At 46.5% G+C, this 70132-nt stretch overlaps 2 protein-coding genes across 6 annotated transcripts; one reads left to right on the forward strand and one right to left on the reverse strand.

Moving 5' to 3' along the window:
* The first annotated feature begins 218 nt into the window (after positions 1 to 218).
* HPCAL1 (hippocalcin like 1) lies at positions 219 to 52211 on the forward strand. 3 transcript variants are annotated; one of them, XM_085218011.1, is made up of 6 exons: positions 219 to 458; positions 13406 to 13435; positions 14086 to 14132; positions 48182 to 48584; positions 49780 to 49885; positions 50999 to 52211. In XM_085218011.1, the coding sequence occupies exons 4-6, from the start codon at positions 48207 to 48209 to the stop codon at positions 51094 to 51096; spliced, it is 582 nt and encodes a 193-aa protein (XP_085074137.1). In that variant the 5' UTR covers positions 219 to 458; positions 13406 to 13435; positions 14086 to 14132; positions 48182 to 48206; the 3' UTR covers positions 51097 to 52211. The 3 variants fall into 3 exon arrangements, with proteins under 3 accessions (XP_085074137.1, XP_085074136.1, XP_085074138.1); XM_085218010.1 differs by lacking the exon at positions 13406 to 13435; XM_085218012.1 differs by lacking the exon at positions 13406 to 13435 and having other exon boundaries at positions 48185 to 48584.
* An 8981-nt stretch (positions 52212 to 61192) lies between these two features.
* Positions 61193 to 69599, reverse strand: ODC1 (ornithine decarboxylase 1). Of its 3 annotated transcripts, none has more exons than XM_085218013.1 (11): positions 69415 to 69599; positions 67637 to 67785; positions 67384 to 67557; positions 67053 to 67225; positions 66652 to 66786; positions 66429 to 66510; positions 66028 to 66111; positions 64676 to 64838; positions 64475 to 64587; positions 63555 to 63769; positions 61193 to 61680 (listed from the first exon to the last, which is right to left on the reverse strand). In XM_085218013.1, exons 2-11 carry the CDS (start codon positions 67748 to 67750, stop codon positions 61539 to 61541), a joined length of 1395 nt encoding a protein of 464 aa, XP_085074139.1. In that variant the 5' UTR covers positions 67751 to 67785; positions 69415 to 69599; the 3' UTR covers positions 61193 to 61538. The 3 variants fall into 3 exon arrangements, with proteins under 3 accessions (XP_085074139.1, XP_085074140.1, XP_003204547.1); XM_085218014.1 differs by lacking the exon at positions 69415 to 69599 and adding an exon at positions 69234 to 69388; XM_003204499.5 differs by lacking the exon at positions 69415 to 69599 and adding an exon at positions 69054 to 69233.
* Between the last annotated feature and the right edge of the window lie 533 nt (positions 69600 to 70132).

Raw genomic sequence — 70132 nt, forward strand, 5'->3', positions numbered from 1 at the left:
CCTCGTTCGCACTGAGATTAAAAGGAAAAAAAAAAAAAAAAGGAAAAAAAATCAAAAAACAGATAAAAAATAATTAAAAAAAGATAATTAAAAAAAGAGAAAAACATAGAGATAAACTTTTCCCCGCCGCTCCGCACTTCCTGCCCCGCGGCGGCCGGGCGATACCAAGTGGCGGCGGGCGGCCCGGGTAGGGCGCGGCGCCGCGCAGGGCTGCGGGGTACTGGCGCGCTCCGCCCCCCGGCGCCGCCGCTGCCCCGCGGGGAAGTTGCACTCCGTGCCTCGCTTTCCCGCTCGCTCCCTCGGCGGCGGCTCCTTCCTCCCCCTCCCTCCAATGCGCCTCCCGCTCATTTCCTCTTTTCGTCCCCGCTCGCCGCCGCTCCGCAGGCGTGCGGCTCGCCCGGGCTCCGCCGCGGAGTTGTAGCTGCCGGGAGGCCGCCGCGGGACCGCTCCGCAGCCGGGTGAGGGGCGCGGGCTGCGGACGGGTCGGGAGGCGGCGGGGGGCAGCGCCGGGGATGTGCGGCCGCCGCCGGCCGTGGCGCTGCGGGTGCGGTGCGCGGTGCCGAGCGCCGTGCGGCTGCTGGGAAGGACGGACGCGGGGATCCGCGCGTTCCGCGTGCGTTAGGGGGATCTTAGACCCGGCGAAGTTCGCGCCGCACGAGTCGGTCGGCTCCCTAAAATCTTACTTCCTACTGCCGCCTCCCGAACCGGCCCTGGCGGAACGCCGCTGCTCAACGACTCCGCTTCGGTTGCCTTCCCCCCCCCGGGGCCGGGGGCAGCGGCCGATGTCCGCGCGGTGCCCCGCGCCGGCTTTGCGGGCGCTCCGGGAGCGGCGGGGGCTCGCGGGCGGACTGCCGGGCGGGGAAGTTTCGGCTCAGTTTGGGAGAAGACGGCTGGGTAGTTTGCGTGCGTATGAGAAAACGGCGGTTTTATTTCCGCAGGAATACTGCTAGGCGAGCGCTGGAGCTGAAGGCTGTATGTAGTCCCATTCACAAAAATAAATGTGGCAGAGAGACGGAGTTTTCTTTGCGGGGAAAACAAACGGAGGAGGCGGTTATTCCGTCCTCGACGCGTTTTCTGAATGGGAGCCGTTTTGTTGTGGCTGTGGGTACAAACGCTCCCGGCGCCTGTCGGCACAGCCCGGCGGGCGTTCGGGCAGCAGCCGCCCTGGGTGGGTCCCGCGGCATCGCGCGATGCCTGGGATGCTGCGTGTGCCCGCACGGGGACCGCATCGCCGCCGGTGCTGAGCCCCGGGACCCTTCCCCGCACGCGAGCGGATCGCACGGTAGCTGCGTGCCTCGGCTGTCATCTGGTGCGGTGAGGCTCGCGGAAAGGCAGTGTGCGCATCTTTGCCTTCGCGAGATGGGGAGATGCCGGCCGGCAGCGCTGCCTCTCGGCCACACCTGCCTTCTTCTGGGCTTTGCTTTTTGCCTTCAGTGTAATGGTTTTGTCTGGCTTAAAGTGTAGGAAACTGTGTAGGGGAGGAAAAAAAAAAGAACCGCTTGCTGCTCTAGAATGGATGTCGCAATGCTGGCAGCAGTGCTGGTCTGCTGTCAGCTACCCTGGCAAAAAAAGCGCTTTTTGTTGGCGTGGCTTCGTCTTCTTGGGGAGCAGTGCTGGGTGGGGAGAGCTGTGCCAGCTGCAGGGGCTCTCTGTGTTACAGCTGGGTGCAGGGCTGGCACTGGGCTCAAAAGACAGGCGCAGACTGCTGGTTCAGGCTGATGTAGCCTGAGCAACAGTCAGCTCGGGGACTGTGACTCTGCAGAAGAAAAAAAAGCACAAAAACAAAACCCAAAGAAATCCGGCATGATCCGTGATTCGGAATGGTTGCGATTAAAAAAGATTCGTGCAGCATCATTTATTGTATTTTTGAAGCCGTGCGATAGTTTTTGATGTATTGATTACCTTGATTTGACAGGGATGGGAATGCTGGTAAACCAAGTAGGCGATCTGAGTTAGAATTCTATAGTAGGGATTTTTCTTGCTTTCAGTGAACACGAGACTGTAAGGAATGAGACTGTGCTCTGTGTGTGTGTGTGTGTGTGTGTGTGTGAGATGCACTGATGCTCATGGGAAGGGTATCTCTCGCTTGCGGAGCTGCTGCTCCTTCCTTCAAACCTGACTCCTAGGTTGGCTTCAGTAACAAATGCCATACGTTTTCTGGAGAGTGGAACAAAAACTATTTTTCCTGAAATGTGCTCTCTCCCTTGTTCCTAGTGTGCTTCCCATAGTGGTTGTATGTGGGATCGGTTTCTTTGTTCACTGCATATTAGGAAACAGTTGCAGTGCCCAAGTTGAATACCTTCATGGGGCTTAACTCAGAGCAAAGCTGCTTTATGTTGGCAAGGGGTAGCCCATGCTGGCTGCATCACTGCATCATGTGGAATCCCACGCTATGAGTTTTGGGAGGCTTTGCTCTTGCAAAATGCTTGGGGTTTAGCTTTAATGAGCAGAAAATGTTTTAAATCAATGCCTGAAATTTCCATCGTTCCAATAATCCTCTGCCATCCCAGAGAGTATAAAGAGTGCAAACAATTATCTTCACTTTATCAACCTTCTGGTGAGTAAAAGCCGTCACGGGTTGGTTGTACTTTGCTAATCTGCTAATTAACCCATTGATTTCTGCTTTGCCTGACTTTCCCATATAAATATCTGCCTGTTGTCATGCTCCAGATGTAATGATGCTATGAGCCTTAAACGGTGGGACCGCATTCCTCATGAAGGAGCTCCAGGTTCTTTTAGCAGCAGGGAGAGTGTGAATTCTTCAGCTGAACCTTCTGGAAATGGTTCTTTTCTGGAAGTCCAGTGCGAATGGCTGGATATATAATAGTATGGACTGCACAATGAATGATGCATTCCCTTGCACTGTCCGTGCTGCAATTAGGAGGCAGGAGCCAGGAGGCTGCATCCAACTTGTAATGTGAGAGATATTGCATGTCTCCTGGGCTGCATAGCACAAAATGTGCCACTGGCAGTAAGAGATGCTGCTTATAATTAGTGGGTTTATAGGGTCTTGCAGATAACCAGTGTAGAAGTAATGGCAAATGGTTCTTTGTGCTGTTCCAATGTTGCTTGTTCTGTAGGTGTGTTGCTTGTTCTGTAGGTGTGTTTCTCTTCAAAATCAAAGAAAGAAGCAAGGAGTTTAAAGAATTTGTGTTAGCTGAGCTCTGTAGAAACTGACATTGGCAACATTTGGTGCAAAAGATGCCCTCTACAACCCAATCAGCTTTTCTCTTCACTTGCACGCTCAAACATTTTTCCTGATGACTGAACAACCTGTATAGAGCAACACAGTCTACTTGATATCTGTCTGGCAAAGAAGCAGGACGAAAACCTAGGCATAGCTATAGTTACGTACAGCTAACGCACTGTCCTTTGACACTTGCCAGTTTTGTTGATGACTTCTACAGACACGATTTTAGGAGGCCATCTTTTCTTTTTCTGCCTAGACTTTCGTAAGGAAATGAATGCTTTATGCAATTGAAAGAAAAAAAGGATGTCTGCTAGGATTTCAGTGGCTGTGATCTTAACCTCATCAGAAAGGTGTCTGGCTGATGGTAAACCTTCAAAACTCCAGCTGGATTGGAAAGCACTGGGTTTGGCTGGCAGGGACAGCTGGAGACCTCAAGGGTGGGAGGCTGAGTCCCAAAAGGCTGCTTTGGCCTCAGAGATGCTCACTAGAAGCAAGGCATACTGAAATCCTGGTGCTTGTGCCAGGAGGGTTGGCTAAGCCGAAGCAGCTGGTTTTGCAATTAGATTGAATTTCTGTTTCAGACAATGTGTTTATCGTAAGGAATTAACTGGCGTGCTAGTCAGAGTGGCAGAGATATTTGTTTCCAGTTCTCCAACCATGCAGCATGCCAGCATTGTGAACATCCTTCCCACAAGTGGAAGTGCAGGAAGCATCTCACAGAGAGCAGAGTGGGGTAAAAGGGGTGTGTGCACGCACACATGTGTGCTGGTGTGCAAATACCAAACTTGTGTTTTGAAGGAATTATGAGCCTTGCTCCAGGTTGTGATCATAGAATCATAGAGTCATTAAAGTGAAAAAGACCACTAAGATCATGTTGTCCAACCACCAACCCGTCCCCACTCTGCCCACTGACCACATCCCTCAGTGCCATATCTCCTTGTTTCTTGAACACCTCCAGTGACAGTGACCCCATAATCTCCCTAGGCAGCCTGTGCCAGTGCCTCACCAGTTTTTCTGGGAAGAAATGTTTCCTAATATCCAACCTGAACCACCTTTGACACAACATGAGGCCATTCCCTCTCATCCTGTCACTGTTATCTGGATGAAGAGGCTGACCCCCACCTCACCACAATCTCCTTTCAGGGGGTAATGGATGGTGTAGCTTGGGCATGGGCTTGGGAAACAGATCTTTCTGGTGCTTGGGAATTGGCACGTGGCTCCTGCAACATCATTTTGCATAGGCGAGGGTGGCTGTGGTGGGAGGTAAAAAAAAAAAAAAAAAGCCTTCTGGGGGCCATGCCTTCTGTGTTTCTAATTCACCTCTCTGAGTGTGCCTGTGCAGAACGGATGCTTTTTGCTGTGCTGAGGTAGTAGGATTTTTTTCTAGGTTTCTCTAAAGGGCACTGTGAGCAGGATTCTCTCCTCTTGGCAGCTCTTCTGTTGTGTGAAGGGAGAGAGCTTGCTGCTACTGATCCTGCTGTGCTAGCTGCTGTCAGAGCAGTTAGCACTGGTGGGGCAGTATTTGCCTTTCCCCTTTATCCAGGCTTTTTTTAAACAAGTAAACGGTGTTCCTCAGAGGTTATCATTCTGCATTTCTTAGAACAAAGCTTCTCAAGGGGCAAGGGCAGCAGTCTGCAAGCTGGCAGCAGGGGTGAGCAGGGAGGATGCTGGGTGTGCATCTCCAGCAGCATGGAGCTCAGTTATTAAACTGCGTGATCGAAAGCAAACATGCAGAAAGCCAGAGTACTTCATGGTGCTTAGGAAAGGGCCTCGGAGCAACATCTGTTAAGTCTATTAGGAGACACTGGAAAAACCTTTATCCCCTCCACCAGAGCTGACGAGAACACAGCAACTTAAAACTTTGGCTTGGAAGCAGCTGCCTGGAAGGAGTTGTCTGGCTCATTGCATCGCGGCTGCTGCATCTCGAAACGCTCCCAAAGCGCAGCCCTGAGCAAGCTCTTGCTGTTGCCTCTTTTGCTCCTGCTGTTGCCTCCAGCTTGCAGTGTAAGTGTCTTCTGAAATGATTCGTCCGTTTTGTGTCACTGCTTGGTTTAATTTTCTCTTGCTACTATTTGTCCTTCTAATGTTCTTGTGAAGAGATGGCTACAGTTACTGTACAGTAGAGAGAAGAAAGTAGAATCAGCATAAAAGCTCTCAGTAACAGGCACTGCTTTTATTTCCACTGCACTGAGTTTTATTGTTCTTGAGCTAAAGTGTGTGATGTTTGTGGTTGGAAATGCAGATGCTTCAGACACCTTCTGTGACCAGTCTGAAAGCCATATCAACATAAATGAACAGGAGTTTCTGCATCAGTCCTCTCTCCTGTCTTTGTGCAATAACACCTTGGTGGCTGCATCCTGCAGTGGAGCAAGGCCTGGACGGGTGATAAGCCAAACCTAGCACTGCAGGGAGCCCAGTTCATCAAAGCCCAGAGCAAACACAAGGAGCCTTGTTCCTCTCAGCTTAGGCTTGATTTGGAGCAAACCCACTGAGATGGAAAGGCCTTGTCAGCTCCTTTCCCTTGGCTTTCTTAGGGACTGTGGCTGGACCCATACTTAGGCTGTGGGAAGCCATTCTGCCAGGCCGAGCTGGGGCTTGTTCTGATTGTCAGAGGATATATCAGAAGCTTATTACGGTTTTTTTTGTTTTTTTTTTTTTTTTAATGGAAATTGGGTTTCCTTCCAGCTGAGGGTAATTGGAGCTGTGGTAATGGTCTGAAAGCAAATGAGAGTGAGCTCTGAAGCCTCCTGCCACAGCTTTCTATTCTCCTCATGTCATGGTTCTTAAAATGGCGTTTGTTCCTAAACCTCACTAGTATGTGCCCTTACGAGAGCTGCCTTTCCCTCAGGTGACACACAGGGTGAGGGAGGACTGCTCTTCAGCTTGAACCTCCCCCCAGCCCTCCACTCCCAGTCTGCAGGGCTGTCTTTATGCTGCAGACCGGCATGCATAGCCAGGCCCCAGTCCTGGTGGCACTGAAGAACCTGTACTTCTGTCTGGCTGACATCTGCTGAGGTCCTATTGGGTCCTCAGAAGCCACCAACAGGGGACACCGTGCCAAAACAGTTCGCTGCAGGTAGGTTTTGTCACATTGAAGCCTCTTAGCATCGCTAAAGGTGCTTTCTGCAGTCTTGGCTCTCTTGACACTTGCCCATGTCTTTCATTGCCTCCAGCTGGGACTGTCAGCAAGCATTCGCAGGGCATGCTGCTGCCTGCCAGAAGGCTTGTCTTCTCTGTGAAGCATGCCATTACAAGCTGAAAGCACCAGCAACAAGTGCATTTATCAAGTGTGGATTTTTATGGAAGTAATTCAGAAAGACAGCTTTGATTTTGCCATTTCCAGAGCTCCAGCTTGCTACAGGACACAGTCAAGAGTCCAAACTAACTTGAATTACTAAATCTTGATAAGAGTTCTCTCAGGGGAGATCTTATCTCTCTCTACAACTGCCCCCTGAAAGGAGGCTCTGGCAAGGAGAGGGTGTGCCTCTTTTTCCAGGTATTAGTGATATAGCAAGAGGTAACAACCTCAAGCTATGCTAGTGGAGGTTCAGACTGGATATTAGGAAACATTTCTTCTCAGAAAGAGTGGTGAGGCACTGGCACAGGCTGTCCAGGGAGGTGGTGGAGTTACTGTCCCTGGAGGTGTTCAAGAACCGTGGAGATGTGGCACTGAGGGACGTGGTCAGTGGGCCGAGTGGGGATGGGCTGGAGGTTGGACTTGATGATCTTCAAGGTCTTTTCCAACCTCAATGATTCTATGATCTTCTGCCTTGACAGTTGGTTGTGTGCTTGTCTCCCTGTTTCTGGGTACTGGGTACAACCAAGGCCCATCTGTAGTGGGAGTTCGGGATTTGGCTGCTTCTTGTTGTCCAGCCTTGTTCTCAGATGCATGTCCCATGGCTGGCACTGGGGTCTTATGGGCCTCCTTCTTGACCCCATTGATGTTTTACAGTTCGTGGTGAGGCACATTTATTAAAAAAAAAAAGAAAAAAAAAAGTTATACATTATTTGCTCAATGGGGTTTCATTAAAGCTTTGCAAAACCAGTTCTATAGTTCTTTTGCAGGTTGAGCTGTATGCATATAGGCTTAGCAGACTATTAAAGTCTCCTCAGGGATTTAAACAAACGTGTGCTAGTGTAACAGCAACTGTATGGAAAGACAACACATCCTGGCCTTGACATATCACCAGAGGTAGGACTGTGTCTATCACTCTCCGTGTGAGCTTGCTCTTCATCTTCTGACCTGTGCCTGGAGAGACTGCGATAGGAGCAGGCATGTGGCTCACTGTCACCTGGGTGTGTGACAGTGTTTGTGCCATGCCTGTTAGTCTGTTTCATGTGCCAAGTTTCACATGGGTCATGGCTTCCACAAAGGCAGCCTTAGTACCACCCTGCTACAGAAAGAAGGGACTTCCAGTGGTGTCACCTGAATGTCCCCATGGCTCCAGAGAGTGACATCACCAGTGCCTTGTGCCACAAGGGCTGGAAGCAAGCAAGGAAGCTCATCAGCCTCAACTTTGGCTGATATTTTACAGTCTGTAAAGCAGTGATTGAACTGTACAGGCACTTTTGCTCTTAATGTTGCTTTCCCAGCTCTCTGGAGGGTTAGTAGGAAACTAGAGCCTTGTTTTTTTGCTTTGCTTTCAAGATGTTTTCCCCTTTTTAATTATAAGGCAACAAGTGTTATTTTTTTAATGAATAAATGATCTGTCCAGGAACATTAGTTTGTGATGAACTCATTTTAAATTCAGCAGCATATTCCGCAGTCGGAGAGTGCAGGGAATCCACGTTTTCATGTGGCATAAAATAGTCTTAATATACAGAGAGGGTTAAGTTTACTTGCAGCAGCTTCCTGGTGCTGTAACAGCACTGATCACTGTAGTTTTATTTTCTAGTACATTCATGCTTCATTCAGTCCTTGGAAACTGAATTCTTTCAACTACTGCTCTGTTGTGTCCTTCCACCTGATAACCTTAGCAGATGCAAATTTGCAATCTCCTTTTAATAAAAAGCAGTTGACACTATGCCCTCTGTATCTGCTAAATTAAGATTTGCTAGGCAGCTACCTCCCTTCCCACGACCTCCCCTTGTTGCTCCATTCCTCCCCAGTCTGTATCATGTAACTTGAATATAATGTTTAGTTTAGAGCATCCTGTGAAGCAAGGAAATGCAAATGAAAAGGAGGACTGAAAGGGGAAGAGAGAGATAAACTTCCTGGGCAGTGAATGTGCAGTGACATAATTTTGTTAATTGTACTGGGAAAAAGTTGAAAAGAGGAAATGGAGTAAATAACGGGCACTGTTCTGGCCTCAGTTGCCTGTATCCTTTTAAATGGCTGATCGTATGTGTCTGAGCCTGACCTGGCAGCGTGTGGCATCATTTACTAGTCTTTCTGGAAAAAAAGAAACCCCGCAGTTCAGTAAGGGAAAAATACTTAATTGGAAATAATTCACCTTGTTCTGACACTTTAAATTAGAATTAATAAAATCTAATGTGTTTAGTCAGTACTAAATTTCCATACCTTCCTTCCTTCCTTTTACACACGCACAGCTTCTATCGGAATTGAGTGCAGTATGTGAACTTAGATGTTTTACTTCAGGAATTAGGAATGTGGTAACTTACCCAGCTTGGCGTCCAGTATGAAGCCCTGGCCCCGAGAAAGCCTTCCTCACCATTGTTTGCTTGCCCTCAAATTTAGACAGCTTCCTTATGCCATTATGCTTTCCTTTTAGTTGTTTATGTAGAACTCAAGTTTGGGCTGTGTTTAATAAGCCAAATAGCTCTGCTTGTGTGAAACTGGGCTGCAGATATTGATTACTCGCTTAACTTGGGTGGAGATGTTTGTGTAGCATCCTCACCGCTCTGAAGTGGGTACAGTCATCCCCGGTGGCCCGTGTTTCTCAGCCAGCTTGTGAGAGTCCCTGGCAGGATGTACGTAAGCCAAATGTGACACATAATACAAAAAAAATGCTATCTTCAGCTTTTGGCTGAAGTGAGCAAAGCTCCTCTGAAGCTAGGAGAACTGTGGCTGTGAGATGGATCCAGTGCCGTGCAGCCTGTGGTATTTGTTGGCATGCAGGTTTTCCCTTTGCTTGGGTATTTTTCTGTTTCTGTTGGTTCCCCTGTTGTTTTCCTGAGCTTGGCATGGATAATTTTTTGTGTTGTGACACCATCAGCCAAAGATAAGATTTTTGTACCACACACTTCAGGCTGTTCCTCAGTTTAACCACTCCAGTGAGGCTGTCTTCAATAAATAAATCATTGGGGATGCTGAAAGTGCAGCTTTTTCGAGATGGCGCAACACTTACTCTGGACTTTATCTTCTACCAGTTTAGGTGCAAGCTCTTTGAATTGCCTGGGAAATGTATCTACTCTGATAATAGCACATGGGCATGGCAGGTATGCAACAGAGCGTGACGGGCTTATTTCCTAAAATTTCACCATGAAAATGGAGGGATTTGATCTAGAGTTTTGGGTTGTGTGGCTCCGTTTGCCCCAGTGCATGTGTCCAGGTTGATGTGTGCAAGTTGAGGTGTGTTTTTTGTTCATAGTGACTGCTGAAGCAGGTCCAGGAACTATGGACTCTGCTACTGGAGCTAGGATGAGAGGCCTGAAGTTATACCAGGGGAGGTTCAGGTTGGATGTTAGGAAACATTTCTTCTCAGAAGGAGTGGTCAAGCACTGGCACAGGCTGCCCAGGGAGGTGGTGGAGTCACCATCCCTGGAGGTGCTCAAGATCTGTGGAGATGTGGCACTGAGGGATGTGGTCAGTGGTCATGATGGATTGAACTAGATGATCATGAGTGGTCTTTTCCATCCTTAATGTTTCTATGACTCTGTCTATGATTCTGTGATGGAGTTGTAGCTGGGCCAGTGACCTGAGGGAGTGAAATTCAATCCCTGACTTAACCAGATGCTTTTGTGATACTCCCTAAGAACCTGTACATCTGCTTCCCATTCAGTGCTTGGATTATTGTGCACTTTCTGGAGGTGTTGTAGGCATATTGCTGAGGTGAAGTGGTTATAGGAGAGGAACCACGGGCAGCATTCAAAGCAGAGAAAGTAGGGACAGCATTGAATCTGCTGAAACACAAGACAAACGTCTAAGCACTACTAGCCCCCCAGGGGACATACAGCTTGAGGTGTACCTGCACTACAGTCAGAGCAGGATGTTGAAGAGAAGACTTGAATTAGCTTTTAAATTAGCATAGATCTGTAGCTGTAGCAGCCTAGAACATGGTGAGGGCTGCAAAAGCTGCCCAGGAACTAGAAGGAATTAACCTGCACCAGGCTAGCTGGGAGCCACAGGCGTGCCAAGTGATGCGAGTGATCCCCTGGATTTAGGCGAGCTGGAAATGAGCCTGGGGAGTGAAAATCCTCTGACAGACAGGGGAATGCCTGATGCCTCTTCCCTCATTGAAAGGCCTTGAGGAAGACAAAGCAACCTGGAGGATACATCCCTCTGAGAGTTTCTTTGTGCCATGAGTAAAAAAAAGAGGAAAAAAAGCCCACATTTTTGTGAAATAGCAGATTCCAGATGAAAAAGAAATTGTAGTGAGGAAGTGTTGCTAACAGAGCACAGGCAGCATCTAGCGTTGGGGTTTATTTCCAAAGCTGCACACAGGGCTTGCAGACAAGTTGCACCATTCACAAGCACGGCAATGTCACTAACAGTATTCATTTGACCTACTGCAGTTATGAAAACTGGACTTTGGAAGTGTGGGAGGGCCTTACTGGTAGTTGGCATTGAGATTGATCAAGAGAAATATCAGCCCGAGGGAAATAAGTGGAGGCTGGGTGAAAGGAGCGGCCCTTAGAGAATGAGAAGCACCAACAACACTTGAGGCTTTTCCATTGTGTACAAAGAAACTAGACTTAATGTCTATGACATGGCACAATGGAAAGGGGTTGAAATCACCTTGGAAAATGAGACAAAAAAAGCATTTGTCACCTTCATTTCTCTCATCCATCAGTGAAGCTCTTTACAAATTGTTCTTTGAACGCATCTCTTCCTTAAGCTTTCTGCTAACAGCTCTGAAAATAGTAATTGATGCACTCACCTCTTCCTGCCCAGCCTCCAAAAGTTAGTGACATCTCTTCCTTTAATTCTGCTTTGTAATTGAATTTCTGCCATAAGTTGCTTCTGCTAATTCAATTATACCTTACTTCTAATTGGCAGTGGATTTGAATACTTCTTGTGCTGGTACCATGGAGATTAACATGTGCTGGCCAGTTACTCTCTACTCCTCAGGCTGGAGCAAAAGTTTTGGATAATTATAAGAATTATCCAAAGGCAAAGTTTGTTTTGTTTTTTTTTCCTAAAAGTTTTGGAATGCAAAAATATAGCTGAGGACTGGGAAATGGCTTTTTGTTAAGCATATAACAAAGTACAGCCAAATCATGGTGTGCTGTTCTGTAAGGTCTCCTGAATGTGACACGTATGGGGAAGGCACGATAATTTGTGCCAGTGGTATACAGCAGAGATGAGAAGTGCTTCTGGTTTGCATTTCCTCTTTTGCTGGTGACCCAGTTTGGTTCTGACGTTGTCTTTCCATTGGGTTCCATTGGTCAGCAGCCTGAAGCGCTTAACATCCGTTCCTGTAAAAAACGAGGATAATGGGTTTTCTTCCAAGAAGATGTTGAGGCTAAAATTATCTGTTTAAATGCCTGCAGTGCTGCCAGTTCACAACTGTGAGTTCTTGCCTGGTGATCTTGGCAGGGGCGTTGGTCTCAATGATCTCTAGAGGTCCCTTCCAACCCCTACAATTCTGTGATTCTGTGATTCTGTGATCTTGGGAGTCATAGAAACTTTAGTAGAGTCCTGATCTTCCTTCCTGTGAGCAGAAGACTGATGGAGTTAACATCTGCACCAAAGAGGGAAGATGCTGGCATAAAATAGGACAAGAACCAATCAGGGAGCGCTCACATAAAGGGTGTGGGCTTCTCTCCCTTCTTTATTTTTCTTTCCAAATTCTCTTTCTTGGGAAAGGGTTTGTATAACACAGTCCCCAGCTGTTGGGAGGACACGTGCAGCAGGGTCAGGTCTTTGGTCAGAGCCGCTCAGTCGGAATTGCGGGCACCTCGTGACAGTTGTCTGCTTCTGATGGTTTGTGTATGAGCCTGATTTCAGCTGCCTGCTTGACTTCGGTGCGTTTCAGTTTCTCCTTGGTGATTATTTCTGAAAACATGTAGAAAATTACGGAGGTTTCCGTAACGATGTAAAAGGAAAAATATAGTGCTGAATGTTTTAAATGAGAGGAGATGGAATTAAGTACAGTCTGACTTTTATTACAGTATTTTCCTGGAAGTTAATAAATTATTTCCCACCTAAGCATCTTCCGGGTGCTTATGAGTAACAGGCAGCGTGGATTAGTCTGGAACAGATCGTGTCAGACATGCTAATTTCCTTTGATAGCAGGGCAACCAGTTGTTTCAAGAGAGCAGATAATACCATGTGCTTTGATCTTAGCTGGCTTTTTGCCACTGGTGTTCTCAGAAGGAAGCTGGAGAAGAAGAATTTTGGTGAAACTCTTTCCTTACGGATGGTGCAAAGATGTGCTAACTGTCCAGGCTTCTGTCCAGTAGATGGTCAAGTCGTGTGTGGTCAGTCTCCATGGGCTGTTGGTAGGGGGTTGCAGAGATGGGCCTAATGGCTTGGTCAGTCAGTTTATCAGCATTGTAACTGATGCTTTTGGTAAAATACTGGTTGAGATTCAACAGGTAGTGTGACAGTGGGGAAAATGACTAGTGCTTGGGAGGAGGGAGATTCCAAATCTTTGGACACAATCAGAATCTGGATTTGGAAGGTTTGTTGTCTGTACCAGAGGTGTTGACGTAGGCTTGTGGTTACCCCTGGTGAGTGAATTGGCAGTAGGGATACTTCAGGGTGTGGTGGAATGGTTTGAATGTAATCACAAATGGGAGGAATTCCCCCTTGTAGGGTGCTGGAGGCAACTGTCGGATGGCTTGTTGCTATCTGGTATCTCTAAGGCTGGGTTTTTTTGTTGGGAAGACCAACTATGTTACTTTGGGATGGAGCACTGAGGATTTCATTGCAGAGCTGTGGGATTGCAGCGTCTGGAGGCATTGGGTTGGAGGCATTGGGCTGGAGGCAAGGAGCAACAGGGCGAATTGTGGGCAGTTCTGTGGGAGGATGGGAACTGGAGCGAGTTAGTTTCCTAATTTCCTTATCATTTTTGATTTCCTAATCCACAGACTTTGAGAGATTACGAATCGCAGCAGCAGGTGAGCTCGCTCCTTGTGACTCTTTAAGTGCTGATGAACCTTGGCATTTGGATCTGGCAGATACTGAAAGGATGCATATTATTATACTCTGTTTTTTTGAGTGTCATGCTCAACTGATAGAGAACTGATTTCTGCCCTTTGAAAGCAATGCTTAATGGCTCCAAAAATCCTGAAACAGGCTTTGTCATATTCCAGTGCTGTTTCTCCTGTTTTTGGATGTTGGCGTAGCAGTATTCTGAAGCATAAACCAAGCAAATCTTTCTACCACAGCATTTTGATGCAATTTGAAGTTGATTCTTACTTATTTTGGAAGTGAGTTTTACAAAAAGGTGTAAGGCAGGAGGGATGGTTTCGGCAGATTTTTGAATGCCAGAAGAGATCACTGTCCAAATTCATGAGAAATCTGTGTGTTTTTCAACATGGGTTTTGATTTCTCTTTCAGGACAAATAATCAAAAGCAAATGCAGAGGATGAAGTAGTAGTTGTCGCTCAATTTAGAGCAAGAGCTGTAGCAGAGCTTTCATATGTTTAGGCAAATTCTGATTTCAACTAGGAAAATTTGTTTGTGGAGAGGAGGCCAAAAAGAAGGAAGGCTGTCCCTTAGAAGAAAGCTGTGATGTAAAGCATGTTTGTTTTGTTTTCTCCTTCAGGCAATTGAGCTCTGTGGATTTTTCCTGAAGAGGTTCCAAGATAGGTGGTGAGTACTTCTCAAATCCTTCTTCTTTTGGGCTGTACATTACATGGGAATGATAGGGCAGCTGGTGCAGGAACGTGCATTGTCTCAGCTTGTGGCAAGTGTTGAGAGCTGGCAGGCTGATCTTTGAACGTGAGGTTGCCATCAAAATGGGAGGCTTTACCTTTGCACCAGAGTGAGCTTGCTGAGACTCGATAAGTTAAATAAATTTTATATTTTCTTAAATGTTTGACTTAAATCATGGAAAGTCTGTAGCTGGATTTTGCACAGACTTTGCTGTGTAGCCCAGCAGGCAGTGTTTTCCGTGTCGAGGAATGGCCTTGTCCTTTTTCTCCCTTTTGTTCTGACCATCTGTGTTAATCTGAAGGAATGCAATTTCCAGTGGTTCAGATGACCTGCATAACTCGTGCTAATCTCTGCCGCGTGTGACCGGTTCTGCCCTGGCGGGTACCCAAAGCTTCCGTGTATTTCATTTGTCTGCACTTCATTAGTTTCTTATTTGTAAGTAAATGAAACATGAAATCAGAAAAGAGCCACAGGAACACAGCGTTGATCAGAAACACTGGCAGCTGGGGAACCAGCTCAGGCACTGGGCACTACTCTGCTCCTCCCTGCAGCCAGCCTCTGTCAGCACTGCGCCCGCCATGCTGCTCTGCAGCACCCTTTGCTGTTTGCATTTGCTGTTTCTAGAGAAATCCACACCCTGTTTCCTCTTTCAATTCTAGATTCTTTCCAATGAGATTAACGAAATTATATCATTGCACATTAATTGCTCAGGAAGTTTATTCTTTAGTTGCATTTCCCTAGTGCACAGGATACAAGCTATTAGAGATCTTGTGTGTATAGACTGACTAATGAACCACAGCTGAGTGTCCAAAGCCTTTAATGGACTTCTCCATCTTTTAAATAAATGTATTTTCAATAGATAAGGTGCCTTTCCCCATGGATGAAAATGCCAGGCTGACTTGCTGTGTCTGTACAGCATATGGTTGAGATGTGGCAGGGGAGTTGCTGGGGAATGATATGCTATACTGAGCTCATGTCCACCTTAAGTATGTGTTCGTTTTGGCCAGAAAACTATTACTTTTATTTATTACTCCTTTAAATTTATTTGTCTCCAATTACATCTTTCAACAAATCATCAACAAATTATCCCTTACTTAATAAATGATGTTATCTATGTTTTTGGTACTTTTGGTATTTTTTGTAAGGGGAGCTCAGTTAATCCCTGACATTCCTACTGAGGCATACACCCATATAACACGAGTCTTACAGGGCCAAGTTATGAATCCCATGTGCCTTTTGCAAATGTTCATGTGAGTAATAGCTTACAAACTTCTCCTCTCTCCCACCCCTGCAGCTGCCATGCATCTTCATTATAAACCTGTGTGCTATTTGCACTAATAATTACTATATTGAGACCTGAATCATCAGTTGATCTTTTTGAGATGTTGAAAGATGAATCAAACTTTCTTCCTTTCTTCCTGAGGGCAGAGGGGAGCATGGGGCTGCTGCTGGCTGTAACACTGCCACACACTGCCACAGTCTTCAAGGCTGTGTAATTTCCTACTGCCAGTTTCAATTGAACTTGCATTGGGTTTTCTTTTGCTGCCATTTCAGGTGACACTTGTATTGGTGATAGGTACAAAACTTGCTAATACTCCAGAATAGTTACTGTTTTTTCTCCTGCATTATCGCTTTGGATAGTGCTCTCAAAAACATGAAAGCCCTGTGGTCTTTGTGAAACATGGACTTTTGCAAACAGAATTTGAAGCTTTGGGGTGTTTGTGCATTACAGGTTTGCTGCTGTTATGGTCTGTGTTTCTCTTTGCCTTTAAAGTTCAGATATGTTATTTATTCTGATTTGGGAATTTAAGGTAATTCTAGGACATGCAGCAATTTCTGTTTGGAAGTTTATGGCATGTGGTGAGAGATGGGCAGACAGATAGGCTTGAAGTGCTGAGACCACTGGGCAACTTTCAAAATACAACATGTGGTCTGTGGTGTGGGGGTGGCTTCTGAGCAAGGGGAGCACCATGACAAACATGAAAGTGCCTGGCAGTAACTTGGATCTCACCCACAATGAGCACTCTTGGTGTGGAGAACACACGCAGTAGCCACTGAGGTGGATGCTGGGAGCCTCATCTTCAGCTGGGTGCTTGAATGTAGTGGCCTCAGCCAGGATGGGGTGTTGGAGCATGTGCTTCAGTGCTCTCCTGATGGGGTACTATGGGCTCTGATGGAGCAAGCTCATTAGCTGCAGTGCTGCCTGTAAGCAGATAAGCAGCTCTGGGCACAGGCACTGTCCCAGCCAGAGACTGCATGTGATGGGAGTGTGTTGAACTGGGACCACTCTGTGCAGGACAGCCAAATTGGAGCCCTGGTGGTTCTGCTAGGAGGCTGTGTATCCTGGGTGCCAGCAGGATAGCGGTACTTCAGCAGTGACATTGGGTGTCTTCTGCATGGGGGTCTTCTCCATGTGGGGCATGAATTCAGTAGCTAAAGCCATATGCTTTTCTACAGGGTGGCAGCAAATGGGAAGCAAAGATGTGTGCAGGAGAGGGAAGATGGGATGTGGAATGGGATGAAGAACAGCCAAAACTGCCTGTCATTTGCATGGGCAGGAGACTCTATGGCTGAAATGGGGCTCTGAGCAATAGTCCAGGATGGGACATCGAGATCAGCACCAGCGAGGACATCAAGACTTCAGTCTTGAAGTAGAGAATCGAAAGTTTTTGCCACCAAAGATCTGTTCTATACAACTAGCTTAGAGAACATTTTATGAGGCACTGGCATAGGTTTCCCAGAGAGGTGGTGGATGCCCCATCCGTAGAGACACCCAGGGTCAGGCTGGACGGCGCTCTGAGCAACCTGATGGAGCTGTAGGTATCCCTGTTCATTGCAGGGGAGTTGGACTAGATGGTCTGTAAAGGTTCCTTCCAACTCAAATGATTCTTTCATTCTGTGATTTTCAAACTGGAAACTGAGCTGAAACCTGTGCAAGCTTTGTTTCTGGGGGAAGATAGCACCCCTTGAATGGAGGTCTCACAGAGCATTGCAAGTTGGGCTCGTGGAGGTGCCTGGGGACTGCCTGCATCTTGTCGTGGAAATCTGAGTGCTCTTGCAATTGGTGCTTGGGTGTTTTGGGGAATACTCCTGTCATTTAGATCAGGGCTAGGGTGATCTCTCTGCTGTTGGTGTGCAAGATCTCCAGCACAGGGACCTCCTCCTTCACCTGGGAAGAGAAGGAGGAGGTAGTCAAGGAGGCTGGGGGGGAGTTGAGGCTAGTCTCCCTCACTTATGGACATCCTCTGTGCTACTGCCTTGGAAAGCCCCCTGGTTTCTCCTGCTGGGGAAAGGGATACCTTTCACTGGTGTTACCTTATTCTCTTACCTTTCCCCACAAGTTTGATAAAACCTTCTGTAGCAGGCTGTGAGGGCCAGATGCCTGTGATACGCACCAATATATTGCAGCAGGGAAGAACAAATGTGCAGTGAATTGGAAAACTTGTCTTAAAAAAGCACAAATGGGGAGCACAATAGCAAGTGAAGTACCTTTGTGTGATTTGCTTATGTAACAACATAATTGAGAAGAATTTATTATGGCTTAAAATGTGTCACCAATCAAAGCTTACGTTTTTCTCCTCTTCCTGCAACCAGCCTTAAAGAGTGATATTTGAAGCTTTCTGTTCTTCTAGGTTCTATTATAAATGGATTTTATTAGCATTTTCACTGTTGAGGCATTTCAGTGTTCTATTGCTTCTAATGTGCATGGTTTGCTCATTCAAGGATATTAAGGGAAAAAAAAAACAACAATGAAAGTGCAGCACTGCTATTCATCTGTTTCTGTTTTTATGAATGATTAGAAGATTCTGAGCTCTCACAGGCTTTCTGATTGCCCAGTTTGCAAGAACTTTGAAAATTCAAAGATTTTACTTGATTCTTTACAGCAACAGGGAAAAAAATTAAAAGCAGGCTTAATGAGTTAGCAAGGATTTCAGAACTGGAAGATAGTGGGGCGCAGCCTTAAAAAGTGGTGTTATTATTTTATGCATATTGTATACATATTATTATAGAGCTATCCCTTAATAGCTCTGTCTTCCCCTCTGTGTGCTGTGCCTCCTACAACCACCCCTCACCTTCTGCACTTTGTATAAACGTCACTATTCAGCAAGAGAAAAGGAGCATCTCCTCATGCAAGTATCTCATGTTGATTCACTGCTATACAAATGTTCATCCTCTAATAGTGCAGGATTACAAAGCATTATCATCCTCAGATTGACTCAGGTAGTGCTATTTTTATTTAATCTGTATTAAGGTATCATTGCGAATCTTTGGTCTTGCAGCATGGGGATAATACGATTTACTATTTTTATAAAAAATCAACATGGCTGTGCAAATCCTGTCCATACCAAGAGCTGCAAAGATTAGTCATGAGCTCAGCACATCTTTTTTTTTCTTCTTTTTCCTCTACATTTCTTTCTTTAAAGTGCATCATTAAATTTTTAATTTTCTTGTGACCTCAATCATGTTGTCCAAGCTTGGAATAAAATACGAGGCTGTGTTGGCTTGTAGCCCTTGCTGGGAAAAGCCTTGCTTGCTGAGATTGGAAAGGAACTATCCATTCAGACCTGGCCACGTTGTTCTTTTCAGGGAGGAGGTATCTGATGTAGGAAGGACAGGTAGAAGAACAGGATCCATGCTCTCATGGTTGACCAACCAATTCCAGCAACTAATTCTTGTGGGTGCCATTCTTGTGCTGCCCACATCTCTTTGCCTTGCTGGCTTTGGGGCCAGCTCTGCCCCATCTGTAAAAGACACTGAAATTTGGCATCTCCTTTTATCATCCTGCTGCAGCTTTAGCTCTGGTAAAGCCAATAGAAAGGCATGTCCTACTGTTGAGGTTAGCCTGAGGGTGCAGTCAGTGCTATCTACAGGCAGCACATCCGTCCATCTGAGTTCCCGCTGGTCAGGCAGACAGCACCCAAACCACTGCAGAGCTGCTCTGTTTTCCTGTGTTTTGCTGTGTTTGGCCTTTATTGGAAGGAGAAAGCAATAAGAAGCAAGGCCTGGTTTTTCTGGACTGGAACAAATATTCACACTCTGGAGTCGATCAAAATTAATTTCCTCATTCCTGGTTAAGAGCACAGCAGGCAAACACTGGGAAAAGCTACTGTGAGCCAGCACTGTTGTCTCCTACTCTGCCAGGGCGCACCCACATAGGTATGCAAAGGGATTAAGGACATTAAAAAAACAGAACCATCTGGGTTGGAAAAGCCTTTCAAGATCAAATCCAACCATCAACCTGACCTACTGAGTCCCATCACTGAGCCATGTCCCTTTGTGCCGTAGTGCCATGTGCATGTGCAAGTATTTCTGCCCCCTTCAAGCCTTCATCTGCAAAGAAGGAGAACATTTACATCTTCCTCGTTAGTCATATACAAAAATGCCTGTCCTTTCAATAACTACATAATTGTTACTGCATACATTTCTAAAATGATGGTCATTGTGGCTCTAGCGTTTCGTAGCGCTGACTGGGCACTGCAGTGAGCCTGTTAGAAGCTGTGTTTGACAGTTGTAGGTCAGGAGGATGCTGAAAGTTTTCTATTGGAGCCCTTCTTACAAAGCCTTTTGGCTCTGTTCCTGCTAATGGTGAACTGTTGAAGCAAGTATGGGAGCCAGCTGGTAAAGTCTGACCTGTTTTGTGGCATGTAAGGTTGGTGAATGTAAGCTGTCGGATTGGCTGTAATAAAATAAAGTGAATAATTTGGACTTTGGGTACACACTGGATTTAAGAACAGCTAGGCATGAAGGCAGAGAGACATTTCTAAACACTGATTGAAAGATTTTTTGAAGTAAAGGCTGAAACACCCTCCCATCTTGAAGTTTTGACCTAACTAATGTAATTATCTCTTTAAAAAAAAACATCCCTCAATTTGTTTCACTTCTTTTACTTTTAGCCTGTGTTTAGCATTTGGGACTACCATTATTTCATGAAACATCAGCATTCAGGCATGTATTAATCTGCATCCATCATCTTTCATTGTATGTTGTGTACTGCTATTACCTATATGTCAGAATACGTAATTATATATCATCATTTGTACTTGAATCATGAAGGCAGTTTGTTTTTAGGTCTCCTTCTACGTTAAAATATCTTCTTTCTGAATTATGATGAAATATTGTAACACTAATAAGGAGTACAATGGCTATGTTAATGCAAGGGTATGAAAACAGAAACTTCAGCATGCAGCAGCTCGAACAGATTGTTTTCAGAATGCACTGCGGGTACTTTCACTGAGTTTGTGTGTTTTCTAAGTATTTTGAATCGAAGGAAAAAAGCTTTTTCCTTTTGTTTTGCTTGTGTTTGTGTTCTAGTTGTTTTTATTTGAAGATGGACCAGATATATTTGATAAACTCTGCTCCTTACTCAGACAGTCAGGTAAGAAGATTGAATGGTCCCTCTTCCCCACTATAAAGAGAGTGGGAGATGAATTTATCTGTAAAATGACAACTGAATTGAGGACTGAGGGATGATAGTGTGTACAAAAGATGTTCCAGAGCTGGCAGGTACTAACTGTTGAATTTTGTGGAGTACCTGCAAAATGACTGCAGATTGTCCTCTTGAGCCATAGGCAGGATCTCAAAGGATTTTTGATATTTCTAGGCTGTCTGCTTCTTCAGCTATTTCCAGACAGCTCCAAGCTCTGTGGTTGAATTCACTTCCAGCCAAATGCTTTTTCTGCACTCTAACTTAATAGGACAGTTGGCTTTATCATGTTCTTCATCCTTCACATGATGATGAGGGAATCGTTCTGTTTTTAGCTAATCACAGGTCAATTTTGACTTTTATTTCTCATCGCATCTCAAGCTTCCTTCTCCCTTCAGCCTCCCTACAGCCTGCTCTGTAAGGTACTTGGGGTGATGATGGCTCTGCCTGCAGCCCAGGTCACCACGTGGCATGGTGGGAGCAGGGACAGATCCTCCCCTGTAGGAGCTCCTGTTCTTCCACGTCCAGACAGCATCCAGGATTTATTAGGTCTAAATGCAAGTGCAGACCTGTAAGAATTGGTTTAATAATGGGAATGTCAGCAGACTCCTGAGTGCAATGATGCTGCAGGATGCTTTCATAAATCTGAGGTTATGGAATGACAGTTATAATGCATGGCATTGGGAGCATGTGAAACTGCAGTCATTAAGCAAAAATGGGCTTTTAAACTAATGGCAGATGCCTAAACAGTTTTGCAGTGAAACCAGTTCCCTTAGGCCACCGTTCTTCAAATTATACGGGTCCTGTTGACTTTTAAAAACGGGAAAATATTTTGGTTTTGGTGCTGTAGCAGTGCCTTACATTCTTCCCAGAGGTCAGGCTGCTAAGCTTTTGCTAGGTTTTAAGCTGGAGGTGTTAGAAAATGATGAATGGCAACAATTCTGGATAATGCATTCCTCATCATTCCCCCAAATTAAGCCACCTGCTATACCAAGTATTCACACCTGTTCCTGGCTGGATTTTCAAGCCAGTATGGGGATGTTTTCTCCATCCAAACTCAGCTGTGTTTAACCCAGTAGGTAGTTCTGTACAATGCCTCCACTACACAGAATTTTATCCAAATATCTCCATCAAAATCTCATTTCAGCTCCTGTTGCTTCAGAATGATACACAATAAAGCAGTGTGTCGCCCTGTCTGCTCTGAAGCCATCATTCCCAGCATAGAGCTGGAGGTGTTAGGATGCAGGTATTGCTTTCTCCTTTGCACAGAGGGGTCTCAATGGAGGAGGGCTCCCCACCAACTGAAGCACGTTGGCCAGTTCCTTGAAGAGGCGTTGCAGGAGTGTTTGGTGGTTGCAGAAGGCCAACTCTTTATCAGCCATCTGCTTTCACAACTTTTCCTTTCCCCTACCCAGCCTTAGCCTCTTCCTGGAAATAACATGTTTGGGCTCCATATCCCTGCACCCTTTGTTCTTCAGCTTGATCAGAACTTGTCATCTTTTTGATGTTTTTTTTTTTTTTCCCTTCTATTACATGGAATAGAGGAGAAGAGAGAATAACTCTGACTGTGAGAGTACGCAGAGCAGAATCTGGTTCTTCATATCTCTTCATATCCTACACAGCTCGGAGCCCACTAATCTTGTAAACCCAGCTTCAGCCTTGGGCTGGCTTTACTTGCTAAGAAACTCCAGATGCTTATATTTTTAAACATACAAACATATATATATATATAAACACATATATATATATTTACAAATATGCATATTTATATATATAACTTTAAGCAAACAATTCCATTAGATACATATATGAAATCCACAGAGACCAGCTGTATTTTATTTGGAAGCTCTCCATGCTGGGAGATGACCATTTAACCTAACATGGGATGTTAGGTTTCTCTAGGAGCCCTGCAAGACTGAGTAGAGGTTGGGAGGGAGGGACAAGAAGTATCCTGAGACACTGGGTGCAGATTTCAGCACCGTGCGAGTTGTCTCCTGAATCCACAGGCTCTCTGTAGGTTTTAACGTAGTGCTTCTTTCCACCACTTTGGTTCTAACCCTTGCTTTGTGGTCTGCCCTAGCCAAGAATGTGTTTTCTGTGCATAGAGCTTTCTGGAAGAGGAGAGAGAACTGCTGTGACTTAGGTGGTATTTTCTCCTTTCTGAGGAGTCAGGAGAGGAGAGTGGAAGAAGAAAGGTTAAATTAACAAGAACACGAACATTTGAGCAGATGGCTGACCTTTCTAACACCAAGAACCATTTAATTTTAGAAATTTGCAGGCTGTTTTAGGTTTGTCATGTTCTTTGCAACCAGCTGAGTGCAGATCCGCGATATGATTTATTAGCCCACCACCGGGCTTTGTTGCCTAATTTCCCTTCTGTTTGCACCACTGAACTCTGGGTGGAATAAGCAAAAGGGAGAAGCGGTATGTCTGCATTATAGGAGCATTGATTCAAAGCCCTGGATGCTGAGGGAAGAGAGATGCTGCTGGTCATGCTGCAAGGAGCCCATTCCTGCAGACCCAGGTGCTCAGCCTCAGTTGCTGCCCTGAGCCATCCTCCCCAGCATGATGAGGGACGTAGAACAGTTAATTGTGGTCAGGGAGGAGACAGATGATCATCCTGCCCCAAATCACTTAAACGTCTTAAGGGTCTACCCTTGTCTGCCTGGACGAGCCAACTAATCTTACAGCGAGCTGCACAAGTGGGCTTGGAGCTATATATGGGACCCAGAGAGAAAGGGCACAAAGCAACCAATTCCCCTGTCCTACCTCTCCCCAAAAAATTGCTCAGTGTATATCCAGTTACTGCTTAAGGAAAATCACTGCAGATCAGTTGTTTTCCAATTCATGCTTTTTGTGAGTTGACAGCAAATTGCACTTTGGAAAGTTGTTTGGCAGTTTAGAAGAGTACACATCTGCACAGCAGGCACACGTGATGTCCTTCGTGGCCTCCTGGAGAGCCAGTGGGATAAGTGCTGCTCAGGGTCCTGCCTGGTGTTTGGTGACATCGGTCAAGGTGGAGGAATGACGGAGGGACACCCTAGGAGTGGTGTGTTAGGGATGTACCATGTTGGCCTACCAGAAGTGGAAAACAGAGCAAAGGATCTCTACCCGAGCAGTGCACGTTTCTCTTACAGCAGCCCAGCATTTCACTGCAGTTGGCTTTTCTTAATTACTGCTAATGCCTCTGCAGGCTGTGCTGCTGCAGAGATGGGATGTGGCTGGCCCTGAGTCAGGGTGAGGAGACTGGCCGTCTGCAAGGCTGACTTTTTTTTTCGTTCATCGTCCTAAATGCAAACGTGGTGCTGTGAGAATGTCTGTTGAACCCCATTGCTTCACCTCACCAAAGCTACCATTTTCTGACTGTTTTGGGAAGTTGTGTTTGGCAAATGGCTGTTTACTTCATTCCTCTGCTGTCACTGTCTCCTCTCCATGAGATGCAGATCTGTGCGTGCAAGCTCAGCTGCAGCTCAGTTTGGAGAATTCTTTGAAGCACTGTGGCTTTCTGCACTCTGTTTTTTTTAGCATCACTTCTCTCATCACAGAGATGGGCAGCTGTCCTCCCTTCCCCCACGTGGTTAAGCTTTTAACGCCCTTCCTATAACACAGGGTTATGAGATGCTCTACGCAAGGGCAGCAACCCATGTCAGTACCCCAGGTGCTGCAGGCACAGATGCTCAGCCTCCAAGGGAGGCTTCTCTGGAATTACTTCCAATGAGATAGGTTTCTCAGGACCACTTGGGAGGATTAGCTTTCGTCTATCTGCCTATCTATCCATCCATCTATTTATTTTGAAGAAAAGTGATTTTCTTAGGCTTGTTGCCCTTTTTAAAAGGGTACTGTTCACTATTTGGAGCAGCACCCTCAGTTTTTCTTTTCTAAGTTAAATACTCCTCCTTCACAACAGAGCTCCTGGCAAATATCACCTGGAAGGTAAGAAGGAGGTGTCTCTCCGTGTTGAAGGGTGTTTCTGGAGCTGTTAAACATTAGGCTGACCCTGGCAGAGTGAGTGAAGGGAAGATGAAGTGGTTTTCACATGGTGACTGCTCTGTAACCCAGCATTGGCTACCACAGCCCAGCAGTGGGAGTTTGTGGAAGAAGGTGGAGAGACTGGAGTTATAAGAGGAAACACAATTACCGAAGCAAAAGAGCAAGCGATCATTCATAATCTGTAAAGATTGATGCTGGTTGCCCTTGGGTTTGCCTCCCTTGCCTTAAGATTTCCTCATTAGAAGTGGTTTCTGTAAATGGCATCTCTTGGAGAGATCTGAAGGGGTTGCTGGAGTTGCATCTGGGCGATCGATCAAGTTTCATCCATGAGCCTTTCTTTTCCTCAAAGTTGGTTCTTTCTGTAGCAGAGAGAGCACTTCTGAAGCAGATGTAAAACAAAGAGTCAGATTTGACTCGAGTCACTATGCCCTCTTATAATTTTGCAGTCTGAATGAATTCTAAAACAATTACATTTATGCTAAGTGGGCAATAAATGATTAATCTGCCAGCAGGCAGCCAGTGCATGAGTGTCTTTGAAATAAATTTTGAGCCTTTTTGCTGCTGTTCTTTCCCTGCAAGTATGATGCAAAGATAAAATGCTGTCAGTGAAACAAATCATGGTTTGTAGCCTGGTTCTCTTCCAGTACACTTTTCTTCAGCATCATGCTTCCTTGCACTAGAAAGCATGTAATGAAAGGGGTTTGAAGTATGCCCCGAGCCAGAAGAACATTCAGTCTCCTATTTTATTTTGGGCATGTGCTTCAATTATCATGGGGTCAGATGAATTTATTTGTGCACTTAGATACATGTTTCATCTGAGTCAATAAGGATGCCAAGAACCTTTGTTGATGGGTGGTCACAAGCGCTCTTCATTGTTAGCTGCTGGTATCATGCAGAACGTGAAGATCCTCGTCAGTCATCTTTGTACAGCCTGGAATAGCCCTTAGAACAGGGATAGCTGCTTACATCTTGACTTTGCTCTCAGCAGGTCTCCAGCAGAGAGCACTGCCCAGCGCTTGGTGATGGGCACAGCTGGATGTGGGAAGGTGGCTAAATGCTCTGCAGTGCAATGATTTGTGAGACAGAAGGCAAGGCAGAACTAACTGTAGGGCTGCAGAAAAGGCTTCAGTTTGGTTTCTTGTGCATTCTGGAAACTCGTACGTTTTTAACATTTTTGCAGCTTCAAGTCACAGTGCTACTTATTGCATTGCATCAGAACAACTGACTCAGAAAAGCCTCATGTCTGCTCACTTGCATATGTGCTAGCTCTGGTTTTAATTGTCATTCTGTTGGAGATGTCCCCCGAGCATTTGGCAGGTTGAAGGTTAAGCTGTTTTTCATTACTTGGAATAGCAGTGATACATTCAGCCTACACCCGGTCTAGCTGGCTGGGAGGTGGTGAGCAGCAGAGGAGCTGGGCATAAGTCACACGGTTACTCATATAGCTTCTTACCCTTTCCTCAAGTTATTCTGGTTGCTGTTCTTCCAGCAACACCCATCTTGTTTTCCTGGTAAGCTGGACAAGAATAGGTCTGTGTGGTGGGAGCAGTGTTGTTGTGCAGGCTGTGACTCCCAATGACCTGCAGCCACGTGGCCAGTGCCAGCGGCGTGGTTGAGCGCTGTCTTGGTGCAACTACACAGCAGCACTCGTTGCAAAGAAATTGGTGCTGCTCTGTGGCAGAACTACAGCTCTTTGCTAGGGATAGTTTCCGTTTCTCTAAAGGCAGCCCTGTGCTCTGATGGTGACACTTCAGTGCTGGAGGTTTTACATCCATTTCATCCTGTGGTTTTTGGTTTAATCCAAGAAGAGGCAGCTCTCTCAGGTAAATGAATCGCCTTTCTCTTGATTGCATGTGGCAGAGTGCTTATCAATGATGCAATTGGCTTCTGCTCAGGTACCAAAGTTGGGGAAATGAGCTCCAGGCAGACACCTGTGTGACATTAGGGTTATTCAGGGCAAAGCTTGTTTGTAGTCTTAGCCTATTTGCTACCAAATTTGAGTAAGTAAATGTGAGCCAGACTGCTCTTACCCAACAACAGCCAGGCTGAGTTTGGTCTGCCCTTTGTACCTGTCCCCAAAGAGATCAGATTAGTGGCAGCTAGAAATAAACACCTGCTCTGGGCTGCCAGGTGTGGGAGCCTCTGCAGCTCCTGCCAGAGGGATCAGGCAGGGGATGCACTGCGGAGGTCAGAGACGGGATGTGAAGGCGCTGAGGAGAGCACCAATAGCAGTCCTGGCTGTGGGTGCCGAGGGATGAAGCCGCAGGTGGCAATTAATCTCGTTTAATCTTATTTTTTAAGATAGGTTTTTCTCCGTGCATCAAGAGACTCTTTCAGCAACCTGTTGTGTCAGTCGCTCTGTGAGCGGGTGGTGGTCAGCAAAGCTGGAAAGAGCAGCTTTTAGTAGCCATGCTGGTGGCATGGTCAGCCCGGTGCTGCTGTGGGGGGCGGGAGGGTGGACTTCCAATCCAGAAGCCAAGGGGGTCCTCTCTGGGTGCTTGCCGTGTTGGGAAATGCCTCACCTCCCTCCCTGGTAGAAAACTGTCCCACTTTCAGGGTAAACTTACAGGCTGTTCTAAAAGGTTGGGGTTTTTTTTGTCAGCGTTGCGGGTTTTTTCTTTCCACCTGCTGTTCACCATCCTGATGCAGCGACAGCAAAACTCCTCTCTCTTCTGGTGCTTTCAGTTTTAGAAGTATCAGCCAAGTTCGCTTCTTTTTTTTATTTGTATCGCTGAAGAACATTTTGGTCTTTGCTCTTTATTTTCATTGGCGTGATCTAATTCAGCTTAACTTTGGCAATTTCTCTCTACCCCTTGGCTTCCCGACCTCCGTGACACAGCTGTCTTTGCTGCGTTCCTTTTTGTTCCTCATAGGCACTCTGATGAGTCCCAGTATCCCTGTTTTGGTGAGTATTTAGTCAGTCAGATTGAGAATTGTTCCCAGCAAGTCCCCCCACTTTGCTTGGGATACCAACTGGTTTCTTTTCTTTTCCTATTTTCATCTTTACCATAAGGACACATGAAGCTCCTTACAATTTTACCCAGCTTACTTCTCTACTAAGTTCCTTGGACTCCTCTAAGCTTATTGAAAATTGAAAATGTTAATGACTGTGTTTCCAGTCAGGGTTTCTTTCTGCTTACTTAACCCATTGCTCCATGCTTGTGTCAGTTACTTTCTGTGAGCACTTACAGCTACTTACAGTGTCTGAATTAGCATCACCCTGTTCTACTTCAGCAGCTGGAGGACTAAACCCACTGCCTGCTGCTTCCAAGAATACCTGTGGTCAGTTCTCAACATTATGTTCTTTGCTTTAACATTTGGGACAGTTGCAGTTCCCCAGAACGTGACCCCTAGTGGCACTTCTATCTCTTGTGGTCCTTGTGTTCTGTTGTGCAGTCCCACTGTGGGGCTCTCATGTCCCTCCTGCTCCCCTCTCCTGGACTGCTTTTCCTCTAAAACCACTTCTGCTTCCTGGCTTTTCCATTGCTGGCTCTTCTGCTGTATTGCCCTGGCTCCCAGTGTCAGTATGTTGATGCCTGCTCTTGTTTCTTACTCATCATCTGCTTAATTATCCACCATCCTATCTGACTGCCGCTGTTGATGTTAATGTGCTCTTTGTTCTCCGAAGTTTAGATGACACTATGTGCTTTTTTGTCCACGTTTACCAATCTCCCCGTCTGTTTATTAAAACCAGATGTGGGAATTAACTGATTTTCCTGATTATCCTCTCTCTAGAGGATTTTTTTTTCCTTTAGTTTAAAAATCTCAGCCATGCCTGCTGTGATCACAGACGGCCGTACCTCCTCCACTGAGAAACATCCTTTTTCCATGCACGCTTTCTGGGGGCAGAACATCCTAAAACTTCCCTTGCAGTATCAGTTCTTGAACCATATGGATGACATTAACTTGTAATGGCTTTTCCTTCCTTTTGTGGGGTTGAAAGCAGGCTCCTGGGGATGGTGTGAGGAGGCTCAGCCTGGTCTCCACAGGCTCCCTGCAGCCCAGAGGGATGTGGGCACCTCCAGGGAGCATCTAAAACAGGCTCCTGCTTTCTCCACTTCATCTCCCTGGGCTACTCCCCCCTGCTGGCACAGAGGCTGTCCTGTTCTGAGCCAAATTTAGCTCTGTTCTTGAGCCCCTGGGTGAGTTCTCTGTCTGCACCCTGAGGGCACTTCATATCTTACCAGAAAACCAAAAGGAAACACCTCAGGCAATGAGAAGCTCAAATACTCTAACAACAAGGACCAAATAAAGTGGTGAAAGTGAAAACAGAGAACTGAAAACAGTATGGCCAGAGACATGGGATGGAAAAGGAGATGAAGAAGCAGAGTGCAAGGGAGGAAAGCCAGCCCCAGCAGGAGCTGCAATCCAAAGCAGCTGAAGGATTCCTTGCTGCACACTCATATTGCAGCATCTTTCTGAGCAGGAGGAATGAGTCCAGATTGCTGTGTCTACAGTGAGTTCTTGTTTTATTTCCCATTAAGAGGGTAGACACCAAATCAGATTTCCACTCTGAGTTGCTTTACATTTTTAGCCTGTTGATTGGATTGCAAATGCACACTGCATATTTACATTTCTGGAAGCAGGCTCTGCTGCTGTCTTCTTAACCAGGATCCAAGTTAATTTGCTGAGCTTCCAGATGGGAGCCATTTGTTCCTCTATTACAAATTTGCAGGAATGCTTAATTTAATCTAGATTTTCTAGCTGAGGAGTTGGCCTAATCTAACATTCAAGCATTTTCCTTGCCTCCCATTCTGCTTTTTTTTTTTTTTTTTTTTTTCCCCCTCCCCCTGAGCCAAATTAGCACTTGTGCAGAATGAAGCAAATTGATTTTGCAGTGCGAGCCACCAATCCGTCATCCATCCTGCCCAGCTCTTGGGGAGCAGATTGCCTTTCCATCTCCTGCAGAAAAGGCTCCTGAGAAGAAGGCTGGGCATGAGGTGTAGCCAGAAGAGCCTCTTAGCAGCATTTTGCTTGGTTTGCTGAGGCCGTTTACATTCTGCTTTATTCTTTGTTTTAAACTCTTCAAGGATCACCTGACTGAGCTCATACATGTGCTGAATAAAAACAGCAAAAACGGCTGTTGCAGGTAGATAAGGTTATTTGCAGGGGGAGGCTCATAACTTTCCTTAGCAACATTCAGCCTCCGGTGAATCGAGTGACTTGTGATTGTATTATAGCCGTTTCTTTAATGAAATTTTAAACTACATGCCTCTTTACAATCACTTCTGCCCAGGGTTCCTGGATATCCATGCAAACACTGAGTATATGATTTCCGTGGCGTGCAGTGCATGCTGAAGAAGCAGATGCAGAGCAGGCAGGTGAGGTTAGCTCATGAGCTGGGCCCTTTCTTTGCTAATGCATTTTCCATAACAGTTAAGATTGCGGTAGGAAAAAATGATGTGTCACGTCTTTGCTACTTTGGTTTCAGAGTGAGTGTATTGAAGCAGCTTGAGGTCAGCTTTATTCTTTCTTTTTCTGCGTTATGAATTCCCAGTGCTCCCAATGGCCAAACCTCATCCCCAAAAAAGCCCAGGAGTGCTGCACACACAGAGACAGCATCCCTGAGCCTTAGAGATGCCACGTGCCTAGAGCAATAGGCTTGCTTCTGAACTTATCCTGAGCAGACTGGGTCAGCAGCCTGCAGCATGTAGCAGTCTGCAGTTGCCCTACCTGGTCCTGCACAGGTGGGCACAGGTTTGGCACCACAGCTCAGCCTCGGGACCGGCACTCAGAGGGTAAAGGCAGGACCTGGGCCAGCTTCTCAGCACCACTAGCAGCTGTGAAATGCCCTGAGACAAAGGCAGTGTGGTGGATGTTGTACAATAAAAGATTATTTAAAAGATTATTTACTTGGTTCCCAGTACTCAGGTTAACAGGCAGTAACCCAAGCAGGGAGGGATTTATTTGTTAGGAATACAAGCAACGTAGGAGTGGTTTAGATCCTTATCTTGGGCTGTTTGGATAAGGTACTGACTCATTAGCAGGAGAATTGGTTTTGTTTACTTACAGGCAGTGAGATGACATAATGAGGTAGCGCAGAGAAGTAATCGAATATTTGAAATTATATGACGGATTCTATAAAGCATATTTTATTGGAGCATTGTTCCCTTATTCTAGGATGAGTAGAAAGGAGAAAAAAATAGCATTTGTCACAGAAACAGGAGTATCTGTGACCCAGCCATAGGATAAGCTCATTATTTTGAAACTGCTGCCTGGAAGTTTTCTGCCCATCGTGCTGCACATGCACACCTCCTTATGGCCCTTCAGGAGTTTTTCAGGATCTTCTCCTGCTTTAGCCTGAATGCAACACCAAAAACAGGTTTGTGCCCTGCTCTCTCTGCTTTCCCTGTGCACAGTTTGTGAAAACGCTGCCACACTGCTGGGCCAGGCTGCCCCGTGCAGCCAGAACTGGTTCAGGCTACCCAGCAAATCCTATTAAGTCGGGAGTATCAGTGCAGCATATAAAACTTAGGTTCAGAGGGGGCTATTTATAGCTGCAGTAAGAGTATTGTGTACATGGGTTTTTCTTTCACTCCTAATCTGGGACCTTGGCAGGTTTGCCATCCCCTTTACCTGTGCAGCTCGGGTGCCAGACCTCCAGGAACACTGGTGTTCAGCTGGGAGTCCTGGCCATTCTTTAAAGCCACCTGAGGGCCTCTGTGGAGCAGGAGTTCATGATGTTCTGCCTGCCTTTGTTCAGCATCTGTCTTCTCCTGGCTCACTTGCTTCTTGGGGTCAATGGTTTGGCTCTTGGGGTGTGAAGTGCCCGCAGCCAACAGTGCTCCGGTGGAGGAGAGGTGGGATGTGTGGAAGTGGTTTACTTGAACTTCTCAAGCTCTTCTCTGTGATGAGTGAGCTTTCTGAAACACAGAACATAGAACAACCCAGGTTTGGAGTGACCTTGAAAGTTCATCAGATCCAGTCTTTCCTGGGAAAAGAGAGCCTGGATGAACTTATCTAAGACTCAGTCCAATTGCCTCTTGAGGACCTCCATTGATTCTACTTTGATTCATACATTGATCTACGTTGATTCATCCATTCTACTATGTCCCTGAGAATGTTGTCTTGGGATAAGGCGTGGTTGTGTGTGTAGGACTTGGATTTGGAAGGACGAAATAGAGCAGAGCTGCAGAGGCAGGGTAGAAAGATTTGCTTGCTTTTCACGGGAAGGCCAATTTAAGCATCCTGTCACTGATGTCAGTTTGTGGTTATGGGGCGGGGGGGCTGGCTGAGTAGATAAAAAGGACTTGTCTCATAGCAGTTGCCAGCCTGGTTTTATCCAGGAGTGGAGCAAAGACTTTTGTAAGCATCATTTCAGTTGGCTTTCAGCTCAGGCTTTGGCATTGTGCAAGCGCACTAATGGTATGTCAAAGAACTGCTAGTGATTTTGTTTTAAGATACACATTGTTTCTGGAGCACAAACATTAGTGACCAGCACTACTTCTATGTGGGCAGATACTTCGTGCCCAGTCGGGGGTCCCCCCCAGCACCACCAGCCTCAGGATGCTGCCACAGAGTGCAAACAGATGCGTTAGTAAAGTGTGTGAGCTTTCTGCACGCTTACTGCATTACATCCAGCTACTTGATTACAGGGATTGTTTATTTTATGGGTTTTTTTTATATTCTTATTGGGAGCCATTTGTCAGTCTGCATGGAAATCTGATTAGCTGAGAATTGCTAGCTTTCTGGTATATGTTGACCTATAAAGTGAAGGATGCAGCAATAAACACAGTCCATTAAGCTGTTGCTGGAGTAGTCTGTAGGCTTCACTGAAGGTGGGAAAGGAAAGAGCTTGATGTGTGAGTGCCAAGGCACTTAAATGCATGGGCATTCAAGGAACAGGAGGCACAGGGGCACATCATGCAGCTTCCCTGTTGCCCAGAAATATGCCTCTTTATTGCCACAGAACAAATAATTTCCATTTTTAAGCAAGGTGGTATCTGGCTTCTTGGCTGACCTTGGCAGTGGATGCTGTGCTGCATTTCCAGAGGGTGCTGCACAAGCACTGTGCAGAAGCTGATAAAATACCAGCAAGGTGACTAATGACAGCTGAAGCCTCGCCATGATATTTGTTTGAAGTCACTCCATCTCTAGTACAGCAAACGCTGTGGGCAGCTATAGTCAGTGTCCTCTTAGTTTGCTTCTAATTACTGTACAAAGTTTTTTGGTTGCTTGCTTTTCATTTTTATATATATAACTTGCAAGAAAACCTCTGGAAAGAAGACGTTGCAGTTCTGGAGAACTTTGCTTTGCATGGTGGTGCATTCAGAACATGCTTCCAACATCATGTGGGGTGAGGAGGTTTGAGGCAGAAGACTGTGCTGCTCATGTCTCTGTCTGTTGGCTGGAGGGCACAGCTGTGCACAGCTGATCCATTTCCTCCTGGGTACCATGGAGCGCTGACCTGCTTAGAAAACCCAGCTGGCTTAGTGGGCCAACAGGGTTGGCCTGGAATAAAGTGTTTATTAGCTAATGTCATCTGCTGCCCTAGAGCCTTTCTGCAAGTCTACCAGCCTGGCTTTTACAACAGATTTGTTGATTTGGGCTGGGAGAAGATATTCACGAGTCACCTCTGCTGCTTAAAATGTACAGGAATATTTGCCAGCTATAACAAAAGATTCTTGAATTACTAAAGGTACCTGCAAGGCTGTGCTACGTCTACTTTTTGTCCTAGTGTGGAGGACCACTGGGCGGCTGAGGTGTCCTAACTGTCTTAGCTTCTACCTTTTTATGCTCTTAAATATAAGTTTATACTAATAAGTAGTGGTATCCATTAATTTTGTATTCTTAAATATTCATATATTCATAATTTGACAAATTATTATTGTTGAGGTTCTGGAAGCACAGCCTGTGAGTCTGATGACCATTTGGAGTACACGAAGGTGCCCAGTTCTTCTCTGAGTGCTCATGCAATGGCATAGCTACTGAGTATCCCCTATCCCAGAGGTAAAAATCAATAGTGACATACTAGAAATGACTCTGATGCCTTCTTTCAGTGTCACGTAGTTCAGACTTATGTTTCAGGGGAGGGTCAGGTGGGGTTAGGGAAAGGGTCTGCACCAGAAGGCGGTGGGCATGGAACATGTTGCCCAGGGCAGTGAGAGCTGGAATTCAAGGAGTGTTTGGACACCGCTCTTAGACACGGGGTTTGGATTTTGGGTAGTGCTGTGTGCAGATGGAGATTGGACTCAGTGATCCTTGAGGGTCCCTGCCAACTTGGGATATTCTGTCGTTTCAAATGTTTGCTTTTATTTTACCATAGAGGGAAGCTCAGCATTGTACCAGCAGTTCCCATGATGGGTGTGTGACCCATCCCCCTGGCTCTGAGTAAAAGGCCTTGATCACTCCAGGAACCTTCAGCCTGTGCCTCTGAGATGAAAGCCTGGGGCTCCTGGGGGGGCCTTGCCCTGTGCCTTTTCCCAGGTGGAAGCCAGGTGTGAGTTTCCACAGCACCACAGCCTGCAGTGCTCTGTGCAGCTCCTCATTGGAGATGTAGCGCTGTGTTCCAAGAAGCTCCTGTTTTTGCCTGGATAGAAATGGGCATTCTATGCGAGGTGATATAGGCAGAAGCGATGTTATGGTTTCTTCCAATTTCTGACTATAGGAAGAACATAAAGCATGAACAGAATGAGAGTGAACAAGCAGCTTGTGTGTGCATGTTTGGCTTTGTGCTTAAAAAAAAAAAAAAAAGATCTAAAAATAAGCTCCCCACAAGCCTGCACTTCCTGATGAGTGGTGGCAGCAGCCGGGGCAGCTCAAGCCATAGAGCCATAGGACTGCTGTGCCATCCTGGGGACAGACGGGAGGAGTGAGCAGGACAGCAGGCATCCTTCTGAGCTGTGCTGGGGTCAAACAGGTCAGGAGCAGAGCAACAGCAAGGGGTTCAGAGGTACACCAAATAAACCAAAAATCAAACTGCACCCTCCGGTGGACTTGCAGTGGGCATGCAGATGCTGATAATGTTCTCAGACCAGGGAGCTAACTGAGTTTTCTCCATGCATTGCTCTGCCTTGCTACTCTCAAATCCAACAGCCAGTGATTTAGAAAGATTGCTCTGAAACCCTTTCTAAGCTTAATCAGCATTTCTCATCCTAATTCAGTTTCTACTGGTGTATATATCATCTGTATATTTAGGTTGCGCATTTCTACTTCACAGCTTGCTGGTTCTTTGTGGGCTGTCTGCCTCCTATAGGCATCCCCACTGTCTGTTGCATTCTGCAGCACTTTGTGCTGAGCAAGAAGGTGAGGTGGCTTCGTTCAGTGATCCACCATCTCATTCTTATGAATGGTTCTGATGTCTTTCCATCTTGTTTTTCCCCCCTTAAAAGTTCAAGAGGGTGTGGCTTTGTGTGCTGCCCAGCCCTGTGCTTCACATGGGTGCATCCACCCATGCTGGGGATGGCCCAGGCTGGGGATGGGGAGGAAATGGTCCCTTGGCGACTTGGTTGAGGACATTAGGATGGGTTGGACACTGTTGTACTGGGTTGGAATTGCAGTCCTGAAGTGGGTTTTTATGGAAGGTGAGTTATTCATAGAATCATAGAATCCTTAGAGTTGGAAGGGACCTCTGAGGGCCATCTAGTCCAACTCCCCTGTGACAAGCAGGGATACCACAGGGCCTGATCCAGCCTGGCCTTGAAAGTCTCCAGGGTTGTGGCATCAACCACATCACTGGGCAGCCTGTTCCAATGCCTCACCACCCTCAAATTAAAAGACTTTTTCCTTATATCTAACCTAAATCTCTTTTTTCCTGTTTGGAAAGAACCAGTTGCAGCATAGGGATGCTCTTAGGATATCCAGTGATTTTAACTCACGATGAACTTGTGTGACTAATTGCAGTCCAATCCGGTGTACAAAGCCAGTGCCACATTCACCTGAGGCACTTGCATGACAGGAGGGGAAAAAAGTCATTTTTGTATTTGGCTTCTCTGAAGGCTTTTATCCAGCCAGTCGGACCAGTCTTCTTGTTAGTCAGTTGTTATTCTGATATTTTGGGGTGTGTTCTTTTTGTTATTAAAGAAAAGGCTATGTAATAGCTGTGTGTCTCTTAAATGCCCTGTAATTAGTCTGAGGAACAGGCTATTGAACTGTCCTGGCTAAAGCTGTGAAAAAGAATAATTTTAACTCCTGCTATATGAAAAGTCTTTTTTTTTTTATGCTGTTATGATGACTGCCCGTTTGTGTTCTAGCATCTGTTCCGGTATATGAATGTAGAAGGAAATGAGCTGGCTCAGCAGAAACTGAAACCCAGACTAATCTCATGCTATAATAAGAGCTTAATAGCATCATTGTCCATAGGCACTTCAGCAGCAAACTAAGCAAACAAAAATAAATCAGCGTTAGAAAACAGATCGCAGTGAAAGCATCAGCGCCGTTTGGGAGCCCGCTGTGGCGGGGCGGCTGGTTCCTGCCAAAGCTCTTTATCAGCTTTTGGAGGCTCGCTGCCGTCCGTCCCGCAGTGTCCTCCTGTTCCTTCACCCCACGCTTCCCCGCTTACATAACTGACTTAGGCATTACCTTCCCTGCTCTCCTTGACGTGTCTTTAGCCCCTTTGCATCACTTGGCCTCTGTGCTTCGATGAAGAACTTCCCCAGTAAAGCCACCGCTTCGTAGGGAAGGAAGGAGTGGTTCCAGGCAGAAGCAGCAGGTTTATATTGTTGCATGTTTAATTCTGCAGATCTGTTTGGTTGCCTAAACTCAGTAGTATATTGAGAACAGTATTTCTAATTAAAAAAAAAGGATCCCTGGAGCATTTGAATTCTTGAAGCTTTCTCCTGACAGAAACTGAAAGTGGATTTTTTTGGTGTTATTATCAGGCTGAGAAATGTAGAGATTAGCAGAGTGTAAACAGGAGGATGTGCAGTTATCCTCAAGTGCATTAATGATCTGAGTAGCCAGTTTGTTTAGTGGGAGAGTTGTGACTGAGCCTGAAATTTGGCATTTATGCTTTGAATTTGTTAAATAAAACTAAATAAAGCGTGGAAGTGGAGTTTCTAGACATGAAGCTGTGGCATTGCCCTGTCACAGAATGGCTTAGGTTGAAGGCAAACTTAATCACTGAGATCCCAACCCCTGCCGTGGGCTGCCTGCTCCCCACCAGCTAGGGTGCCCAGGGCCCACCTAACCTGGCCTTGAGCGTCTCCAGGGTTAGGGCACCCACAGTCCTGTCAGCCTGCTTCAGTCTCCTACATAAGGACCATGGTCTGTGCCCTCATGCTAGCTCTCCCCATGGGCTGCTGTATTGTGCTTTAGCTCATTCCTGTGACATCAGGTGCCAAAACCTGTACTTGCTGGATGCCAGAAGCTGTGACGATTTGTAGCTGCTATTTATACTGTGCATGAACAGGTATAGGCACCGCTGCTTGATGAAGGTAAGCAGAATTCCAGTATCCAGAGAGGGATAAGCGTTCTTCGACTTTAAGACACGACCATCTAGTATTGTTAGTCTGGGTGAGCACAATGATACATTATGAGCTGAGAGGCAATGGTAGGAAAGAAGTCCACAGCCTCTTGAAGCAGGGGAAGCGGATATTGCATTCAGCTGTGCTACGTGTTGCCATTTATCAGGCAGCTTCTCTTCATCCCTGGCTCCTTCTCTGTGCCTGCCAGGATGGATTTGGAGGCAACCTGTAGCCAAGTGATGGCAGTGGGCGCTCAGCACCTCACCACACCGTGGGCTATTTCTACGTATGCATTTTACAGAGCAGCACGCCCAAGCGTGTGGGTTTTGAAAGCTTGGTTCAGGAGGCAACACTGCCAGAGCTGCGCTGCTCTGTTGGCCTCTGGCTGCTCCTGGCCCTAGTGTGGTGCCCACATGCAGGTAGTGCTGCTGGGTTTTTGGTGAACAACTGGACCTGAGGGTACTCGTGCAGAGTGTGTGAAGTGAGGTTGCTTTTGTCAAGGGGAGGGTGTGTGCCTTTGCTACCACAACTCAGCCACGGGGAGAAGCAGCAGAGAGCACATTTTGGCTGTCTGCTCTTCTTGAGCGCAAACTCCGTACATGTGTAAGGGTGTGAGCATTTACTGAGCTGGTCACACTGCAGCCTGCTAGAAGTGCTCAGTGGTATGTTTCCAACAACCTTTGTCTCTTTTGCTGCTCTGGTAAAGACCCATTTTTATTTTCTAAGTGAACCATTCTGCCTAGTGGCCTCTCGGGTTGTTACAGCTGTTCCTCTGCTGGGCCAGATCTTAGTCTCTTTTCAGAAGGAAAAAGCAAAGCAACAGCTGGATGATGTATAAAGTACAAATACGTGGATGTGAGAAGCTGCACTTGCTGAAAATGTTTTCCAGTACACGTATCCAATTAACAGCAAACAGAGAGCGATTGTGGTCTCCCATCGTTAAGGCTGTGGTTAGGTTTGTTTGTTTGCTTTTGTACAAGCCTGAGTGGGTGGTTTTTTTATGAAACAAATGCCGCACTATTGCCTGCCTGTGTGGGATGGGTGGCAGACGTGTCCCTCCTGATCACTTGGAGCAGAGACTGACAACTCCCTGCGTGCCCTGCAGTGGAGATGGCTGTGCTGGTGGAGATGTTCCAGAAGCAAACTGGAACATTTCTTTCTTACGTTGTTTTTCCACTGAGCTTCTCATCGCTTCCATTCGACCTCACTGGTTATCGGTGTAGATGCATCTGGGAGTGCAGGAGAAAATATCTGATGCCACAGAGTTGCCATTTGTCATTAACATAAAAGAAAGTCAGGATGTGGTTTCAACAGCTGATTAACCCTCAGGTGGAGGTCAGAGAAATGGCACAGGATTCAGGGGAGCTCTGTGCCACTGCATTAATGCACCCTTATCTGTAAGGAGGGGAGAGGATGCTCCATGGTGGGCATGGGGAACAGTCTTGGTTCAGCCAAACACAGATTGACCCGAAGCAGCCCTGGAAAAGACAAATCCCCTTCTTGGATGGGTTCCCAGCACAGATAAGAGAACGCAGTGTCACTGTGCAAGTAGGGGCAAGGTCTCATCCGAGATGGTGCGGTTAGTCCTGGTGGCCAGAGGCACAGAGAAAGGAAAAAAGATGTCTGGGAGGGGGTGGGAAGCCAGTCAGGTAGGGCATGAGGGGAACAGTGGTGTGGGAATGATGGTCTCTGAGCTCCTCAGTGTTATGGTGTTTGTAATAGCGGCAGCTCACCCTTAGGACTATTAAAAAACTGTATTGCAGGATCATACATAGCACTGTGTGGAAGCCATTGGCACTCAGGCACCTCCATGCCACTCACCCTAGCCATGAATTTGGCATTGCCATGGGCTGTTCCTTGCTGTACTTTGTCTGACTTCAGCACAACACAGCTGCTTCTCAGCTGAGTGCTCACAGTATTGCCTTAATATGAATTACTAGAGATAAGCTGGCAGCTTTATAGCAACTGTACGTTTACCGAGCACATTTTGTTGTCCATTGAACCCAGAACCTGGCAGATAATTGCTATGACAAATAGTTTGGGCTCCTTCACTCCTTTGTAAAAGAAAGGAGGAGCTGATCTCTTAATCTCTCTCAGTTTTGGAACAAGTGCAGTTTCGATGGCTATCTCGGCAGGTTGAAACCACAGACGTCTGTTCCAAGCTAGTGGGTAATTGCTTTGTGCAGAACCATTCATGAAGTAATTTTTTCCTCCAGGAAGCTGAAGTTTGTTTGTTCAATAGCGTTTCAAAGTAGTGCTATTCCTTACCAGAGAGCATGTGTGCGCAGTTCTGCTCTTTCTGACCTGCCTATGTCTTTGGTTTTGTTTCTTGAGTATAATTTGGAATATATTTTCCCCACATTGCACCTTAATGTCTCTAGCCTGCTGTTTTCCAAACCTGTGATTTCGTCCCTAGTCTCCCTCATTTTCCGTTATGAAATCATCCAGCCCACTGCAAATGCCTGAGATGCAGATTTAAACAACTTAGGCACAGCACAGATTTTCCTGTATTGGGCTTACAGGCAAACTGTGCTCCTCCAGTACACTGAGTATGTTGGAAAACAGCAAGCAAGGCTTTCTTCACAAGGGCTGATGCTCAAGATAGAGAATATGGCAGGAAAGAAGTGCAACAACTGAATACATGCATTTAAAATGGGTAAATCACAGGGTCACAGAGGGGCTAAGGTTGGAGGAATCTCTGGGTCCATCAGGCCCAGCCCTGCTCCAGGAGGGACACCCAGAGCAGGATGCCCAGCGTCACGTCCAGGGGCTTCTGGAGAGCTCCAAGGAGGAGTGATGCTGGGGCCCTGCCATTTCTTTCAATGGCAACCCTTTTGGTGTTCAGCAGCGCCCTGGAGCAATGCTATTTAAAGCTGTGGGCTGTAGGATATAGGAAGCACTTCCTCCATGTTGATCTCTATCCAAATTCTGCAGACGCTTTTGTCTGCTTCCTTGCAGTCTCCACCCTCCTTGGAGCCACTCCAACGCCCAGGGCAGTGCACTATTGTTTGGCAGGGTCATCCTTAGCTGGGTCTCCTTTCCTTTTCCAAGACAAAGTACTGCTGCACCAAAATGCCCAAGAGTGGAGGCATGGGCTGGAGAATCAGAAGAAATGTCCGTCTGTCTGCTCTTGCCTTGCCACTCCTTGTGCAATTGAAGACACTGGTGTTGCAGAGAGGAAGTACAGGGGCAGGCCTTCCTCAGGGAGCACCATGGATGTTTGCTGCTGCTTTTGTTGTAGCTGTGAATCTGTGGAGACAGGGAGGTCTCCAGATGAACTTGACAAGCTATGTTCTGTCTTCTCTGCGATAGGGGGTTAAGAAGCTGAAGTAAAGTTTTCACAAGGATGTGAGCGCCTGAAATTCTTTTAAGGTATTGCCTATTCTTATGTGGCGCCAACTATTTCCAGCAGCTTTGAAGCTGGCTCCCCTGGCCGTGGAGGTTGTATGTTCCCTTTTTAATAAGCATAAAGTGTGCTTCATGGGCTCCAAGGCTACGGGAAGTGGCCTTCTTCATGAGTGCTGAAAAGTGATGTCGGCACATGCTGGGAGAGCACAGCACTCCAGAACCTTTCACTTAGCACTTTGTCCTCCATCAGTGTATCCCTTCTTTTAATCACCAGCACGTCCTTTAAACACTTTTTTCCTGTTTCTCCTTAGAGGAAAGAACTAAATGATAAATTATTGCATTGATGTTGCGCAAATGGACTGCTGACGGAAAGGTCTTGTTGACATGGTTTCTCACACAGGATTTCTTCTCCCCACGCAGAAAAGTTGCTGCAGATTTCCAGGAAAATAGTTGTGTCATCCTTGGGAAAGGGATATTAAAAAAAAATGGGAACCTGATTGTTAGCATGGATCTAGGTTTGTGAAAGATGAGAAATAGGTAAAATGTTGAGTTTTGTGGGATTTTCTGTTGCTCTGTTAGAAGTGGGGCTGCCCAGTGGTTGATACCAGGCACAGCCTGGAGTTTCTTCGGTGACAGGAATGATAAAGGAAAAGGGAAAAGAGCAGCTGAGGGCTGTGCCTGCACCCTAAGAGGTCAGCTGAGGGCAGTACCTTGGCACAGCCAGACCTAGAAGACCTTATCTGTCCACAGCCTGGCACGGTAAAGCCCTACCGGTTACGTTCTTTTTCCTTCACTAAAACAAAGTTCATAAAGATAGCGCTATCTGAAAGTGAGATCTTAAGGTGGTGTCATGAGTGGAGCTTTTTCTCCCCCCCCAACAATGTCCACCATCCACATAACCATTCAGAGAAGACACCGTTTTCCTGTTTTTCCAGCCAAGCCATTCACCGATGCGGCACTGAGATGACAGGGCCGGGCTGTGCCCCACGTGTAGTCTCAGGGGGAGGTCAGCTCTCCTCATTTCATGCCTGTTGGGGCCTTCCTGCCTCAAACCTAGCTCATCTCCTTCCTGTCACCGTACCCATTTAGGGAGGAAAATTCACCCATTTGGCAACCACTGGCATCACTTAGAAATAAATTCAGTTAGATTTGATTTTCCACTTGCCATCTTGCGCAGCCTGCTGACAGATGCAGCTCCAGGCAGCCTTCCCCGCAGCGCTCGGGAAAGCACATTTGATGTGGGTATTGCTGAGATAGAGCCCCGGGGTGGAGGTTAATGAGAAAAGTGATGTCTGGGCTGGGGATGGCACGGTTTGCTCCTGAGTTGATTTGCGTTCAAGTATTGAATGCCACACAGAAATGCCAGAGGAGGGAATGGATTGTCCCACAGCTGCTCTTTGTTCCCCTAAAAATGTCATCATGTGCTTGGATGTGTCTGCAGCTGTCCCCTGCAAACTGGATTTAGTACCAGGTGCTGAAGCTATGATCTCAAGGCACAAAAGTTGTGCTGACCTGACCTGTGCATAAAGCTCCCAGCATGGCACTGCCCTTTCCTCCAAGCTGGGTGCTGCATACATAGCTTCCCTGTAAGAAATAGTAATCTCTTACCTTCTGGCTCCTTGCTTATAAAAAATAAAATAAGATCTGACATTAGCACAGCCAACTGCACAAACACTGAGCAATGCCCTCCTCCAGTGCAGAGCTTGGGCTGGTTTCCCGCACCACTATATTGGTGGGATGCTCTTCTCACACAGTTATTTTACAGAGCTGTTGTTTTACAGGGTTTTCTACACCTGTGCAGAAAGGAAAAATAGTGCAAAACACTCTGTTTGCTTATAGGTTTTCAACTTAGGTATTTATTTCATTCAGCAAACAGGAAAATAAAGGTGTGAAGCAATTAGATTACTATCATTAGTAGTTGCACCGAAGGGGAAAGGAAGCAGTGTTTTGAGAAGAATTTTGTTCATGATTTGGTGAAATCTATTTTTGCAGGTGAATTAAGTGGTGGCTTCTGTCCTTTATTAAAATGGTGATACATAAAAATAAGCAGTGTTGCAGAAAGCTCTCTTGTGTAGAGAGCTAGGTGAATAACATAGAGAGATGTAGTTTTGTTCTGTTTGAGACTTCGGCAACAAAATATTGAGTAGCAGTAGAAATTGTTAGCAATAATTGTGTATTTGGTCAATGAAAATGTTAGTGGCAAACGATCTTCCTCTTTTCTTTTTCCCTTGGTGTCTCATTAAGCATCTAAACAAATGCCAGTTCAGTTTTTGTTTGAGGTTGCTGGTTGGCGTTCCTCCAAACCCACATTTTTTATCATCTTACTAAGCACACCTCTGTTAAGTAAGACTTCCCCTCAGTTTCTCACCAGTCTTTGAAAACCATCTCAGCCCTCCTGCCTGCCAGAGACAGCTCCAGTAGCTCCCCTGGAATCCCCTGGTTACTCAAAGCCCCCAGTCTCAGCACCATACCTGCAGCTGGGAAAACAATGATGTCAGATCTCATTTTTTTCCCCACTTAGACATTATTAGCAGTGATAACGGTCTCACAGACCAGCCTCCGAGGGCTGCTTATTGGCTGTCACTGTCTCTTCTGCAAGTGTCATTGTCCCCAAACTCTTCATCTTCCCTATGTGAATGTGTGGTGCTGTGGGCTTTGCTCGGGTGCAGTTGGTTGGCACTTGATGCTGCCACAGTTTGGTAATTCTTGTGATGTGGAAGAAATAATTTGGTTCAGTTTCCTTTTCCCCAAGGCTGTGATTATTCTGCAGAGACAGATATGTAAAAAGTGGGAAGATGGCATTTGTTGCTCAAATCAGTACATGTCTATCCTTTAGTGCAAACAAACATGACTTTTAAGAAGTCAGTAGGCCACTGAACATCCTGTAATGCTTTAGGGACTTTGTGATGGTGACTCAGTACGCCAGAAGGGGAAAAGAGACCAATCTGTTGCCTCTGTGTGACTGTAGCTGGGCACTGCTCAGTTTTTTGTTCCTCAGATCTCAGATGTAATAAAACTGAATCACAGAATCAGAGTCGTTGGGTTGGAAGGGACTTTAGGCTGCCCAGGGCCCACCCAACCCAGCCTTGAGTACCCACCGCTCTCTGGGCAGCTGTGCCAGGGCCTCACTGCCCTTTGAACAAAAAACTTCCTCCTAACATCTAACCTAAATCTGTCCTCCTTTAACCTAAAGCTGTTCCCCCTTGTCCTATCACTGTCAGACCATGTACGAAGTCAGTCCCCCTCCTGCTTATAAGCTCCCTTTAGGTACTGGAAGACCGCAATGAGATGCACCTGGACCCTTTTCTTCAGGCTGAACCTGTGCTGCTTTCTGTCCTTTCCTTCCCTCTGACCTTTGGGAACCACACAGTGTTTCCGTGGTTTGCACTCACGGAAGATTGTTTGGAATCACATATCACAATAGTACCTTGAATTAAAATGACGTGGGCTTTTCCTCGTGCAACCCAACCTGCTTGGAAAAAAGACCTTGTATACTAAGACATTGTGCTGACATGTTTTCCTTGCCGTGTAATGTTGTGTAAACAAACCAAACTTTTTTTTTAAGCCTTGCCAACTCTGCACAGCATCCAGCAGCAGAATAAGGCTGCCTGCTTCTCCCTCGCTTTCATTAAAAAATAAGAAAAGGGCAAAGGGAGGAGATGAGGAACATCCACTCATGGTTTGCTTTTCCTGTCTCAAATGACAGGCTGCATCCCTGCCTGATCTGCTCCCACCCAAATTAACCTAATTTCCTAATTTGCTCAAAATATTTCTATGCTTTTCTTATTGCATTGGGAATATTTGCCCTTTACAGTAATAAGCTCTCCTCTCTGAGTTGGAAAACATTGTAGAGAGCTCCCTGAGGAGCTGTCAGATTTTCTGGCCCTTGTGCAGGTCTCCACAGCCCTGTTTTCCTCATTTGCAGCAGTTGGTGCATTTCAGGGTGGGTTTGGGAAGGTTGGCAGGGCAATGGGGCTGGGGAAGCCCCACAGCCAAACTCTGCAGGATGCAGGCTAGCAGCTTGCAGCTTGCACCCCAAATGGCTCTCAGCTCTGTGCATCAGTGCTCAGTGCCCACAGACTAATTTATTTCCTGAGTTAATCAGGAATACAATCCTGAAGAAAGTGGCAAACAGGAGGAGGAATCCAGAGCCTTCTAAGTCTAAGGTTTCAGACATTGTGTTTGGCTCCATTAAATCAATGTGCCATCTTGGAGCATTCCCCTGACATTGCTTTTGGCAGGATTGGAGCTGTGTAATTCTGTCTTTCTTTGGAGAGCTGGGGATGGATACTCAGCTACACTGATGGTCGTTCCCAGCCATAGAATTGGGATTTTTATGGTACTTTTCTGGTGCCCAAGTGCATGCTTATGGTGCAGCTTTCCCAGGAGTGTAGCCCTGGGGACATTACTGTGTCTGTCTGCATGGTGCTCAATGTACACACTGAAATGATTCCCAGTTTTCTGCAACAGAGACTGTGGCTGATCAAGTGGGAATCACTTCCTTCCAAGCACTTTTTTGTTGAGCTCTTGAAAAAGGTTTAACTTAGAATAATAAAATCATGGAATCCCTAGAGTTGGAAGGGACTTCTAGTCCAACTCCCCAGCTTGACAACAAGTTTCAGGTAAGCAGTATGAAATCAAAGCAGGGTTAATCCTTGAACGTAAAGAAGAGAAAGAGCCCATTTATTTATTTGTGTTGTTTGCTCTGGACTTGTTGGGTTTCGCTTGGCTCTCTCTCTGTGCAGAAGAACCTGCAGCTCGTCCTGCAGCCGGAGGTTGCATCCCTGCTCTGAAAGCTGCAGGGGATACTTAGCATTAGGATTGAGTTTGTCCAGCTGGTTCTGTTATTAACTGAGAGATGCGGAGAAGCTCCTTGTTGCTGTTAACTTCGTCATGAGGTGTCACTTTTGAAGATGAGGATGCTGCCATGCCATAGGAGTTCACACAGACCCGATATCTACAGCATTGTACTTGTGTATCCTGTGGCTTCTCTGGTGCAATGTTCATTGCTGAGAATACTGCCATTAAACCATGTAAGAGAATCTGCTCTTCACTGCAAAGTCCATTATCTTCCCCAAGCCTGTGTAATTGGACATTTTTCCTTGCAGCCTAGGTCAGATCTCATGCCCATCTCCTGGAAAAGCATGCTCATTATGGGCCATCTTTACAGTCCTGGTTTGCAGCACTATTTGCTATGTGACCTTCCTGGGTGGAAGGGACCAAAGCTTTTATTTGGGCTTCCTGCCCTTTTTTACAGGGATCAAGCTGCAATAAAAGCCAACCTCGGATCCAGCTGGGTTTTTGAGGAGTGGCTATTGCTGAATTGTCCCCTGGAGCACATCTCCGTTGCCCCATGGAGCACATCTCTGTGGCTGCCATCTGCACCTGGCTGCAGGAAATGGGATGCAGAGGCTGTGATACAGGCACAGGCTGGCTGAGGTTGGTGAGGACCTTTGGAGATCACCTCATCTGACCTCCCATCATAGTGCAGAGACATAGTGCAGAGAAAGGTGCCCAGCACCACAGCCAGGTCTTCTGGAGATCTCCAAGGAGGAGACCCCACAGCCTCTTTGGAACCTGTGCCAATCTTTGTCACCACTGCTGTAAAATGACATTTCCAAGCAGAGCCTCTCTTAACAAAATGCTCACAGTATCCCTGTGGGCTAATTCTTTTGTCTCCTCTTCTGCACTCCAGGGCGTCAGTGACAGATCCAATGCTTTGGCTGTTTTAATAGAAAGTCTTCCACCCCCGTGGGAGCTTTTCTTGCATTTTAGCTCACTTCAGAGCAGTGGAGCGGCACTGGCTGCCTGTTTTACGCTGCTCCTTGGCTCTAGACTCCCTTAGCCCCAAGGGCACCATGCTGCAGGTTTGGGACCATTGTGAATCTCAGTTCTGTTCTGTGAGACAAATGGTGCTAGTTTTCCCCCTGCAAAGCATGTGGCACAGGTAATATAGGGTATTTATTGTGTGCACTGTGCACTTTCTCTGCCAAAGAACGGTGCTGTCCCACATTCAGGCATTTCAGGCATTTCCCCTTTTATTAAGGCTATATCCATACTCAAGGAGTTTTGCACAAGGAAGTGCCTCTCTAAGGAGCCATTCCTCTTGCAGTTTTAACTGATGCCATGGGAGCCTCCCTTCAGGAGCTCAGGTCAAAGAGAATGCAGTGAAAAAGCCAGCCTGGTCCTGGTGTGAGCAGCAGCCCCTCCAACCATGTCAGTGTGTGTAGCCGGCCCTGAGGCAAGGGATTCAGACAGCACAGGCTCTTTAAAAGAACAGCAACATGCAGACATCCCAACTACCCGCAGCCCTCATCACAGCACTGACCTGAGCATCCCAAGCCCCCTCCCTGCAGTATCCATTAGCAGCTATCCTCCAAGTGCTTTCGCAGCTAAATTGGCCAACGTGTGATCTGCTGAAAGCAACTGGACGAAACGTCAGTGGGGTGCCAGCAGCAGGGGGCTCCTACCATGATTAATGAGGTATTTAAGCATTGCATTTTGGAGGAGCTACCTGAAACACAGTGCACAGCAAAGGTGGCTTTGAGATGTGCTTTAATAAATTAATACTAACGTCGGTTGTTTAATTATTCTTCACAAATTGGTTACAACAACGACAGGGTTACGTTTGGGTTGAGCACATTATGAAGCCTTTCAGAAAGCTCGTATGCAAAAAGGGTTGTGTTTAGATCGCTGCACATTACTTTTCTGACATAAAATGATCCAAAAGAGGAGGAAGGATTGAAACAACCTGTAATTTGTTGAATGCAAAGATGACGGGGATATAAAGCTTTTGAGGGTGAGATTAAATGAACATCCATCCAAAGAATAGAGTACATCTTACTGCTTTTAGAAGTGTTGACTCCAACAACTAAGCTCCTGCTGTTGAGGGACCTCCCTTTGTAAGGGAAAAGGAAAGCAATGGCACTAAACATTTCCAAACCTCCTTTGGCCACCAAGTTCCAGGAAGCAGAGCCACCCAGAGAACTGCAGAAAGCTGCCATGCAGTGAGCAGAAGTAGAGTTTCGTGGCTGAAGCTTTTATGGTGAAGAGATGTGCCAGTGATAACAGAGCTTGCTGCACTGAGCTGGGTTCTGTCTCAAAGCATTCAGCCACAGGACACGATGTGCATTTTGTACTTTGCTGAGACAACACACAAAATAAGTGGAATGCAAATAAAATTAGGTTAAATTCAGCTCTCTGCTGCACAGCCCCTTATTTTTTTGTGACCTATAACATTTTTGTAGGTTCTTATGCATCACTGGGATGTTTACCTCTGGGAATTGCTCAGCCCTGGTATATTTTGTGATGTTGGTGTCTGCATGCCGTGCTGCTCAGTGCTTGTTCTTTTGGCTCTGGATAAGCATGACGGGGATGCAGAGCAGGACAATGGCACACTGCTTTGGTTATTGTGCATTGTTACACTTTTTGACAGAACAGAAGGTGGTTAACAACTTTTTGCCTGTGGTAGGGAATACTGAGCTTACAGAAGAAGTGGTTGAGTTGGACAGAACAGCCTACCTACCCAACCCCCACCATGGGCTGGCTGCTCCCCACCAGCTCAGGCTGCCAGGGCCCACCCCATCCTGCAGAGATGGGGCACCCGCAGCTCTCTGGGCAGCTGTGCCAGGGCCTCACCACCCTCTCTTTGAGCTCCTTCACTCCCACTGCTGTCCCTATACCAGTTCCAGCTCAGTCATTGCAGCAAATCAGCAATTTTGGAAGGGTGGAGGTTAGGAATTGGACCCGGGCATCTCAAACTGTTCTAGGGGGAGTGTTAGTGTATCACAGAGATAACACAGATGCTTTCTCATTGGCAGCAGCTGAACCAGGCTCTGGGCAAGAATGGGGAAGCAGAACAGCAAGCTGCGCCCTGAAGTGCTGCAGGACCTGCGCGAGAACACCGAGTTCACGGACCACGAGCTGCAGGAGTGGTACAAGGGCTTCCTAAAAGATTGCCCAACAGGCCATTTGACTGTGGAGGAGTTTAAAAAAATCTACGCCAATTTTTTCCCTTATGGCGACGCATCGAAGTTCGCCGAGCACGTGTTCCGCACCTTCGACACCAACGGCGATGGGACCATCGACTTCAGGGAATTCATCATTGCGCTGAGCGTCACCTCGCGGGGCAAGCTCGAGCAGAAGCTCAAGTGGGCCTTCAGCATGTACGACCTGGATGGCAACGGGTACATCAGCCGTGGTGAAATGCTGGAAATAGTGCAGGTGAGCCACTGCCTCCGGCTTTATGTTTATTGCTGTGACTTCTAGATATGAGGCTGGAGATAGTGTGTGGTGCTGAGACCCATCATATTCTCAAGGGGTGGCTTGGGGCCATGGTGGGACCTATGAGGTGCAAATGAGCAAAGGTCCCAAGAGATGATGCAGCTCTATGCAACGAGCCTGCAGCCAAAGTCTTGCAGCGCTCCCTAGAGATTCCTCAATGGGGTTTTGATGGGGTCAGAAAGACCTAAATGCAAATTTTACTCTCCTGATTGACCTCAAGTTCAATACCATGGGCTCTGAAATTTCAAATCTGAGTCAACGTGAGCTCAAAATTAGAAGACCATATCATATTCTTGTCCCCTGAAGGCTGAGTCCCAGGTCAGTGGCATCCACCCTGATGGCGGGAAGCTCAGCATCCTGAAGCACGAGAGGTACCTCTGAACATCAGGGAGCACTTCTTGCTGTGCAGGTGGCCAAGCACTGCAGCTGATTGCCCAGAGAGGTGATGGAGTCTTCCTCCTTGATTGATGCTCAGAAGCCACCCAGACTTAGAATAAAATCATCAGATAGCTTGATTTCAAGACCATCGAGTCCAACCACCCTCCTGACCTACCGAGTCCCATTACAGAGCCAGGGTGCTGGACGCCCTGCTCTGAGTGTCCCTGAATGAGCAGGGGTGGGAGCAGATGGACCTAGAAGTCCTGCCCACCCAACCACTATGTGACCCTGTGGTTCAGCCCCTAACTGCATCCAAACAAGCACCACAGTTGGTGTCCCCAGTGTGTTTCAACTGGGTAAAGAGGTCCACCTTTATGCGCCTTCGTATAAGTCTGAAAATGAACGTGAACAAGCAGCAGCCTCCCTCAGCCCCTTGCAGAAGGCAGATTCTCACACTGGCGCTTCACTCCTGTATCCTGACTCAGACCTCCTTGTAGATTAATCTAAACCCTGATTTTCTCTTAACCTCACCCAGTGGCGTGGGCGCTTCTTTGAAGTGCGAGTGAAGACAGGAAAGAAAAATAGAAAGAAGCTGCAGTCAGAAATTCCTATTTGTTTTGGTTTATAAAGTCCCTCAGCTGCCTTTTGGGGTCAGCTGTCTTTTTATTGCTGCAGGCTTAAATTATTTTTCTCAGTCCTGAAGCTTTGCAGCTCGGGTCATGTTTTTCCTAAAGCTTTTTATTTTTTTAATATGCAGGCAATCTACAAAATGGTTTCATCAGTAATGAAAATGCCAGAAGATGAATCCACTCCAGAGAAGCGAACAGACAAGATCTTCAGACAGATGGACACAAACAATGACGGTACGATCCCTTCATCCTGCCCAAGGGAGAGATGCTTGGTGGGAGTGAGGGTTTAGCTCTAGTGTTGAGGAGACCTATAACAATGTGGCTTTATGTCTAGAAAGGCTATTTTTAATTTTAGAGCATTTTAAGGCCAGGTTTTGGTATCTGCTGCGACAGCCCCAGGGCACATTCCCAGTCCTGCTGTGTTTAACCCTTGACTTCAGCAAGAACATTGCCGGCAGCTTCTCCTTTGCACTTTGCTTTAAGGTATTGCAAGGAAAGGGAAACACTTATAAACTTCCTAATGGTCACGAGTGTTCTTTTTCAGACCAACAAAAACTTCAGAAAACACTTTTTTGGGTGATATTAGCCTGAAGCTAGGATGGAAGCATGCCATGGCTTCTTCATCTCTTGTGTTGCTTCACCTGGCCTGGGTGCTGCACCACATGGGAACTTTTCCTATTCCTGCAACGGACTGAGAGTGTCCTGAAGAGAACCAGTGCTCCCAGCTGGTGATGCCAGCACTGTGCATCTGTGCCTTGTGGCCTATGGTGGCACCAGGCAGCAGCCAGAAGCACAATGCCTGTGAGCAGCTTGGGCCATGAAATGGGTGTCCTTCGTGAATGGCTCATGCCTTAGCGTCTCAAATGGAAAAGCTCTGTGGGAGTGGGAGGAAGGTGAGGGGCTACAGAGACAGCAGGGCTGCACTGCTCACCCCTTGCTGTGCAAAGCAGAGATGTGGGGCGTCAGGGTTAAAGCACAGTAGCAATAGGAGCATCATATTCAAAGCACACACATAGTCAGTACCGAGCCCCGTGTTTGTATTATTTGTGTAGCTCAGCTCCATGCAAACTGCTGATGACATTAGAACGGTTGATGTTTCTTTTGACAGCACTTTTTTAAGTAAGAAATGATCATTTTTATGCGGGATTGTTTTGCAGAAGAAAGATGCATCCAGGCTTAAGGGCTTGAGCAGGATTTGGCTGCCGCACATCACGCTAAATTCCCCTAGATGCATTTGCAATAGATTAGATATACATGCACTGCTTGTGAGAAGAGGGCTTTTATTAAGCTGCAGCGAGCGGCGGCGATGAATGACTTCTTTTCTGTTTTACATTTTCTCCTTTGAAGGCAAGCTGTCCCTGGAGGAGTTCATCAAAGGTGCCAAGAGTGATCCCTCCATCGTGCGGTTGTTACAGTGCGACCCCAGCAGCGCGAGCCAATTCTGATGAGAGTGGACAGTTTGCAAGGAGAATCTCAGCTTGTCTTACAAGCTTTGCTCGCAAATGGATGCCTTCTCAATCATTCCTCAACAGTTAGTGGATAAGATACCATTGCCAGATTGTGTGTGTCCGAGTGAAACAGCCCTCACCCCTCACCCCTCACTAACACCAGTGCAGCTCTCCTTCGGCAGCTCCATTTCTGCTTTCCTGTAATGTTTTGATTCACTCTGCACGCGTAAGGGTAACTGAATGGTGTTTACATGCAGATGCAAAGAGCTGTATCTCTGCTGGGGTGTCCCCTTCACTTCAGCTGCAGGGAAGGGGGTGCCCCACAGGCTTGGGAGGACGCTAGGTAGGACTTTGGCCCAACGTAGCAGGTGGCAGGTAACTTATTTCGCTTCAGAAGTGACTATGTGAGAAAAAACATGGACTGAACAGAGTAGAAAGTTCAAATTAAAAATAAAAAACAAACAAAAAAACAGTAAAAAATAAAACAAAAAACAAAAAAGCAGCTTTCCTGGGCATGGTTCCAGTTTTCTTTTTGAGGAAAATTGCTTGCACTTATCTAATGGTCTTTACTTTCTTTTAATATATATATAAATTATATATATATGGTGAAGTAAAATTTTAAATATTTAGGTCATCTATTTAAGGCATAAAATAGACTCCAGCTTTGTTTCTTCTAGTTGTCCGTGATTTATTCAAATCTTGGAGATGATTGTTTTTCTTTTTTTTTTTGTGATATTTATGCATTAGCAAATTGCTGTTCCAAAAGAAATGCATGAGTAGCAGTTTGTGGGTAATTTCACTCTGTTTAATTCCCGAATGCAAATATTTGTTCATTTTTACTGTCGATCGTTCCGGCGTTACTGTATTAATGGGAGGCCCGAAAGGAGCAAATCCTCATTTTGTATTTCTCAGTGGAGTCCTACGTTCTGGTGGTCGCTGCGTCAAGTGGCTTCGAGTGACCTGAGGTGACGTGAGTCGCACCGCTGTCCTCCACCTCGCTGCACCTCTCCCCTTGCTGTCGATACGTTAATAGTCTCGTGCATTCCAGTGTTATTTAATATCTGCCTAATGCCAAGAAATATTCATTGAAATAAAAGACTACTTTTCTTGTCCATCCCTGTCTTCTTTTCACCCAAGTCGTGTGGTTGGGGGAGTCCAGCTCCCTGTCCTGCCCTGTGCAAGACACGTCTTGCTGCATTGACTCTTGCTGTTAAGTAGAAAGGAGAGGTGTTTGCAATATCCAAGTGAGAATGTGTTGGTGGGTCATGCTCAGGCTTATGCCAGCACTGCTGAGTGGAGTGACACATTCATTACTTTTTTCACTAAAAATTCCAATTTGAGCCATTAAACCAATGTTTCTTTCAATTGCTGCACCATGCTGATGGTTCAGCTTGGGTATTAGGAAACATTTCTGCTCAGAAAGAGTGGTCAGTCATTGACACAGGCTGGTGGATGTGGTGGAGTCACCGTGCCTGGAGGTGCTCAAGAGCTGTGGGGATGTGGCACTGAGGGACGTGGTCAGTGGGCATGGTGAGGGTGGGCTGGGTTGGACTTGATGATCTGAGTGGTCTCTTCCAACCTCAATGACTCTACGATTCTATGAAGTAAAGCCAGTCAGGAGTCTGCTTTTCCTGTGTAATCCAAGGGGAAAAAAAACCCACAAAAATATTGGGAAACACAGGAACATGGTGCCTCCAAGAGGACCGAGTACTTAGATCATGGCTGCTCTGTGGGGCCTTAACATGAGCCAGGCATATTTTTATTCAAACACTGCACAATGTCCCTTTTTTTATATACTAAGGATGGAAGAGTGAGCTTGGTGTAGCTTTCAGACATGCATCAAGTCTTCTCCCATCATTTGACTACTTCTGTAAGTGGCCCTTCTTTCATATGTTCCTGCCATCCCTCCTCTTCTGATTTCTGCTTCTGCCTTTGGTGAATAGCGAATTTCAGCCAATGTTTGACAAAACCCCAACTGTTCTCACCAGAACCCAAAACATGTTCCAGTCCCAGGTTTGATACTTTTCTAGGCTTCAGTTTTCACCTCACCACGCCCCGAGTAGAGTTTCCTCCTAACATCTAACCTAAATTCCCCTTTTAGTTTAAAACCATTTCTCTCTGTCCTGTCACTATCATATCATGCAAAAAGTCAGTCCCCATCTTGTTTATAGCTCCCTTTAAGGCTGCAACACAGTCTCCCAGGAGCCTTTTCTTTCCCAGGCTGAACAACGTCAGTGATCCCAGTGGATGGATGGAGCCATGCTGCTCATCAGCTTCAGGACAGTGCCAGCTGGGGAAAGCTCTGCATTCTGCTTCTTAAATGTGTCTAAGGGCTTAGTGGGAAACTTCAAAACTTCAACTTTTCCAGCAATTTAAGTGAATATGTTTGCAAATTACATGTTTAGTGAAAAATCACCTAACTTAGTAAAAGTGGAGTTTGGAACAAAAAAAAAAAAAAAAAGACAAAACCACAGTTCCATTTTTTACCTGGCTGTATTAAGCCATGTAATTATTCTTTCATCATGGAGATATCCAGCATTCTGGAAGCTCCAGCTAATTACCCCGTCAGCTCAGACTTCTCTGTATGAATTGCAGCTCCTGTTACACTAATTCCACGTTGTGTCATTGCCTTCTAAATAAAGTTAGTGCCTGCCTGGTTGTGGCTCAGCAGCAGCCGGGAGAGCAGAGGCTGTGATGGGCTGGGACCTGCCATGCCTCTGAAAGGTTGTGCCCCTCAGTGTCACTGCCATGCATCTTCTGAACACCTCCCTGGATGGGGCCAACACCGCATCCTGTGCAGCCCCTTCCTATGCTCAACCATCTCTCTATGATGAAACTCTTCCCAGTGCCCAAGCAAAACCTCCCCTGGTCCAAGCTGGGATACCTTTAGTGTCTTCTCTGCTTGGTCCCCAGTGCTGGGGGCTGCAGCACCATCCTGCCAGGCACATTTGGTAACCTTTCCTGCACCCCTCAGTGAGGCATCTCGGCACCTTCCTTGGCTTTACACTGCGTCTGGCCCACAGCAGCCTGACACTGGGCATTAATGGTAGGCCATGGTGCATTGCAGTGAACAGGCACATGACAGAGAATCATAGAATCATCAGGATTGGAAAAGACCTCTAAGATCACTTAGTCCAACCATCAGCCCCTTGTCCCTCAGTGTCATATCTACCCTTCTCTTGAACACCTCCAGGGATGGTGACTCCACCACCTCCCTGGGCAGCCTGTGCCAGTGCCTCGCCACTTTTCAGGAGAATAAATGTTTTCTAATATCCAACCTGAACCTCCTCTGGTGCAACTTCAGGCCATTCCCTCTTGTACTAGGCATCCTGCATGGATTTTCCAGGTAGGTTCTGGTGGTTCCTTGGGATCTGGCTCATCCCTCTTTTGTCCCAGCTCCTGGGATGGGTTTGCATCGCAGAAGATAGCAGAACCCTTGCAGTCCCCCTCCTTCTCTTCCTCCTTTCCAGCACTTCCCTGGTCCCCTTTCAGAGTAACTCATGGCTTCCCTCCAGAGCTGGCAAGCAGGCACAGTGCTGGCAGCTCGCTCCTCAGGGAAAGGTGGGCACAGCACAGCTGCCATGTGCCATTAATAACCAGAAACAAAACACAAACACTGTGCACTCTTTCCTTAGAGAAAATAAAATAAACTCAGCCAATTCAGATGTCAGTGTTGCACAGCTACAGTTATTCCTCTGCTGCTTCCCTTCTGAATTATTGATATTTGCAAGCAGGCAGCTCTGGTGCTGCTGAGGGACGTGGGCTGATCTCAGAGCCACCTCTCTGCAGTGCCATCGGCTGACACCAGTCCCGCTGCCATTGTCCCTACAGGGCTGAGCAGTCCAACAGAGCACTGCTCCCCTGCCAGGATCTTTTCATCTGAACAGATTTACCTCCCTGAGGTGCTCTCTGCTCTGCTGCAGTGGTGGAAGGGCTGTAGATGGGCAGAGCAAGAACAAAGCAGGTTGGATGGACCTCTGGCAGCGGGGTGCCCAGCACCACATCCACTGGCATCTGGAGAGCTTAAAGGAGGAGACGCAGCATCTCTGGTCAGCCTGTGCTCTGTCACCCACACTGCACAGAAATGCTCCTGGTGCCCAGAGGGAACCTCCTGTGCTTCTGTTTGTGCCCACTGCCTACTGTGCTGCACCACCCCCCACCACACATGGCAGAGAACATCTGCACAGCAGTGCCAACTCAAAATGCCACAGGAAAGTTTTACAGCTGCCCATTAAAGGGAACAGCAGCAAACTGCTGGAACCTGGAGTATTCACTAGAGTGTACTAAAAGAGCAGAAAGATGAGAGTGTAACCTCATGCTTATAGCGGCCCTTGACAAACAGGATCCCAGATTATTGTATTTTTTAGATTACTGCAGGGAAGCACAGGAATGCCACAGCAGTCAGCCCGAGGTCGGAACCAGAAAACAAAAAATAGAAGCTACAATGATGTGCAGACATTGCAGATACTGGGATAAAAGTGATACATTTGGGAAAAGACAGAATGGGTTGTTACAAATGGGAATGATGCCTTGTAAATCCGTGAGCAGGCTTTGCAGTAATGCAGCCATAAACCAGCTGAAAAGGGGCAGAGGGAGAGACAGTGAGTTGGGGGTTACTATTGGTATGGATCTGTCTGGGGCAAAGTGCTGCAGGAGGGATTCTCAGTGTTGTGACTGAGCAACGGGAATGTCATAGGGTCACGGAAGGGTTTGGGTTGGAAGGAACCTCACAGCCCACCCACTCACCTCCTGCCATGGGCTGGCTGCCCCCCAACAGCTCAGGCTGCCCAGGATCCACCCAGTCCGGCCTTGAGCAGCTGCAGGGATGGGGCACCCACAGCTCTCTGGGCAGCTGTGCCAGGGCTTCACCTCCCTTTGAATAAAGAACTTCCTCCTAACTTCTAATTTTGATCTCCCTCCTCTTTAGCCTAAAGCCATTCCCCCTTATCTTATCACTACCCTTCCTGATAAAGACCCCTCCCCGTTTTTTCTGTATACCCCCTACAGTCCTACAATCCCTATAACCTTGAGACATAAACAGCCTCTCCCCGGTCATCCTTGTGGTACCGGGAGCAGACAAGCCTCAGTTCTCAGCCACACGGATCTCCTTATGGTGAGGTGTTCACTCGGCGGCCACCGTTTGGAGGGCGTCTCAGAGACGGACTCAGAGGTGCAGCAGAGGGCAGCGAACGCCGCCTCCGCGCTGGGACTGCGAGCGGCTGCTGCCCCCTACAGCCATTCAGCCCCTTGCAGCCATCCGTCCCCCTGCAGCCGTCCATTCCCCTGCAGCCGTCCATCCCCCTGCAGACATCCATCCCCCTGCAGCCGTCCATCCCCCTACAGACATCCATCCCCCTGCAGCCATCTATCCCCTTGTAGCCATCCATCCCCCTGCAGACATCCATCCCCTTGCAGCCATCCATCCCCCTGCTCTGCAGCCATCCCCCCAGCAACCCCTCTTCCCTCCCCCTCCCCCCCAAGCTCAGTTCATTTTCAGTAGAGTCAAACGCAGTGATTTAGGTAGCTAAGGAGGAATGTGAACGGAAGATATTTGTAATTTGGGTACTGAAGCCAAAGCAGAGCCAGAGAGACACCCACTGCCTTCAGAGTGCAAATACAGCAGTGTTTGGAAACACCCGAGATGCTCCTGTACAGTGAGTTACTCTTCTGGTACCAATCGGTGCTTATTTCCAGAGAAAATTAAATATAATTACTATTGCAGTTATTGATGTCCTTTTCCTTCTTGACAATCAAATAACGTTCATTTGAGATCTTCATGCAATGCTTTCAGAATCTCATAATCATAGAAGGGCTTTGGTCAGGAAGGACCTCAAAGATCATCCAGTTCCACTCCCCGCTGCAGGTAGGGAGGTCACCCACCAAATCAATCGGGCACAAGATCAGGTCACCTGAGGCCTATGCCAACCACAGAGGGATAGAGCACTCCCCACCCTCACTGGTGGGCTCCACCTTTCCTTTTCCAGCTGCCAGGATGAGTGGTGCAATTTTAGAGGATCAATTTCTCACTTCTTCTTTTTTTTTTTTTTTAATATGAAACCCATTTGCACCACAGAATGTCAGTTCACTTCCAGCACAAGCCATCTGTAGCCATAGGTGGGTTTATGGAAGGAGTCTGGACTTGTTTCACACCCCAGATGACTTCACCACTCAGAGAGGAATGGGGTGATGAGAAGCCATGACCTCATAGGTTCCCTGACCAACCTGGTGGCCTTTTCTGATGGCATAATTGCACCAGTGGACAAGGAAAGAGCCAATTATGTCATCTATCTGAACTTCAGTAAGGCTTTTGACATGGTCCCTCACATCATATCCTACTCTCTAAATTGGAGAGACGTAGATTTGATGGGTGGACTGTTGGATAGATGAGGAATTGGCTGCAGGACTGTACCCAGAGAGTGGTGGTCAATATGCCTGGATGGGGGTCAGTGCCGGGACTGGTGCTCCGTAACATCTTCATTAATGTCACTGACTGTGGGATCAAGTGCACCTTCAGCAAGTTTGCAGATGTCACCAAGCTGTGATGCAGCTGACATGCCTGAGGGATGGGATGCCATCCAGAGGGACCTAGGCAGGCTGAGCAGTGGGTCCAGCTGAACCTCATGAGGTTCAACAAATCCAAATGCAGACTCTTGCATCTGGCTTAAGGCAACCCCCATTACCAAGGATTGAGAGCAGCCCTGCCAAAAAAGACTTGGGCATAGTGATGGATAGCAAGCTGGACATGAGCCAGCAATGTGCCCTTGCAGCCCAGAAAGCCAACTGTATCCTGGGCTGCTTCAAAAGATGTTGACTAGCAGGTCAAGGGAAGTGATCCTGCCCCTCTACTCTGCGCTGGTGAGAGCCCACCTGGAGTACTGCATCCAGATGTGGAGTCCTCAGTACAGGAGAGATATGGACCTGTTAAAAGTGCATCTAGAGGTAGGCCACAAAAATGATTCAAGAGATGGAACACCTCCCCTATAAGGACAGGCTGAGAGAGCGGGGCTGTTCAGCCTAGAGAAGAGAAGGCTCTGGGGAGACCTGAGAGCGGCCTTACAGTATCTGAAGGGGGGCTGTGAGAAAGGGACAGATTCTTCAGCAGGATCTGCTGTGATAGGACAAGGGGAAGTGGCTTCAAACTAAAAGAGGAGAGATTTAGACTGGATATCAGGAAGAAGTTTTTTACAACAAGGGTGGTGAGGCACTGGCACAGGTTGCCCGGAGAGGTGGTGGGTTCCCCATCCCTGGAGACACCCAAGGTCAGACCGGAGAGGGCTCTGAGCACCTGGTGGAGCTGTGGGTATCTCTGTTCATTGCAGGGGAGTTGGACTAGATAACCTTTAAAGGTCCCTTCCAGCTCAAATGATTCTGATTCGTCCTGGGGAGATCTTTATATTTCACTGTGGTATTATATGCTTTTTCCTTCAGTGATCCCAAGAGCTGTCTCTGTCACCACTGTCAGCACTGTCACCTATGAGCAGTGGCCACCTGAGCAGTAATACCAGTCTGCACATGTGCCAGCAGAGCCTACGTGCTCACAGTGTGACAGCACTGTACAGAGCATAGTGAGCTAGAAGAGAGCTGGAAAACACAGTCTACTCTCTTGATCAATTAATGGGGCAAAACTGAGCAAAGGCTTTGATGGCATAAGTCTTGGGGAAGGGAAAGCAAAATAAACCGTAACCGTTTGCTGCTTTTATGAGATCATTGCTGTGCTACATGGTACTCCTGCCAGTGCTAGCCATCAGCTAGCAAACCCCATTGGTTTTCACATGAAAGCTGTTCAGGAAGGCTGGCTGCTCCCTTAAAGTGCTAGGTGTTCTCGTCAGACGTCTTACGGAGTAAGAGCTGAGGCTATAAAGTACCTGCTGTAAAAAAGGATGGTGAAGAAGAGCTGGTGTCAGCTGTATCTCCTTTGGGGAACGTTTCTAAGCCCATCATAATGCTCAGCATGTTGCCACGGTCCTGGCCTCCAGCTGAGAGAACCACGTGGAATTTTGAGACAGAAGGCACTGGAAGAGCTGAAACAGCAAATTGAGTTAGCTGCAGCTCAAGGAATAACCGGCAGCCTGCCAAATTCCTCTCAGGCAGCTTCCTTCTTAACTCCCACACCCTACTGTGCTGATGCTACCTGCTGGGAATGGCCTTCCCTGGCAGGGAGCAGAGGAAGCTGGATGGCAGTAGCTGCCCATCAGGGCAGAGCAGACCCTGGCACCAGTTGGTGTGCAGATGTAACCACCCAGGGTCCCACAGCAGCTGTGCTCCCTTCTGGCCTGACCATCCCCACACAGACAGGCTTGCCCATGTCTCCCTCAGACCCCTGCAGATTCTTTCAGGAGTACTTCTGTATACCTGCCAGTTTTCTTCTTCACAGGTCAAACACAGTTGTCACAGAGCAGCATTCAGTTGTGAAATTGTTGCAGTACAAAGTTCTTCTTTCTGCTTGTTACTTTTGCTTTCATATTAAGAATCAAGTTCCTATTAATTCATAGAAGTTATAAGCTATCACTCTACCATGTGCATGTTACTGCAGCTTGCAGCAAGGTGGTCCAGCAGCCAACAGACAGTTACTGCATACAGGAGAATAAAGGCAAGCACTATTTCAGTCACAAGTTTGAAGCTAGGAGCAAAGTAACTAAAAATAAGCACTTGCTGCTTCAGGAGAATGAGGAATGTGGAATCATTGCTTCTGTTTATCCAGCTCATTCAGCTGTGGGAGAGCTGAGGCTCCACTGAAAGCAAAGGATGAAGATTAAACATTGTTTTACACAGCTGCTTTAGCAGCAATGCAAGCCCTTGGACAACCTCTTAAATTTATGCTAATTTAGAAGATCAACTTATTTATTTCCCTCCACAGTACAGAGGCTTACTAAGGTATGCCTGCAGCTCAAGACCGTCAGGCAAACTGAACAGAGCTGGGACCTGTAGCATGTTAGAAATACTTTGCTATTTCCACCCACCAAATGGCAATAAATTAGCACCAGGTCAGCTGGAGGTCAGAATGACCTATCCCAGTAAGCATTCCTTGCGTTAGCTCCTATGGTTTACTTAGTTATTACATTTACTCTAATAACTTCAGTTCAATATTTTCATAAGGTTAAGTAAAAGCTGTATGGTATCGTATGCGTAACAGACCGTGTCTCATCTGGAGTTCTGCATCCAGGCTGGGGTCCCCAACACAAGAAGGATATGGAGATCTTATAACAGGTCCAGAGGGCCACTAAGATGATCAGAGGGCTGGAACACTTCTCCTATGAGGAAAGGTTGAGGGAACTGGGCTTGTTTAGCTTGGAGAAGAGAAGGCTCTGGGGAGACCTCGTTACGGACTTCCAGTACTCGAAGGGAGCGTATAAACAGGAGGGGAACGGCTGTTTATGAGGGTGGATAGTGATAGGACAAGGAAGAATGGTTTTGAACTGAGACGGGAGGTTCAGGTTAGATATTAGGAGGAAGTTTTTCACACAGAGGGTGGTGACACACTGGAACAGGTTGCCCAAGGAGGCTGTGGATGCCCCGTCCCTGGAGGCATTCAAGGCCAGGCTGGATGTGCTCTGCACAGCCTGGTCTGCTGGTTGGCACCCCTGCATATAGCAGGGGGGTTGAAACTAGATGATCATTGTGGTCCTTTCCAACCCAGGCCATTCTGTGATTTTATGATAGATGAGACATAGAATCACTCAGCCATTTGACATGGGTCAGGTATTACCTTGCTCTGTAGTCAGCCACATAAGTTTCAGTCTCTTTTCTCCTTACTTATTTTAACCCTTCTATATGTACCTTCTGCAACAAGCAACTTGTCAACAGCAGAACCTGTGCTGCATCTTCATTAATAACCAGATACGCTTAGTCAGAAGCTTACAGGAATTGTAGACTAAAATAAAACTTGCACATTTGGCTTGCATAGTGCACCGTTAGCCATGTAGAAAGACACACAACCCCCATGGGAACTTAACTACTACAGTTGTCTGAACTTTTTCTAGTCACAAGCCCTGACAAGTTGCTTAATGTAAGGGGTTGAAGGAACGACTCATGTAGTTTGTAACAGCTCTCCAGGACAGGTGAATTTGCTACAGATCAACCAGCACAGGACTAGTTATTTCAATATACTTTTATTTTAAAACAGGTAGGTCACAGAACACTAAGCTTAGCCCATTCTGCCATACACAAGCTACAAATACTTGTTTGACAGGTGAGGGTCAGACTTTAGTAGCATACATGAAAAGTGAATAAAAATCCATATAAAACAATATTCAAATAGTTTCCATAGGAACACAGATAAATGTGACCCATCTCCTAGTCATTTTTTTTTTTGTTGCGTTTATGCCAAACCTAAACTTTTAAAAAACACTTAAAAATTCTAGCAAGAATTAAGTTAATGGTCCCCCAAATGCCCTAGATTCAATGACTAAACTTGCAGTTAGTTTCTAAGTATTTATTATTTATACATTAATACTAGCTGAAGCACAAGTTGCTGGATACTCAATTCCACTTTCACAGGCACAGGAGAGGGGCAGACTAGCAACATCCTGCTCTTCCACTTCAGCTAGGAACTCCTGCTCCTTTATCTGTTGCATTAGTTGCCTAGAAAGAAAAACAGCAACAGTCAAAAGAGTATTTCACTACAACATCCTAGAAAAGATAAATGAAATAGTTTAGTTACTACTATGTAGCTACCAGAACATGAAATTGATAGTTTATAATCTAGACATTATTACTAGAACAAAATACCAAAGCAGAATCAAGTCTGCACATGTCATCTGCAGTCTTTAGTGTAAGTGCCAATATTAAGCTGTTTCACTGTTTCCAAGGAGGATCTGTATCTGCAGATATATCAGGACCTACGTTTTTATACCACATACCATACAGGTTTCATGACTTAGAGGTCATTCCAGAATGAAATTCATTCTCCCTTTCCCACACCATCACATTCTCAGATACCTTGAATTTCAAGTGAGGTTAACAGCAGGAATGTAAGGGAGTTGGCATAGGAGAACCGCAACTCCCTTCTTCCTCAGACACTGTACCAAAACAAGTTCAGTACAAAAGAACTTCAGCTAATTAGTTTTTGACTGCTTATCTTACGCTGCATGCAAAGAAAAGTTGTGTTTACCGCTTGGTTGCCCATATGATATGCCCTCAGACATAGATCATCCCTTACACGTTTTGCAGTTAGAGCTATAAATACAGCTGTACACTTAAACATGCAGAGCACATATCAAAAAAGCTTTCGTCTGTGCTGAAAAGACATGCAGCATAATCTCACTAATTTATATCCCCCTCAGATAAGGGTTAGCGTGTGCTACTAGAATTTTCTTGCCAAAAAAGGACACTAAGGGGTGAAAAGAACTGAGCTGAGGCATATTGTCCAAAGCTACAAGTATTAATATCTTACCTGAAGTCTATAATGAAAAAGTTAATTAACAATTCTGCAGAGCCACTTTAAGTTTCAGACAAGTCTGAAGTCTAACGGGAAGCGTAAGGCTTTACGTGACACAGCAATGCTTCACTTGACTGGAGGTGTCACTAAAGGTGGGGGAGGGAAAAGCCAAACAGTGCAAACTTTGTTTATAGGAAGGCAAGGCTAACAAAAGAATGGAGGAAGCTTCCTCTTTTACTGCTAGAAATCCCCCAGATTGAAGAGTTTACGGTAAATCTCAGAACCTCCTGACCCTAGCCAAACATGCTAATACTGCTGCCCAAATGCTTCCTACCATTTTAATAGGCAAACTTCAGTAGAGATAAGGACTTCCTCTTATGTAAGAACCCACTTTTACACAAGTCCATTAACCTACTTTGCAGAGAAAAGCATCCAGATTACTTTTAACTACTGTTTAAAGATGCAGTTTTGCAGTATTCTGGTACTTAAGTGACCATGCTTTCCTCATCTATTTTAAGGCTTCCTGTGGAGATCCAACAGACAACAGTAAGCTACAGTCCAGACTCAGTTTACACCCACAAACAGCCCTCAAACAGAACATACTGTGAAGCTGCACAGTTAAGAACTGTTCCTTTGGATTCCTGTCCCTTACAGTCAGGATTCACTAGGCTATCCATTTGCAAGACAGCGTACTACCAAAACTGTGATTGATTTGTCTCTGATCACTGATCAGAGAAGCTAACAGTAAAGAATCTGTAACTACCCTGTGTTGTGCAAGACTAAAAGACAAGCTAGAAACCCAGGTTAATGAATGGACTCCTAGCATTCTCTCTTTAAAAGTGCTTCTAAAGACAAATACAACAGAGCAAAAAAGTAATTGGTAGTGTTATGATTTTCTAAAAACATGCAAAGACTACCACAGATATCACTTCTCACATTAAAATGTTTTTCCAGACAATACAGCACCTCAGCCATGGCACTGTTTGATACAGAACAGTCAAAACTGATAAGCTTTCCATCACTTTCTCTAATGAAAGCACTTGACAGATCAAGTTATTACCGTATTTAAGTTACTAACCATGCTGGTCGCGACATCACATAATGTATTGTTGGCCTCTGGAATCCGTTGAAAGTAGAAGCTGCTGCAACAGTATAGGCACCCATGTTTTCAAACAGGATCCAGTCACCAACTTGCAACTCTGGCATGTTACAACGCTCAACAATACGATCCAGGCCATCACACGTTGGTCCCCATATGCTGCAGGAGTAGCAGCTGTCATCTGGTTTAGGCCGCTACAGAGAAGAGTCTAATTAGTCTGACAACTGAAACAGCTTCCAGAAGTAATGCCATGACTGATGTATGCACAGCACTCTGCCTCTTCTCTAAGAGGAGGAAGAAGTGGTTGCAGGTCCTTCTGCACCCTTGGCTCTGAATTAAGTTCCACTGCACACCTCCTGTCTTAACATCAGATTCTGGCTATGCAGAGGGAGCAGTGAACACAAGAGACTGCTATGAGGAGGGCATCTCCCCTATGAAGACAGGCTGAGGGAGCTGGGCTTGTTCAGCCTGGAGAATAGAAGGCTGCGCGGTGACGTCATTGCAGCCTTTCAATACCTAAAGGGAGCCTACAAACAGGAGGGGAATCAACTCTTTGAAAGGGTTGATATCTGCAGGACAAGGGGAAATGGTTTTCAATTGAGGGAGGGGAGATTTAGGTTGGATGTCAGGGGGAAGTTCTTTACAGAGAGAGTGATGAGGTGCTGGAACAGGCTGCCCAGAAAGGTTGTGGATGCTCCATCCCTGGAGGTGTTCAAGGCCAGGTTGGATGGGGCCCTGGGCAGCCTGGTCTGGTATTAAATGGGGAGGTTGGTGGCTGCATGTGGCAGGGGGGTTGGAGCTTCATGATCCTTGAGGTCCTTCCCAACCCTGGCCATTCTGTGATTCTGAGGGATTTGTCTACAGCCAAGCTACCAATGTGCAATACTTGTGAAATGTACCTTTTGCAGAACTGGTTTAACATGTGCATGATCATACAAGATGCAATTGAACGATCCATAGACGCCATCATTCACGTAGTACATGAGTGTTTTGTCATTCACATCATCTTCATCTGGAAGAAGCAGAGACACCAGTAAGCGAGTGCTTGAAAAGAAAGGTACAGTTAGGCTAGGGGGAAGACCAAGTCCAGATTTACATACCATCAGAACCTGTTTGCTCCTTTATTACAATTTTTTTTGCAATGATATTGACTGCCAGCGTGAATGCTGATGCGACATAGTATCTTCCTGGCTCTGCAATAATAGTTACTTCAGAATCCAAAGGAAAGTATTTATCCAGTGCTGGGTTGATTACACTTGTGATCTAGGAAGTAACACCAGTTGCAAATATTACTACTTCAGCAGCTACCCAGATACTCTTTTTAGTCTGGGATGACTTCCATGCTCACAGTAATGGATTATTCAAACACACAGATTAGAATACGGAATTGGCTTACTGTATCATTTGTCTTTGCTTTGTTATATTTGTGGAAGACAATAAAAGCAGACACTTTCAGCTTAAAAACTTAAACATGAGCTGTTTGGTCACTTAAGTCTCAATGAAGTCACCCTTCCTAGACTCATTAAACCAGCATTAGTGTCCCACGTGTCAACACTCTTCAACTTCTATTCCTGGTCTGCTTCTCATTCTGATAATAATGCAACATCCTCCAGTTTCCTGCATCCTAGAGAAGTCATCTCACAGGATTTTAAGACTACAGAAATCTTTGTCATCATCTTGGAAACTGCTGCCTTCACAGCTGCCAAATTATCAGTGATAAAGCTGCCTCCAACCACTGCATGACTGCCTCGTGCCACGGAGCCCACTTACAGCATCATTTGCACTTGATATTTCATATAAAGCCAGTACAACACTAGGAAAAGTCAGCTTTCATTAACAGGTAGAACAAGTGAGGCAACATTAGGCCACATTACAAGCAGATAATTCACCCGGTGGGACTTATTTGATGTCTCCTTGGGTAAATACAACACCATTTAGCATCACTTTAGACTGGCAGATGTGCCGACAACACTGCTCTAAGTCCCCTTAACACTACGCCACCTTTTCTTCTGAGAGTAGGTATTCCTATGAAAGCAGACTGATCAAACAAAAGCCCATACACTCCTAACACTAGTTATAAACCAGATCACTTACTGATCTGGTGCTCAAAACCACTCAGAAAGACTGTATGGGTGTTCAGGGTTTTCTCATGTGGGAGCAGCATCAATTCAGAACACCTGAAGTAGACAATCAACTGGAAGAAGTTTATGCCAGTGAGAATCAAGTCTGCAATTAAAACTTGCAATACAAGTTTGGCATCTCTGCATACTTATGCATTAATTTAGCTCTATCTTGCAAGATAATCTAATTTTCCAAATACAGTCTCCTCTTTTCTTCTCAATTCCATTTCTGACCAGACATTCTCTTATGAGCGTGCCTTTATGCTAGGTTTTAATACAATTGAACATTCAGAAAGACACCACAACCCAGGAAGTTCTTAGCAAAGCTATACCTCTTCAAATTTAAGCTTCACGTCTTCAGAGCCAGGGAAGCCACCACCAATGTCAAGCAGATACATACTGAAGCCAAGTTCAGCCTGAAGTGAAATTAAGTGGAATAGTATTAAGGAAAGCCTTTGGTTTATCATTTTAGCTAGAAATAAACAAACAAATCAGTAAGTCATTCTATTAAGATTTGAGAACAGGGTTAATTCACTGGATTCTTTTAATAGCCATCTCAGTTTGAGCTGCTGATTTTGCTGCAGAACTGCTAGAGTAAGCCACCAAGACCTCAAAAACACTACCATGAAATGAGCAACTTCAACTTTTAACCTTGTAACAGTTCTATAATTGATTCAGTTTTGCCACAACAGTTAAACAGGAGTTCCAGATTAAATAGAATTGTAATACTTACTCCCATATCAAACACACAGCGGGCATCGGAAATGGCCTGAACAAATGTCTCTGGGTCTGTACATCCACTTCCAACATGGAAACTAGAATGAGAAACAAAAATATTAGCTGGTCTTTGGTAAGTCAATAAGTTCACATAAAACGTAAGTCACAATACACAAAGGCTTATCAGCTACATCACTTAAATCTTATTTCACACAGCTGCTTTTTGAAATGGAACGCACCTAACTCCAACAATGACAAGGTCCAGCTCTTTTGCACGCTCCAGAAGCAGCCTGCTTGTCTTAAGAGTAGCTCCAAATTTAACACTGAGACGACAAACTGCTTTGGAGTCATCAGTTGTGATACGCAGCACTAACCTGGAAACAGGGAAGAAACCAAGTTTTAGAATAAGACATCATCAGGAAGGTATGATTTTAAAATGAGATCAACCTTAAACATGCAAGCTTTCCTGTCTGCCTCCTAATGTGCCAGTACACAGGCTTAGATTTCAGTGGCTGAAGTCGGCTTATTATCTCATAATTTCACATCACATCTTAAAAAAAGAACAAGTTGCAACTAACAGCAAGCGTTTCAGTAACTTGAGAACTGAAGCAAGAATTATGAAACAGCTAGGGTAACTTACTTGGCTTTTGGATGGGCCCTTGCAATTTTCATTAGTTCTACTTCACTATCAAATGTCATCATCTGTACACCGCTGCTAGCAGCATGTTTGATTTGAGATAGTTGTTTGCAGGGATTTGCATATATTATTCGCTCAGGAGGTACACCAACGCTCTGAACCAGCTGTATTTCCGTCTAGAGAGAACAGGTTACATTAAGGATGTTATTTCCAGATCAACGATCAAATTAATGAGAACAAAAGTGACTGTGAGTGCTTATGCTTAATTGTACACAAACACCTCACAGCTGAGCATGTGCCAACACCACAGATCAGAACACAGACGAGGTCTTACCTTACTGGCACAATCAAATCCCGCACCAACAGCGGCAAGAGTCTTCACTACAGCTTCACTGTCGTTACATTTGACAGCGTAGAAGGGGGTTACTCGAGGAAGGGCTTTATGCCACCGCATGTGCTTCTTCACAATATCCCCGAGGTCAGCAACATAGAAGGCATCTTTATCATCCTAGAGCAAATGCACATATTGAAGTTACAAGCCACAGATAACAGAATAAGTTTGGTCAGCATTTTCTTCTCATACTTACAGAAGATGACACTTCATTTATTTTTTGGTCAAGGATATCCTTGGCAGTAAAGCCCTCATCAAGGAAAGTGAATTCAAGTTCTTCTTTGCTGAAGCTACCCATGATTCCTGACATTCCAAGTTTAGGTGGAAGGACTTGAGTTTTTTAAGCTGTTGATACAAAAAAATAAACAGCCCACAGACAAATGTTATTTCATTTTAAGTCATACAGTTCACATTCACTGTTTCAAATTCATGCAGTCATTACACGGTGGTCACAGAATTGGTAGCTATGATTCCTATAGTGGTTACTGACAACCTTAATTAAACAGGTGACACATTAGGTTTAATCAGAACCAACAAGACTCTCTATGAAGTAGTCACGTCAGATTGAAGGCAAGCTACCCTCTGTTCAGCAAGTGAACGATGCACAGAATCTATCAAAACCAGTAATAGCAGATACTATTTAAGTCCATGAAGATTCCATCATCTTTTCCTTTGCTTCCACACCAGACTTACTGTTAATGTTATGGCTAGTACTGGTTTCAATGTAATTACCACTTTTCTTAAGCCCTACGGTAGCTCAGCAGTTCCCGGAAGAAAGTTTCCAAGTTATTTTTGATGTAATCAGAGCACACTGCTTACCTCTGAGCAGTAACAACTCTCAGTAATTCAAAGGAAATGGAATATCTGGCTCTATCAGTGGTTAGGGCTTCCCTGCTCTATGCACAGCCTTCAAGCTACACGAGAAGAAAACCTGAGCTGTCAGGAGTGGCAGACACAAACCAGCACAGCAGTTCCTGATTGCAGTCCATACGCATACACTGAGTCTTAGGAGTAATTCCAATTAACACTTTATAACCAGATTTCACACAAGTCTGCACCAGATCTCCAAAGCTAACAAGGAACCAACTAGAATCAGAACAATCTGGCCTCTGAGAACCAGAACGAGAAGGCAAAAGGACGTGCCTCTGCCACCCAAAACCCGAGTGCAGGGCAAGTCACACAGCTCACTGTAAGCAGGAAGCCACATACAGAAAGGCCGCCTGCTGAAACACATCTATCTGAGCGCCGCTTTTTAAAGACTTCAGGGCCGCAAGGTTGCCATGAGTCACGGGGAAGATACGGTTTCATGCAACCCCATCCAGCCCCAGGCCTGCCCTCAGCACTTTCCCACTTTATCAAGTCACGCAGATTAGAGCCAAGGCTTCCTCAGCTTTAAGTTACTCAGTAACCTTCAGCTACACCGCTTACAAAAGCACGCTACTCTTTACAGCCTTGCTTTCAGCTAGCGATCCCTCGGGCCGTCCATCCCACACACGCCTTAAGCTTCAGCCACTTAGCTCTGAGAAGCGATTACAAACCTCTCTCCGACAACCACACGTCCCCCCAGCTGCTGCTACCACAGACTTCACGTTAGTCGACCGTTTCTCACTTACACGACGAACCGGCTCGGAGCTTCGACGTAGACTAAGCCCTAACGAAGCCAAACGCGGCTCCCGACCTCCAACCACAACGTTGGCTCCCGCAGCGCCCGGAACGGCCGATCCCAAGGCGTTCCCCGCACACGCCGACTCGGCGCTGCCGCCCGTCCGCCCCCCGCAGGGCCCGCCACGCACCTGCCCGCGCCACGCCGCCAACGCGGCCCCGAGCCGGGGATTCCCCGGGAGGAAGGAGGCGGAGGGAGGCCCCGTGCCCGCCGGCGGCGGCCGGCTTCCCGCCCGGCCCGTTGGCAGCGGCCCCGCAGACACGTGGCTCCGCGCCGGCCGGCCGGCTTCCGCCCCGCTCCCCTCTCCTCACCTCGGGCAGCCGCCGTTGGAGCCCTCCGGGTGCCCTGGCCCCGGCCTCCTCGGAGCCGGGCGCTGCGGAGCGGGCCGGGAGGCGCCCTGCCGCCGGAGGGGAGCGGCGGAGCGGCCGCGCGGGACTGCGGGCGAGGCGGGCGCCGCGGCTGACAAAGCTTCGCCACCGCCGCGGCGCTTCTATTTATAGGGCAGCCGGCGTCTCCATGGCGACGCACCAGCTCAAACCAGCCGCGATCGGCTGGGACCGGGCAGGGACCGCGGCCAGCGCTATTGTGACGTCAGCGGACAGCACGCGCGCGGAGGCCCCGCCCACCGCCCGTAACGCCCCGCCCACTGCCCGTAATGCCCCGCCCACCGCGGGTGCGCTGAGCGCGTCAGGTCTCTGCGCAGCAGCCGCCGCCGGGGCACGAGCTCGCGGAGGACGTGGGTTCGCACGGGACACGAGTACTCCAGCGCAGGCCGAGAGCAGTTTTTCTGCATCACGGCAAAGCAAATCGTGCGGCAGCCACGTCTGCCTATCCGTATCCCCCCAGAAGGAGAGCAGCCGCTAGGGGAAAGTGGGGACCTGCTGCCCTCAGCCACCCTCATGGTGGAGATTTCACCGCTGCTCTTGTGATGGGGACCCATCTTCTGTAGCCACCCTCATGGTGGGTCTGCTCTCAGCCACCCTAATGCTGGGACCTGCCACCTACAGCCACTCTCACAGTCAGGACCTT

This window comes from Meleagris gallopavo, chromosome 2 (assembly GCF_905368555.1).
Source record: "Meleagris gallopavo chromosome 2, MGAL_WU_HG_1.1, whole genome shotgun sequence".
Lineage (NCBI taxonomy): Eukaryota > Metazoa > Chordata > Aves > Galliformes > Phasianidae > Meleagris > Meleagris gallopavo.

Coding starts and splice junctions, on each gene's coding strand:
- HPCAL1 (XM_085218011.1), top strand. CDS start 48,207: ATGGGGAAGCAGAACAGCAAGCTGCGCCCTGAAGTGCTGCAGGACCTG. Junction 48,585..49,779: donor AAATGCTGGAAATAGTGCAG/GTGAGCCACTGC, acceptor TTTAATATGCAG/GCAATCTACAAAATGGTTTC. Junction 49,886..50,998: donor GATGGACACAAACAATGACG/GTACGATCCCTT, acceptor TCTCCTTTGAAG/GCAAGCTGTCCCTGGAGGAG.
- ODC1 (XM_085218013.1), bottom strand. CDS start 67,750: ATGTCAGGAATCATGGGTAGCTTCAGCAAAGAAGAACTTGAATTCACT. Junction 67,558..67,636: donor TAAATGAAGTGTCATCTTCT/GTAAGTATGAGA, acceptor CATTTGCTCTAG/GATGATAAAGATGCCTTCTA. Junction 66,112..66,428: donor GCTGTGTGTTTGATATGGGA/GTAAGTATTACA, acceptor ATTTCACTTCAG/GCTGAACTTGGCTTCAGTAT.